This window comes from Acomys russatus, chromosome 19 (genome assembly GCF_903995435.1).
Source record: "Acomys russatus chromosome 19, mAcoRus1.1, whole genome shotgun sequence".
Lineage (NCBI taxonomy): Eukaryota > Metazoa > Chordata > Mammalia > Rodentia > Muridae > Acomys > Acomys russatus.
The window spans coordinates 29235348-29307436 of record NC_067155.1 but is presented as its reverse complement, the minus strand read 5'-3'; the positions used below and the strand labels follow the sequence as shown (position 1 = coordinate 29307436).

General features: G+C 42.7%; 1 protein-coding gene and 1 long non-coding RNA gene across 2 annotated transcripts; one reads left to right on the top strand and one right to left on the bottom strand.

The window, feature by feature from the left end:
• Nucleotides 1-34447: 34447 nt before the first annotated feature.
• LOC127203149 (uncharacterized) lies at nucleotides 34448-37059 on the bottom strand. The gene is made up of 4 exons (XR_007832369.1): nucleotides 36968-37059; nucleotides 36583-36654; nucleotides 35812-35963; nucleotides 34448-34626 (listed from the first exon to the last, which is right to left on the bottom strand). It is a non-coding gene; the product is annotated as an uncharacterized LOC127203149 (long non-coding RNA).
• A 16865-nt stretch (nucleotides 37060-53924) lies between these two features.
• Nucleotides 53925-67879, top strand: LOC127203316 (zinc finger protein 120-like). Its single transcript, XM_051162099.1, has 4 exons — nucleotides 53925-53969; nucleotides 64403-64529; nucleotides 64723-64783; nucleotides 67171-67879. Exons 1-4 carry the CDS (start codon nucleotides 53925-53927, stop codon nucleotides 67877-67879), a joined length of 942 nt encoding a protein of 313 aa, XP_051018056.1.
• The last annotated feature ends 4210 nt before the right edge of the window (nucleotides 67880-72089 follow it).

The window sequence follows — 72089 nt, the reverse complement described above, 5'->3', positions numbered from 1 at the left end:
AGATATAAGTGAGTATATACCATTTAAGTCTTTCTGCTTCTGGGTTAACTCACTCATTATAATAATTTCTAGCTCAATCCATTTATCCACAAATTTCGGGAATTCTTTGTTTTTAGTAGCTGAGTAGTATTCCATAGTGTATATGTACCACAGTTTCTTTATCCATTCTTCTACTGAGGGACACTTAGGCTGTTTCCATGTTCTGGCTATTATGAATAAGGCTGCTATGAACATGGTTGAGCAAATTTTCTTATGAGTACCATTTTCACCAGAGTTAATACACCTGTTATTTTGAGGTCTGGAACTTTTAACTTTACAATTTCTTTGTAAGTGTCCAAATTTACCACAATTCAAGCGTGGGGTGTTTAGATATATGAGGTCTCTAGCTATAGCTTGTCCTGTGATGTTGGTTTGATGCTCCTGTTAGCCAATATTAGCTGTCTCTCTTACCCATTCATCTACTGGGGCTCCTCGTGCTTTTAATGGTCTAATTGCTTTTTTTTATATACAGTGTTTGCGTTCTTAAATGCTATGATCAATTTCAATGCCTGTCTGGCCTTAGGATATGCTATGGCTTTATCTAGAGCTGAATCCTATCTCTGTAAGAATTCTGTGAAAGCTTCTCTGGGGCCTTGAAATACCTTAGTAAATTATGTGGTTGCTTTACCAGGTTCCTCAACCATGTCCCAAGCTCTTAAAGATGCAGCATGACATTATTCAATTACTAGATCTTCAGATTGGGTTTGTTCTCTTGAGCCAGAATAAAGCCCTTCACAAAACAATTGATCTTTAACATTTATTCCCCCTTGCTATATTTTGTTGTTCTGTTCCTGTAGCTTCATTTCTCCACCATGATAACCACTGTAACTATGGAGCCACTTCTAACACAGCTGGCACCAATTCTTTTCAATCTTGGGGAATAAGTCTATGCTGCATAGCCCAATTACTTAACATCTGTTTAATGAAAGATGAATTCTTTCCGTACCATAAAATAGACTCTTTAAAATACCTTACATCTAGACTATCCACTGGACGCTGCCATGCCATCTTGTCACAAGCCTCACCACCATCATTAGCAGGGACATGTTGCACAAAGATTGGAAAACCTGACAGTGTCTGTGTAGCTCTAGAGAATTTCTCTATTAAAGCACTTGTCTCCAAAGCCCTTTTTCCCTGTCTGCTTTTCCATTCTGCTAGAATCCTTTCCATTCTCTCTGTCTTCCCATTTTTCTCCACCCTCTTCCACAAGCTGGCGCTCTGAATACTTGGCAGGTGGAGCAGGGTGGGGTGGCAAGAGGGGAGAACTCCAATCTTTAGTTATTACCAAACCTGCACACTTTTTTTCCTCCATTTATCAGCGGAGCTATTTGCTTCCTAAGTGCTTCCATCTCTGCCCAGTAACTGTCTTGTTGCATCACCAACTCTGAAATCTTTTCTAGAATTGTAGAATTTAATGACACTTCTGGTTTTCATATCCCATCAGCCTTTCTTCCAATCTTTAAAAAAAATGTAATACAGTAAAAAGACAAAGCAAAAACAGAAAATTCCCTCTGGGTATAAAGCAGGAAAGAGCCTTGCAACAGAAGCTCCCATTTTGCTGAGGCCTGAGGCCAAGGGCATTAGGCCAGGTTCCCAGCTTCTCTGGGCAGGCTTCCTGTTTGAGCTGCTATGCCAAGCACAGCAGCTGAAGCAGGCAGATGTCCATAGCCTGCTGGCAGGCAGGCCCAGTGAGACACAGGCCTGGTAATGCTTCACCGGGGTCAGCACCAAGATATCGGCAGTGGTCAAGCAGGCTCCATCAGCTGAAAAGGCAATTCTTCCATTGCTGTCTGACCAAGGGCCTCCAGTGGTAGTTACAGATCGCCCCCCTGACAAATGGAGTCTCAGTCATGGTGGACGAATGGTGAGCAAGAGGACATGATTACCACCCCCGGCAAGCCAGCCAGCCTTTATTTATAAACCTTGGGCATTGGGGTGGAGTTTTGAGGATGAATGTGCCTGATTTGCTAGGGCTAAGGGTCCTAGGATACTTAATCTACATACAGTGGTACAGTAGCTCATTTACACACAGGGACATAGAGGAGAATTGTCCCATCACAGGAAAGAGAAAATCATAATTATCCTATGTGTAAGGGGATACTTCTAGGTACAATTTAAGGTCATTTGCTGGAGGCTAGGATCTGCTCAGCATAGGGTGGGGTACTTTCAGGAATTCTCTTTGCTTGCTGGTCAAATTCCTTATCAGGAAAGGGTCAGAATTGTAATAATCCCTAAGGCTATGTGTTTTTTTTAACTGGGGTTACTGGGTCATGTGGAGTGAGAACCCCACTAAGAAACAGAAGTCTATCTTTATAGAGTGAGTGTGGAATGGCTAACTGACAGAGTTAGACTTCAGCCTTATCCAGAAGAGTCCTACAACAAATGGACAAAAGTAGAAAAGACCATCCTGAGTGAGGACACCAGATCTAGAAAGACACACATAGTTATGTCCTCACTTACAAATGGATTTTAGCCGCATAGTACAGGAAAAACATTCTACGATGCACAGAACCAAAAAAGGTAAGTAACGAGGAGGATCCAATGGAGGGTGATATAATCTCATTCAGAATGGGAAATAGAATAAATAGAGGTAATGGTTGAAGAGATGGAACAAGGTAGGAGAGGAAAACCAGAGATTTATGGGTAAAGAATGGACTGGGGCAGAGCAACAGTGTGAGGACAAAAGGCCATAGAGAAAAGAGGAACTGTGGGTGGGGGAATTTCTGTGAAGAGTTGGAGATCTATGTAAGTGTAGGCTCCTGGGGAGATATGAGAGGGGCTCTAAAAGAGACCCATACATGTGGGGCCATAGAGAATGAAGAGGTCACCCACTAACTAGACAAGTCCCCTGGTAGAGGAAGGGGAATACTAGCCCACTCACAAAAACTTTGAGTCAAAATTCACCCTGCCTACAAGATGTGCAGGGATGAAGGTAGAGCAGATAGAGCAGAGACTGAGGGAATGGCCAACCAATACCTGGCCCTACCCAAGACAAACCCCATGGGAGAAAACCAACCTTAACACTATTATCAAAGTTGTCCTCTGAGAGGCTCCAAGCAGTGGTGCCTAGAAAGAGATGCTGAGACTCATAGCCAAATAGTGGGCAAAGCTTAGGGAGTCTGATGGAAAAGTGTGGGGAAGGAGGAAAAAACCTGGAGATGACAGGAGCTTCACAAAAGAACCAGAACAGCCAACTGATCAAGGCTCAGAGGAGCCTGCTGAGACTGAGGTACCAACCAAAGACCTTGCATGGGCTGAGTCTAGGCCTCTCTACAAAGATGTAGCTGGTGTGTAGCTCAGACTTGATGTCTGTTTCCTGTTAAGGGGAATGGGGCTCTGTCTGGCATGGACTCTCTTGCCAGCTTTTTCACTAGTTCCCCCTGGCAAGACTGCCTTGCCGGGGAACAGGGGAAGAGGATGTGCTCAGTCCTGATGTGACTTGATGAGCTGAGGTGGTTGAGTAGGGGTGCTCCCTTTTTTCTGAGGAATACGGGAGGGAGGTTGGGAGAAAAGGGGGAGTATGTTACTGGGAGGTGACAAGGGATGAGGCTACCACCATGATGTAAAGTGAATTTAAAAGTGTGTAGTTTCATTACCTGCAATCCCGTAAATGCCTATCCTTATGGCAGTTTGTAGTCTTGAAGTTAAGTACATTATGTTTTCTTTACGTGCTTTTGAAATCTTTTTGTCTGTCTTAAGTGTTTTTAAATCTTCTTGTAAGTTTATGATTAGCTCATTGATATATTTTATTATTAATTTTTTTTGAATTTTTTATTAATTTATTCATATTACATCTCAATGGTTATCCCATCCCTTGTATCCTCCCACTCCTCCCTTCCTTCCATTTTCCCCTTACTCCCCTCCCCTATGACTATGACTGAGGGGGACTTCTTCCCCCTGTATATGCTCATAGATTTTTATTATTTATTCTTTCAGTATATCCCAAGCACAGTTTCCCTTCCCTCCACCGTCCCAACTCCCCTTACCTCCTCTCTTCCAAAGATCCACTCCTTTTCCCTTTCCCGTCATAAAAGAGCAGTACTTCCAGGAATATCCCCCGAGCATGCCATAATAAGATACAATAAGAAGAGGCACAAACTCTCATATCAAGCCTGAGTGATGGACACAGAGATGGCCCAGCCATTAAAGGCTAGTCTCACAACCAAAAATACTTTTTACAAAATTAAATTTAACTTGAGTAGGGATTTCATTGCATGTGTAGATTCATTAGGGAATAGTTGCCATCTGAAAGACTATTTAGAGTTCCATTTTATAGACATGGTCTATCTCCACACTTATGTGGTTTTTCTTAAAAAAAATTTCCAACAATATTTTGTAGTTTCATTTGATAGGCCTTGTGATACTCTCATTGGGTGTGTTTCTAATCTATACATGACATAGCAGGTGTACATGTCACTGCAGGGAAGCTGTGCTTGCCTACAAACAATCAAGCTCGTCAAACTTGCAGTATGGGTGGAGGAGGGGCTGTCTGAGCCCCTTCTTGAAATGAGAAGCTTTTGTGGGTTGATGATCTCTGAGGAAAGGAAAGTAATTTGGGAAGGGAGGTTGCAGCTGCTGACAGATTTCTCTTGCTTCAGTGGATGATTCTGTATACATTTACTTAATTGGACTCAGGGGACTAGTAGTGATGATGATGACAACAACAACAGCAATGACAATGATGATGGTAAAGGACATTAAACTGGGAAGAAGATAAGTTAGTGGTTTCCAGTAGAAATTTGAGGGAGGTAACAAGGGTGAGTATAGTCAAAGTAAAGTGTATACAGGTATGACATTTTGAAAATATAAATTAAAATGTTATTAACTTTTAAAAAGTGCTTTTGTTTTTTGATGCTATTATGAATGGAATTGCTTTTCAATGCAGATCATTTAATTATTTGTTACTAATATGAAAATTATTACATATAATTACAATAATAACTAATTACATACAATTATTTGTATGTACTAATTTTGTGTTCTGTGACTTTGCTATATACACTTGCTGAGTCTAGTTTTTGCATATAGATACTTAAGAATTTTTATTTTTACAAAGATGATGTCATTTGACCATAGAGATCATTTGAATTTGTTTTTTATGTTATTTCATGACTAAATTTCTATGTACAGGGTTGAATAAAAATAGTAAAAGCAAAAATTAGAAAGGGAATGACAAGATGTACCTTCTTTTTTTGTTTCTAATATCCATTTCCTCCAAGTCCCACCTCATAACAACTCATCAGCAATAAATTAGTCAATGCACTAATAGATTTATCAAATTAAAGTTCTTAATATTTAATCACCACTTAAAGAAGAGCATATGAGGATTGTTGCTGCATTTAGTACCAGCCTTCAATATATGCTTCTTTGGAGGATGTTTTATTTATTTGTTTATTTATTTATTTATTTATTTATTTATTTAAATTAATTTATTCTTGTTACATCTCAATGTTTATCCCATCCCCTGTATCCTCCCATTCTTCCCTCGCTCCCATTTTCCCATTATTCCCCTCCCCTATGACTGTTCCTGAGGGGGATTACCTCCCCCTGTGTATGCTCATAGGGTATCAAGTCTCTTCTTGGCAACCTGCTGTCCTTCCTCTGAGTGCCACCAGGTCTCCCCCTCCAGGGGAAATGGTCAAATGTGAGGCACCCTAGTACATGAGAAAGTCATATCCCACTCTCCATTCCACTGTGGAGAATGTTCTGACCATTGGCTAGATCTGGGTAGAGGTTTAAAGTTTACTGCCTGTATTGTCCTTGGTTGGTGCCTTAGTTTGAGCGGGACCCCTGGGCCCAAATCTGCCTATCATAATGTTCTACTTGTAGGTTTCTAGGACCCTCTGGATCCTTCTACTTTGCTATTCTTCCATGCTTCTCTCATCTAGAGCCCCAATAGGATGTCCTCCCCGCTGTCCCAGTTTCCTGGTAAGTGAAGGCTTTCGTGGGACATGCCCCTTGGGCTAGTATGCAGATATAAGTGAGTATATACCATTTGATTCTTTCTGCCCTGGGTTAACTCACTCATTATGATCATTTCTAGCTCAATCCATTTATCCACAAATTTCGGGAATTCCTTGTTTTCTTTATTTTTTAAATTTATTTATTAATTTTACATTCTAATCTTAGCACCCTTCCTCCACTCCACTTTGCCCCATCCTCCCTCCATCTCTCCCTACACCCCACCCCTACTCCTCAGATAAGGAGAACCCTGACTACCACCAACCCATACCAGCACATCAAGTCACTTCATGACTTAGCACATTTTCTTCCCCTGTGGCCAGGCAAGGTATCCCTGCCAGAAGGAAGTGATCTAAAAGCAGGCAACAGAGTCCATGTTAGAGACAACGCCCACTTACCTTTCTAGAGGACCCACATGAAGACTAAGTTTCCCATTGGCTACATATTTGTATGGGGCCTAAGTTGAGTCTATGTGTAGTCCTTGGTTGTTGCACCAGTATTTATCAGCCCTCCTGAGCCCATGCTAGTTGTCTCATTGGACTTTTTGTGGAGCTCCTGTCCCCTCTGGGCCATTTTGTCCTTCACCCCACTTTTACACAAGACTCCCTACACCTCTCCCAATGTTTGTCTGTGAGCCTCAGCATTTTTTCAATCTATTGCTGGGTGGACCCTCCCAGAGGACAGCTGTGTATTGGCATAATGTTCTTGTTGCCGGTGTTCACTTTATCCTTGTTCATTCAAATATTAATCTCCCCACTCCACTCTCAGGATCAGTCAGGACATGGCGTTGTGATGTTTATTCTAAGTATCTCATGTTTCAAGTTTGTGTAAACATGTCACCATTTGTTCTCTATGTTGACAATAACGTTCAACTAGCAAATGTTGTACAATAACACAGAATATGGTTAGACATTCTGATAGAGTGAGGGGAGGAAGAAGAGGAGGAAGAGGAATGCATGTAGAGAGGAACAGGGAGCACTAGGAGGAATAAGCTGGGCCTAGGATATGAGTAATAAGCAGGTATAAAGAGGGAAATCAGAATGGGAGGAAGCTATACTAGCATGGAGGTTTAGTATGCAGTGATTATTGCACAGCATTGTGCTATGAGCTAATTAAACAGATCCTAGTCTCTTTGTGTGGTTATTTGTGTATATACCTGGTTAAGAAGTAACTGCTTATATTACTTAGAATAATAATTCAATATTAAATATTAATAATCATTCAAGAGCTATGCTAGTCTGAAAGTAGAGCAGAATCATAAATAATGTCAGGGTTTGGCTTTCTCTTATGGAGTGGGTCTCAATTTTGTCCAGGCACTGAGTGGACATTCTCTTAATATTTGCTCTATCTTTATATCTTGTAGGCAGGGTAATTTTGGGGTTGAAGTTTTTGTTGGTGGGTTTGTGTTCCCTTCTCTCTACTAGGCGTTCTGTTTAGTTAAACAGAACCTAAAGCTTGGCTGGCACCCAACAATCTCCAGTAAAACACACACACACACACATACACACACACACACACACACACACACACACACACACACACACCTGTTTTATACACGTGGCCTCACCCTGCCTTCATCACAGAAACTCAGGCACTCATCCTGTGTGAGACACACCCCTATACTGCTGAGGCATCTCCCCAACTCCTATTACTCCACTTTAAATGATCAAAATTAGCAGGTCTGTGGTCTGTTCTCGGATGTGATCTGAAGATCGTACAGGTTCTGGTCTCTGAAAGAATAGAGAACCATGGTTAACCAAGCAGTCTTGTGACCAGGGTTTATCTATTTCCTTTTCCTGTAATACTCCACACTGGCAGTTAGAATGTCTGTCACTCAAATGGCAAATTTCTATAACGTTTTTAATCTTGGTGAAAGGAAGAGACAAAGAATTTTTTTCAAGGGTAAGTTTTAAAAATAGATTCTACAGTAGGGTAGTGATGCCTGATGGTATTGCTGTTATACAGGCAACAAATACAAGTTAGTTGTCCAACTATGATGTGTTAGTTTTTGTTTTCTCTTGTTATATTTTAATTTGTCATATTTTATTATTATTCCTTAGAATCCTTTTTGTTTTCTAATGAGAGACAGAAATGCAGTGTATCTATATGGTAGGGGAGATAGGAAGGAACAGGGAAGGAACTCCTGCAATCAGGATATATTGTGTGAAAAAAAATTCATTTTCAATAAAAGAAAAAGAGATTGGTATATTGTGGGATGCAATTTTATTCTCAGCACTTGGGAAGGTGAGGCAGGGCAATTTTTCCCTTGGAGAGGCCAGTCTAGATTACATAGAAAGTTTCAGGAAATCCAAGGCTCATAATGAGACATTGTCTCAAATATAATAAAGAAAAGAGGGCAGAAAATTGGAAGGTAGTGAGGTAGGAGAAGAAGCTGGAATCAGTTAGGAGAGTGGCAGATGGATAGAATCAAAATACATTGCATGAAAGTCTCAAAGAATTAATTAAGATATTTTTATTTGTCTGTGTGATGCATACACATGAGTGTGCAGACTTGTGCACACTATGCACATATGCAGATGTCAGAGAAAGACTGCATTTCTCATTTGCTGTTGCATTATCTTGTATTACCTTGACAAAGGGTCTCTCACTGAACTGGAAGCTCACCCTCCTGGGTAAACTGAGAGTCCAACCAACTGCCTTTCAGGAGTGTCCTATCTCCACTTCACCCCCACAATATGGTAATTGAGACAAATGCAGTAGCTCCTTGCTTTGTTTTTGGGTAATAGGTTTCTAACTCAGGTCCCCATGCTTGGCCATGAAGCACTCTTTCATATTGAGCCATTTCCCCAGCTCAAAAGAAAATGTTTATATTGGATAAATGAACGATTTTGTTTCCAAAAATGTATACCTAGTTTTCCTTCTATGGGAGTGGTCTGTATGTAGTCATCCCAAATTTATAATTATCTTTCCTTACACTTGTGATTCTCTGGTAAAATTCTTAGTGACTGTAAAATGGCTACAGTCTTTTGGTGGGGGCGATCTTAAGTATTTTCTTTACCATTTTCATAAACCATCACAATCCTACTCATCACCCAGGATTTTTATGTCAACCCTCCACCCTTGCAACCTCCGCCCCCAAGAAGAAAATAAAATAAGATAGAACTAGAAAAAAAGAAAACATATTGTCACAGAAGCTGTGTCACAGTGTGTCACACTGTACACCCTTTTGCCCACACACCTTTATGTTCCAATGTGCATTGCAATGCATTATTGCTCTGCTTCAAGGTCTCTGGATTCAGCTACACTATCAATACTAGATTTTCACAGGGACTCCTGTTGCATATCCTGTTGTTGCCCGTGATGTGGAGATCCAGTAGCTTTGGATCTACATGACATGCTCTACATCATAGATTGGGTAGATGTTGGTGTTGGCTAACTCAAAGTCTGGCATCTGGGCCTGGGTGGTACCTTTGTTGGTCGGCCTGCTAGCTTTCCTGTGCCCATAACCCAGAGAGCTCTCCAGGGTGGTCCTGACTAGCTCACCCAATGCCAAACAAGCAAGGAACAGGTTTAACTGTCCTGCTTTCATGCCCTCAGGGCCAGCTCTACTGTGCTGCCCAGCCAATGTGCTGGGCCAGATCTCTTGCCCTTATGACATTGGAAACTGCTCTCCTGGTGAAGGACAAAGGAGTGAGGTAAGGCATCTCTCCTTCACTGAAGGAAACCCATGGTAGATTAGGGGAAGAGTCAGCTCTCCCATGCTCATGTGCTTTGTTACAGCTCATAGGCTCCCCTGCATCAGAGTTAGCTGTACTTAGCTTCACAGTTGGAGAACAGCCATTTCAGCACAGTGCCTCAAGTGCAGTCCATACCAGGAACATCTTCATTGGCTTTGGTGGTAACTCAAGCCTGGGACATCAACACAGCTGCCATAGGAACACAAACTCAGAGATGGCCCAGGCAGCAACATGTCCCCATGACCATCAGGTGGTGGCACAGACAACTCATATCAGCATGTCTTCCCCAGCAACCTGCAGCAGCATGTCCCTCAGATGTCTACATGGTCTCTGGTGGAAACTGCTACTTTTAATTGTCAACTTAACATAATATACAATCACCTGAGAAGAGGTCTTAAGGATGAATTCTCTATATATCATGTGGGTGCATGAGCATATAAAATATCCATGGGGGGTTGTCTTGATTCCAAGCTTTAACCAGCTCAGTGTTAGTAGCACCATTCCTGTGTGGCTGAGGAATCACACATGTGTTCGTTCTCTTTCTGTTCTTGACTGTGAATTTGTCTAGTTACTTCAAGTTTCCGTTTCTTTGTCTCCCCCATAATGATGGACTCTAAGCTGGAACTGTAAGCTGAATAACCTTTTTTTTTCTGTGAACTTTCTTTTATTGGGGTATTTTGTCATAGCAACAGAAATAAAACTAGGAAAAGTTTGCAGCAGAGAAATAAGTTTGGGCTAATCATTGAGGAGGAACAAAAAAGTATGGCTGGTTTTCAATTAGTTATTTCCAGCCCTGTCTCTCTAAAGGGCATTAACATCAAGGAAGACCAGAGCACTAGAAGTAGTCAGCAGGCCACAAATTCATCAGGACCTGTTACTGTCTCTACACCACTGTTGTGCCAGTCTAGGAAGGAGTCTGGTTAAGGTCATCAGAGTTCATTATCAATAAACAAAAGCAAATAAGAATCTTAAAAGGCATACTTGTAACTTAACAGACAAGAACTTTTTTTTTCAGACAAGAACTTTTAAAAAGAAACTCAAGAATTGTGAAAAGCAATGAAATTCCAAAAGCTCCCAAAATTCTCCAGTCACTTTTAAAACAGCTCGAGGGTGAGCCTTCCTCCCCACCCCTCACCCCCGCCAGCACATTTCTATTTTTCTATTTTTATTCATTCCATCATTCCTTCATTTATTCATTGTGTGTGTGGCTGTTTGTGTGTGTGTGTGCGCGCGCGCGCGCGCGCACGCGCTCACACAAACATACCATGGTGAGTGTGTGACAGTCAAGAAACAACTTGTGAGAGTTGGTTTTCTCCTTCCACCATGTGAGTTGTAGGAATCAAATTCAGGTCAGGGATGATATCAAGTTCTACCCCCAGAGCCATCTTGTCCTGATCACCATTTTACTTTTACAAAAGGCCAAGGCGACTCCATATTGCCTTGTCCTGAAGTTCTTCTCTCCATCAAAGCCAAGGATCGGGCATCACATTAGTTGAACCCCCAAAAGATGAAGAGAACCCTTTGGGTTGCCGTGGGTGACAATGGGTGCCTGTATATGTTTCTGAATTTTAGGTTATTGTCATTGAAAGCAGTAAATAAATGTAAACATTGACTATTCAGTCCCAAGAGTCAATCACTAGAAATTGCCGTGAATGAGAACACTGGCAACACAAGGCAGCGAATCCTTGGGCAGTTAATATTTGGTTTCTAGAGGAACTGAGGAAACCGCCTGATGATTTTTACTATAGATTCAGGAGACACAACAATGATGCCCTAGCTTTAAAGTTAATTTTCTTATTTTCCTGTATTTTAGCAAGGACAGTGTGGTTATGTGTGTATGCCATTTGCATATATCTGGGCAGAGGTATTTGTGGGTGCATGAACATATAGAGGTCTGAGGTTGATAATGGGAGTCATCATTGAGTGCTCTTCCATTTATTCATTGAGCAGGGTCTCTCCATCAAACCCAGAACTCACTCTTGCTTTCTAGCCAACTTTTATAGGAACACTTTCCAAGACTGAAATTACACGGTGACGTCTACACTCACGCAAAATTCATTAAAATAAATATGAAATTAAATGGGAGTAATTACATGTATAAGAATGTGCAAAACCATTACCATCACCCACCCATTAGTCAATAGGCACTGCAGTTGCTTCACTTTCTAGGTAACTGTCATTACAATAGCAATGAACATGGAGGAATAGCTACCTCTCCAGCCAAATATAAAGGTCTTTGTGTAAATCTAAGGAATACTATAGCTGAATTGAGATATTTTCTGGTAAGGGCATCAAAGAGGTTGGTAATGCTAAGTATTAACTAATACTCTCTACTCTGGGCTTCTAAACTTCCTCATCTCTCCCTGAAGCCCCAGAACTCATACATTTAATCTATGGTTAATCTCCAATTTCTTTCCTGTGGCTCATATGGTGACAGACACCCACTTCTCCTTTTCTCTTCATGGTTGAGTGTAGGTCTGAGAAGTAAGGAGAAGGGTGTGGCAAAGAAAAACTGTGGTTCCCAGAATTCTACACACTGATGGACAACAGTGATGATGAAAATCTCCAATAGAGAGAAGGAGAAACATCTCTGCTCATTGGGTGAGGTTGAACTAAGGCCCAGGGAGCTTGGGGTGATGGAAAACTAAGGTTTCAGCCTGGCCAACCTCTGAGCGATGCTATGACCATTCTCTGAAGGAGCTTGTGAGAAGGAACACTATTTCTAAGAAGCTTCAGAATACAATCTACTCATGAGTCGAAGACTTTCTGAAGTAGACAAAGGTTTAGAAGGTATGGAGGAGAGGAGGGGAAAGGAAAGGAGGGGAGAGGAGATGTAGTGGGGACAGGGAGTCAGGGGATTGTGAATCCCTGGAACCTGTGGGGGGGAAAGCTGATGATATCCAGACTCTTGTTTCCCAAAGAAGTGAAGGTCAGGGCTGTATTTCTTGGTCCTAAAATTGGGGAGGTTGAATACTTGATTCTAGAGTCTTAGAGAGGTGAAGAGTGAGTCTGCTCTCCTGCATCTTTGGGAAGTAGGAGCTAAGAAGTGGGACATTGGTTAGGTGAGGTGGATACTGGGAAACAGGAATCCTCAATCCTGTGGGATAAGGGTGGGATAAGGATAAGAATTCCTGAGGTTTGAAGAAGTAGGGCTGGAGTCTGAAGTCTAGATTCTAAGGACGTATCATCTGGGAACTGAACTCCCAGTTCACAGACTAGCAGGGACTGAACGTATTTGTTATCGGTTGCCAGAGAGTTGGAAGCCAGAAGACTGAAATGCAGAGTTCTGGAATCGTTGAGGTTGGAGACAGACTTCTGATACTCATGTGGTGGATTGTGGACAGGAAAACCTAGTCAGTGGGAGAATGATAACTGAGAGTCTATAATCCACGTTCATGAAGGAAAATAGGATGCTAGGCTCTCCCTGGTTTAAGGTGTCATATGAACAATGCCCTCTGTACCATTAAACTTTCCTTCCTCAGGGTGTCAGGACTGCAGAGGTTTCATCACTGTGCTGCAGCTCATCTCCCTTGTGCTCTTGGCCGCTCTCCTCACGGTTATCCTTGTCAAAGGTCAGGAACCTTCAAGGCTAGAGCTTTCCACTCTCCCTTTCAGCATGGGGGTGGAGGTCAAATTAAAGCTGGGACTGTGGTCTCACATGCCTTCTAGGAACTAGTCAAGTGTCCTCTTCAGACTTCTGAGGGTCAGGAAGGAAGTAGTTTCAGAGGCATGGTCTGCCTCCATTTATCCCTGTGGTTTATACTGCACTGGGCATCAGGATTCCTCATCTTCTAGTGAGATAGATTCAAATAAGATTCTGGGACTTGGACATGATGTCCCTGGGAACCCAACACATGCTCTTCCCTGCCTTTAAAGTTTTTTTTTTAATTTGAGAATTTCACACATAAGTATATTATTTTGATCAAATTTCCTACCTTCTCCCTGCCCTCCATTTCATCCCATCTTCCACTGACACTTTTACCTCCCAGCTTCATGTGCTCCTTCACTTTTATAATCCACTGAATGCACTTGTTGCTTTCTTATGTATATGAGTGTGAGACCATCTACTAGAGCATGGGTAGCTCTTGGGGCATAAGAGAACTGTCTCCCTCTCCATTCCGCAGCAGCCATTAATGGCGCACAGCTACTCCAATATGTTTCCTGTGCCCCTTCTCCGTCTTGTTGGGTTTGTAGAACTTCGTCTTGTGCAGGTTTGAGCTGGAGTCACAACACTGTGAGTCCATATGAACAACAGGGCTGTGGGATCCAGAAAACACTGTTTTTCAGCAGTCCTCCACTGCCTCTGTCTCTTACCATCTTTCTGCCCCCACTTCCATGATGACCTCTGAACTTCTGGGGGAGGGTTTGTGTTAGAGATGTCCCATCTGTGCCTGAGCTCTCCACAGGATCTTATTATCTACACATTGAATAGTTAGGAGTCTCTATACCAATCACAAGTTACTGCAAAAAGATGCTCTTTTGATAAGGCTAGCCTGAAGAAATCAGACCTCCCATAGAACAGCGTTCTATCCCTGGGTCAGAGAGTTAAGAAGCATCTGTTTGTGGCTCGACAACCTCCAGTGTATGCTACCTGGCCTTTGCCACCCATGCTATGTTGAACAAGTTATGTGGTGTGAAACTTTGCTGTGACTCCCTCGAAGTATAGCCAGGCATGGTGGTGCATGCCTTTAATGCCTGCACTTGGGAGGCAGAGGCAGGCAGATCACTGTGAGTTCCTGGCCAGCCTGGGCTGCAAATCAAGTCCACGACAGCCAGGGCTACACAGAGAGACCCTGTCTTGAAAAACCAAAAGAAAAAAAAAACAGAAAAAAAGTAAAACGTTTCTCTTGTTTGAGGAATTTCTCTGAATGCTCCCATGGCCTTCTGATACTATGCTGTCCTGACAACAATGTTTCAGACTCTCATTTGAAGCTCTTTTTAAGGTGTTAAAAAGGGAAGCCTCACTAGTCCAAGGGATACGTACCATGAAAATCTGTACTTACCAAGAAAGTGGGTCAGAGGAGAGGACATCCGATTGAGACTTTAGGCAAGAGTAGCATGGAAGAAAGGGGAAATAGTAGGACCCACAGGGTCCTGGAAACCTACAAGAAGAACTTTATGGCAGGCAGATCTGGATCCTGGGGTCCTCTTCAAACTAAGGCACCAGCCAAGGAGAATATAGGCAGTAAGCTTCGAACCCCTACCAAGGCCTAGCCGACGAACAGGATATTCTCCACCGTTGAGTGGAGAGTGAGATCTGACTCTCACACGAACTCTGGTGCCCCTTTTCTGACCATGTCCCCAGGATGGGGAGACTTGGTGGCACTCAGAGGAAGGATAGCAAGTTACCAAGAAGAGACTTGATATTCTAAGAGCATATATAGGGGGAGGAGGTCTCCCTCAATCACAGACATAGGGGAGGGGAGAAAGAGAGAAATGGGAGGGAGGGAAGAATGGGAGGAAACAGGGGAAGGGATAACAATCGAGATGTAATGTGAATAAATTAATAAAATTATAAAAAAGGGAAGCCTCTCTTTTACTTTAAGGACCTGCTACATTATGTTGCACATAATAGTGTTTTCTTTTTAATGCTTTTCAATCTAGAGGTTTTGTCCTAGTCTTGAAGTTTGTCTAATAAGGATGGTTACCTGTCAGCTCCTTTCCTGAAGCAATAGCTAACTGCTTCCATCTCCATTTTCTTGACATAGGCACTGAGAATCCTCCTTCCCAGGACTATGATCAGGAAAAGGAACACATCCACCAGGAAATCAAACAACTGAAGGGTGGATTAGGTAAGTGAATGGAAAATGGACCCCCATGACCATGGAAGTGTTTTGTCGTGGGATGAGGTGAATACAGCTACCTGGTCTCCAGTCCCTCAGTTTCTGCATAGGAGATGGCACTTACTAAACACAAGGACCACAGTAGCTCCAGGCCCTGAGCTTTTACATCTGTTGATTGGGAACACAGATTATCAAGTAAAATAGCACTTCTTAGACACACAGGGTCATGCGTACAGAATACATACAATTAAAGCATTCCCCTAATGTCTTCTTTAACATTTAAAGTCTCTGATATTCTATGTATTTAGAGATGTGGCCAAGGACCCTTGGGTTATCTTGGAGGGGACAAGACTTAGGATGTTAAGAGGTTAATAGCTGTGTCTGGGGAGACAGATCAGTGAATAAAGTGTACAAATAAAGCATGAAGACCTGAGTTTGCACCCATCCACCACATAGAAGATGAGCATAGCCACAGTGTTTTAATGTGGCAGTGAGGTAGGGGTCGGGGGTACAAGCATATTCCAGGGGTCACTCACTAGTCTAGCCAAAACATGGAGCTCTAAGTTCAATGAGAGAACCAATCTCAAAAGAAAGTCTCTCTCTCACACACACACACACACACACACACACACACACACACACACAGAGAGAGAGAGAGAGAGAGAGAGAGAGACAGACAGACAGACAGACAGACAGACAGACAGACAGACAGACACAGAGAAACAGAGAGAGATACAGAGAAACAGAGAAAGAGAGACAGAGAGATTGAGAGACAGAGACAGAGAGAGAGGGAGGGGGCAAGGCACTAGTGGCAGTAATTAACTGGACTTTGTACCTAAAACAACAATGCATGAAGTTGGCAGGAATGTGTAATAGGGTGATTCTGTTAGGAATATGAAGAGGGGGAGGTTGTTGGATTTGATCAAAAGATATTGACTGAATACAGATATACATGCAATAATAGTCAGATTAAAAAGCTTTGTGAATTTTAAGGAGAGTAGAAAGGAATACATGCAAGGGTTTGGAAGGAAGAAAGGGAAGAAATAAAGGTTATAATTATATTATAATTTCAAAAGTAACAAGCCAAAAAGATATTGTCTGCATGAATCAATTGCTCAAATAAATTAATGATATATATTTTAATTAAAATTTTTATTATAATGCAAGTATCTAATTTTCCACCCTCCCTATGTCAGCCATCCCATGCCACCCTCAAGTCTCTCAAAATTTAATTTTTATTGTTTCACATGTGCAATTCTTTTTTTTTTTTAATAAAGAGACTAATGGAAAATTTCCAACATCCACTTCTGGCTTCCATTTGCACACACAGAGCAGTGCACAAACAATCGCAGGTGCATACACATGAAGACAACCCACACAATAGATGGAAGAGCACAATTCCCCACATGCAGTTTCGAGGAAGGGAGGGTGCCAGTTCTCAAGTGCTTGAAAGGCTCAACTGAAACATGGAACACGGATACCTTTGTTCACCTGATCCGATCCACCAACAGACCGCCTGTGCCGCCCCTGCCCCTGGGACTGGATGCTCTTCCAAGGAAACTGTTACTTCCTCTCCACATTCCAACAGACCTGGAAGGAGTCTCTTAACACCTGCAGGGAGGTGGGGGCCCAACTAGTGGTCATCAAAAGTGATGAGGAGCAGGTACGTTGAGTCTGCGTTTCTGTTCTCCTAGGGGCGCACGTGTGTGTGTGTGTGTGTGTGTGTGTGTGTGTGTGTGTGTGTGTGTAAATGATCTGATATAAGCTCAAGTGTGCATTTGTTGTTGCAGTAGAAAGCTAAGGTCTGACTGAAAGCAGATCTCTACGCCAAGATACTGAGAAGACACAACTAGAAAGTGATAGCAGAACTTCATCTTGACTTCTCTTTTTCTGATCCAGAGATTCCTTCATTGGATCTCTATGAAGAAAGGGAAAACATGGATGGGGCTGTCAGACACCATGAAGGAAGGCCAATGGCTGTGGGTGGATGGTTCACTACTGCAATGGAGGTAATACAGTGTGTTGGGGGGCATTGAAACTATGACCCAAGAAATAGTTGTGGTTTCTACCTACTCCTTGGACTCCTAGGCATGAAATTATGTTAATCAGGATGTGTGTGTGTGTGTGTGTGTGTGGTGTGTGTGTGTGAATTCTGATATGACTTTCCAATCCCACCACCTGAGCTGAAGGAGGAGTTTTCAACGTGGTAGATACTGCAGTAATTCCTTCCCCACTGAGTTGTGAATAGTTCCTATTGGTTGGGAGAGCAACTGGAATTGCAGGTGAGGATCCAATGACTCTTTCCACCCCCTCCTATAAAGGAATGTGAACTATCCACAAGTCCAGTTGAGACGGGTTTTGCAAGCAGACACAGCTGATCTAATAAAAATGGCAACTGTTTTGCTTTGAGCATTTTGTTTTGGATCAGTGTGTGATCCAAGTGTGAGCATTCGTAGAGAACCTGAAAGATAGGAGTATTCTTGCCTCCAAAATACAGCTTGTCACACTTAAAGATTCACTATACTGTGGAAGCTACAAAGGAATTGTTCCATACCATGGAAAGAAACAGGTGGAAGAATGGAGGCCAAAATTTTCTTTTGATGTACATGGAAATAAACATGTAAGATGGTATACTAGGCTAGCTTGGAATCTCAGTGCATTGTGAAATATAATGTCCCATATTCAGTATGAGACATGCTTAGTGATCATCAATCAGAGAATCACAGATAATCAGAATTCAGTGGGTCCCTGATTTTTCCCAGCTTTGTGCCTGTTTGTTTAGATGTCCTCTGTTTTTGTAAGGGTTAGAAAGTTACAGAGAACCTGCTAATTGGCTGAGTTTATATATCAGGGTGAAGAGAAAAATCCCAAGTCTCAAGGTATTTGTTAAAAAAGCTTTGTGTACCGGATCAATAATGTGGGACCTTCTGCTAAGGTCTAAGTCTGGCATTTACAGATTGCCTCTGAGCTCTGTACAAGATGACAGACACCCTCTATCAGCTAGGTTCCATCTCTGCCAGATCTGGGCAACCCCAGATCCTTGAAGGGAAAGTCACATAGCCCTCAGGGAAAGAACGGGCCAGCCCTTTTCTGATACAAACCCCATTCTTTATACACCTAGGGATTCCTGGAAACAAGAACCGCATGCTAATGAGATGACTTGGGGTCTTGGCTTTCAACCAATGACCTTTACCTGTGTCTGGAGTTCTTCTCCTACCAATAGAATAATTAAGTACTGATATCACCCTCTTTTGATAGGACTGATTGCTGTTGCATGCAAATAAAGTATCCCTGGCTCTCCTAGGCCCAGTGATTCAAACACATTCACCCTCAAAATCCCTTCCCATGGCGCAAAGTTTATAAGTTCCTGTTTCACATGAAATAAATGGGCATCATATGTTTCATCAAAGATTGTCTGATACTCTTCACTTATTCTGGAGAAGGAAGGGCTCCCCTTCTCCCCAAAGAACTCATCTTTGGACCCCCAGGGCTTGGCTCCTGGTCAGTCAGCCATGGACTTCTCGCCACCATGTGTTTCTGCCATTTTGGATTGTCATCATGTATTGCTACGGCCATCTTTCTAGTGCCGCTCAACCTAACACAGTGCCCATCTGCAGGAGCAAGTGGCTGACTGTTCTAGAAGCAGCCATTTTGTTTTCTCAGACAAAACTGGGATCCTGCCTCTGCCTCTGCCTCTCTCAGTTTCAGAGATCCTAGAGAGCCTCCATTACCAGTTTCAGCCACCAACTTGCTCAAGCCTGGGCTTCCCTGCCTCTCAGAGCCTTGATCTCCTTTGACCCTGCAATTTACCCTTTTCCACTCCAGGGTATGTGCTTTCAGTTTCTTGCTCAACAGTGCCCAAGCTTCTCTGGAGAGTGCCCTACAAAGCCCAGGCTTCCACTGAATTCAGAAAGACAAATAGGATGAGAAATTTAGTAAGGAGGCTACACTAGACACTGGTAATATTCTCCCTTACTGAAGAACTTAGCCAATGAAGAATAAAGCATGACAGAAATGTGCGATAAAGATTTTTAAAACCACTGATTTGCATCAAATCTGTATAGCAGTCTTTTTCTTTTTTTCTTTTTTTTTTTTTTTTTTTTTTTTTTTTTTTTTTTTTTTTTTTGCCTCTGTTCAGGATGCCACCTGATTCTGCAAAACCTAAGATAAAACTGCCTTGGTTTCACAATTGAAGTTTTGTGAAATCTGAATTATGGAACATGAGTTTTTTTATACAAATAACTTAAGCATGCTGTCAGGTTCTGAGTGTGGTATGGCCACCATCTGCACATGGAATAGATGTGAAAGCATCTTTGTGCCAGACGTTTGAGTGGTCAGCACAAAGGTTGATGTTCTTTGGGGGTTTTCAATTTCAGGAACTATTGGTCTAATGGGGAGCCCAACAACATGGACAATGAAGATTGTGCAGAATTTTCATATTCTGGATGGAATGATAGCTCATGTCTCTTAGAGAAATTCTGGATCTGCAAGAAGCCTGCATATTCATGCTCTTGGTGAAATCTGTCCATGCCCATGGCATCTGTATATCCAACCTATTTCCCGTTTAGCTCAACTTTAAGTACATTCATTTAATTTCCTTCTGTCTTTCTGTGGGCATGGGATCTCAAGAATAGAATTGAACTCTACTTTTCCTTATCTTATTTTCCAAGGCTTGGGCCACTGTAGTGCCTCATCCTGTGCCTACAGTGGTTTTGTGGTTTCTCCCCATATTTTCATCTTTCCTCCCAAATTAAGTTCTGCATTACTCACCACTTTTTAGGGTTGGCTGAGATTCTCCCATAGCTTTGTATAGTTATACAGAACCTTTAGCACAGTGGAGCTCAATCTGTGGATTGAAAACTCTTTGGGAGTGACATGCCAGATAGCCTGTATGTCTAATGTTTACATTGCTATAAATAACAGTAACAAATTATAGGTATGATGTAACAACGAAACAATTTTATGATTGGGGCTGACCACAACATGACTAACTATATTAAAGGGTCATACGATTAAGAAGGTTGAGAGCCATCTCTTTATCAGGTGGAGCCTTGATAGGGAAATGACATCACCGGGGTGGGCTTTGAAATTTATGCTTTAACCTCACTTGCTGTTCTCACTCTGCCTACTGTGTGCGGATGGAAATAAGATCAACCAGCTTCCTGCTTGTGCTGCCATGCTTTCTCTTTCATCAACCAGCTTCCTGCTTATGCTGCCATGCTTTCTCTTTCCCTACTATCCCTCCCCCAACGTAGTGAACTCATCTATTTGGAATAAACCAAAATAAATCTTTTCATCCATATGCTGCTTTCTGTCTGGGTATTTTATAATAGTAACAGAAAAGTACGTCAATCAAATCCAATAAGAGATTGAGAGTTGGTACAAAGAAATGAGGTGTACTGAACGATTGGCTTCCTGGAGCAGGCACAGTTATCAACATCTACGGTTCATGTTGGGGAACTCATGTGTGCAAATCTCTTTATTAAGAGAGGAAGAAAGTTACAAGCATATCATGAGAAGTAAGTGGATCTCCTGAGTGGACCACTTTTTATCTATAGCATATGACTCCTTTATCCTCATAACTAGAACATTGAAATTTATCCTGACCACTGTACCGAGTTTCTATAGTTTTATTTAAACAGACATGTTGCTTTTCATAAAGTTAGACCTATGAGCCACTTAAAAGATTCTGATAAATGATGTCTAGTAATAGACTAGGGATGGCATTAAGAAATATAAATGGATAGGATCCAAGATGGTGGCACCGATCACACATTCTGTCTGATTAGCAGGAAAACCAGGACTGCGCAGCAACACAAAGACCAAACTGAGAGTAACAACACTAGTGCTGCTGATTCCCAGGTGAGAGGGATCCACATTCTGTGGGGGCACAGGTGGGTCTAACCGCTGGCCACCCAGCTAACCCACAAAATATCCTGGGGGACAGCCCATGTCAGCCGCCATCTTGGGAAGGACTGTGGGTTATCTGTGCAGCTTTAGGATCTCACCACCTGCCTACAGCTTGCCCTATCTGGGACAAAAGGACTGTGCAATATCCGTGCAGCTTAGGGCTCTCACTGCTCATCTACTGCTTGGTGGATCCTGCATGGGGAGCAGCTGACAAGCAGATCTGAGTCACAGCACCAGACATAATCCACATTAGCTGACTCCTGAGAAAGAGGGCAGGGCACCCAAGCACATTTGAGCTCTGATCTGTCTCAGACCCCTAACTACTTGCTGGCCTAGCTTAGGTGAATCACAGAGCAGAAAGGCATAACCATGCCATCTCAAGAAGACCTGTGGAGGGAAGAGCTGAATCCAAGTGCTAGCCACAATCTGCATTAGCCAGCTACAATCAACTTCAGGCCTTGATCTATCTCCATCCACCTGCCTGAAGCATACAGCTCAGACACAGCTAAGACACAAAGCAAGCAAGCTGAGCAGAGACCTGCTCAGGCCACGATGCACATTAGCTGCTATCTTGCTAGCAGCTTCAGGCTCTGATCTCACCCCACCCACCTATAGCCTCTTGGCCTGATTCACTTAGGTCACAGAGTAGAGACCTGTGTGGGCCACACTCCACATTAGCTGCTGATCTGTGAGTGTCTTTGAGCTCTGATCTCTCTCTCTCTCTCTCTCTCTCTCTCTCTCTCTCTCTCTCTCTCTCTCTCTCTCTCTCTCTCTCTCTCTCTCTCTCTCTCTCTCTCTCTCTCTCTCTCTCTCTCTCTCCCAGCCAGCAGCTTACTGGCCCAGCCGAATCAGAGCACAGAGAAGATAAACAGAGCCCTGCCATATCAAGAAGGCCTGTAGAACACACTAGCAGCATTGGGCTCTGGTTCTTCTCAGCCCCCCAGCTGCTTACCAGCCTGCCCTATCTGTGATACAGATCAGATAGACAGAACTGAGTCTGGTACAGACCAAGGCTCACAGTTGCTGTCATTTCAAAAAGGTCTTCAGGGCACCTGTGCAGCTTAGAGCTTGGATCTCTCACAGCCCCCAGCTGCTTACTGACCTAGCCCATCTGGAACATAGCAGATAGACAGAGTCCTGCCATCTCAAAAAGGACTGTAGGGCACTTAAGCAGGTTTGGCCTCAGAAATCAGGCCACTCCTCTCCTGCCAGACCCAACTGGGATACAGACAAGGAACCCAGCTGAGCTGATCTGGGTGCAGGCTCTAACACCCACTGTCCACCATCCTGAGAAGGCCTCTGGGGAGCCCTAGCAAACAACTTTAGGCTTGGATCTCTCTTTATTTGCTCCCCATTTGCCCGGCCCATGTGGGACACAGACAGCAACCCCATTGAAGAAACCTGTAGGCCTGTAACACCAGAGACAATGACAAGATGCCTAGAGGACAGCACAAGAAAACTAGCAACAAAACTCAGAGCCAAATAACACCACCGGAAACCAGTGATCCTACCACAGCAAGCCCTGGAGATACGAACACTCATGAAACACAAGGAGAAGACTTTAAATCTGAGGTGATGAAAATGATAGAAGCCTTGAAAGATGAAAATAAATCACTCAAAGAAACACAGGAAAATACATTCAAACAAACAAAGTAATTGAAAAAAATCCTATAAAGATTACAACAAAATTCAACGAATGGGAGAAAAAAAAAATGAATAAGACTATTCAAGACCTAAAGAGGGAACTAGAAGCAACAAAGAAAACACATGCTGATGCAGTCTTAGAGTTAGAAAACACAGGGAAGAGAACAGGAACCATGGAGATAAGTCATACAAACCGAATACAAGAAATGGAAGAGAGAATCTCAAGTGTGGGAGATACAATCAAGTTTATTAATACATCGATCAAAGAAAACATTAAATCTAAAAAGTTCCTGACACAAAATGCCCAAGAAATCTGGGACACTAAAAATAACAAATATAGGAATAGAAGGAGAAGACTCCAAGCTCCAAGACCTAGAAAACATTTTCAACAAAATCATAGAAGAAAACTTCCCCAACCTAAAGAAAGAAATGCCCATAAACACACAAGAAGCCTACAGAACTCAAAATAGATTCGACTAGAAAAGAAAATCCTCCCACCAAGTAATAACGAAAACTTTAAATGTACAGAACAACAACAACAAAAAGAATATTAAAAGCTGCCAGAGAAAAAAGTCAAGTCACATATAAAGGCAAACCTATCAGAATTACACCTGACTTCTCAACAAAGTATGACAACTAGGAGGGCCTGGACAGATGTCATGCAAACATTAAGAGAACACAAATGCCAACCCAGACTATTATACCCAGCAAAACTTTCAACCACCATAGATGGAGAAAACAAGATATTCCATGATGAAAACAAATTTAGTCAGTACCTAACCATAAATCCAGCCCTACGGAAGGTACTAGAAGGAAAACTCCAACTCAAGAAGGCTAACAACACCCAGTAAAACACAGGAAATAAATGACTCCACATCCACAAAGCCAAAACACAGAAACATACACACACACACACACACTCTACCAACAACAACATCAAAATAAAAGGAACTAACAACCACTGGTCATTAATCTCTCTTAACATTAATGACCTCAATGCCCCAATAAAGAGACATGGGCTGACAGGACGGATGCAAAAACGGGATCCATCATTCTGCTGCATGCAAGAAACACACCTCAACAAAAAAGATACACATTACCTCAGAGTAAAGGGTTGGAAAACTGTATTCCAAGCAAACGACCCAAGAAGCAACCTGACCTAATAAATAGACTTTAAACCAAAGCTAATCAAAAGAGATGGTGAAAGTTACTTCATCCTCATCAAAGGAAAAACACACCCAGATTATGTCTCAATTCTGAACATCTACGCCCCAAATGAGAGAGCGCCCACATTCATAAAAGTTGATGCTCCAGCATTATAGAGTTTTGGGTGACTGCTCAAGTTGCAATCTGTCTCTGTCATCTTCTCATTTGGGAAGCTAATAACCAGCACTCCCTGTATACTCAGGTAATCAGTTTTATTCCTTCTCAAGTCTCTGATTGGGGTTGAAGACTAGATAGTTTAGTCGTTTAGAGGTTAAGATGTTTTTAGGACTAGATAGATGTTGGAAGTTGATAATGACAAGATGTGATAGACATTGACTTACATTCAGAAATTTAGGTGCACCGAGATATGTGTAATGATCTAAGTGTATATGTAACAAATAAAAAACATTTAATAAAAAACTAAAATACTAAGGCATGGCATCAAATAGAATCTATCTTGCATTCAGTTTGTTGAAAATTCCAGAATGAGTACAGATGAAGGCTTACTTTTTAATAACAAAGAAAAAACCAAAATCACTTTAATCCTGTAACTGGTGATTGCAGTATCACCACTGGAACAGTCTACACTTCTGGCAGAAGGGCACAGGGAAATGGAAGTATATACATTTAAGTTTTTATAAAGTGCTGCAGATGACCTTTTAAAATTTTTTTCAGGGGCTGGAGAGATGGCTCAGTGGTTAAAAGCACTGTCTGCTCTTCTAGAGGTCCTGAGTTCAGTTCCCAGCAACCACATGGTGGCTCACAACCATCTATAATGTGATCTGATGCCCTCTTCTGGACTGCAGGTGTATGTGCAGGCAGAGCACTGTACACATAATAATAAATAAATAAATAAATATTTTTTAAAAGAATTGCAATGTCTTCGTGGTAGATTTTTTTTCCGTTGATAAGCATGTACATTTTCCCCATCTCTTTTGAGTAATTTTGGTTTGAAGTTCATTTTGTTAGATGTTAAAATGGCTACACCAGCTTGTTTCTTAGGTTCACTGTTTTGGAATATCTTCTTCCAAACCTTTACCCTGAGGTAATGTCTATCCTTGATGTTGATGTGTATTTTCCGGATGAAGCAAAAGAATGTGTCCTGGTTTTCTTCTATGTTGTTAGTCTGTATCTTTTTTGTTTCCCATAGAATATTTTCTTGGATTATTTAGAAATTTTACATCATGCATGTGATCACACTCACGTCCCAGTCCTCACAGGTTTGCCTCCTCACCCGTGCTCTTCCCACCAAAAAAAAGAAGAGGAAGAAAAAGAAGGAGGAGGAGGAGGAGGAGAAAGAGGAGTAGAAGAAGACAGTGACTAGTCCAATCTTTCTTGCCTATATATTCACAGGAGCATGGTCAAACTCCCTTTAGACACTCCCTTAAGGAAACCAGTCCATTCCCACTGGCACTGCTGCCAGAATCTATCAGTTGTGGAAAACTATATTTGAGCATCCTTATTATAAATTGTAAGGGTTCTTCTCTTCAATGGTTTCCTGTCTATGCTGTTACTTTCATGGGGGCGGGGCAGTAGGGGTTGTCATAGAGGCCTTCTTTATCCCTATTTCTCAGCTGTGAGTCTGCAATCATTTTTATTTATTAAATTTTATTATTCATATTACATCCCAATTGTTATCCCCTCACTTGTATCTTCCCGTTCCCCTCCCTCCATCTTTCACCATATTCCCCTCCCCTAGACCTGTGACAGAACAGGACCTCCTCCCCTACTATACGATCACAGCCTATCAGTTCTCATCTGGATAGCCTGCTTCCCCTTCCGCTGAGTGCCACCAGACTTCCCCACCAAGGGGAAATGGTCAAATGGAGGGCACCAGAGTTCATGTCAGATCAGTCCCTGCTCTCCACACAACATTGGCTAGATCTGAATAGGGGGTCTAGGTTTACTGCATGTATTGTCCTTGTTCAGTACAACAGTTTGTGCAGTCCCCCGCCTCTGGGTCCAGATCCACCCACCTTGATGGTCTTCTTGTAGATTTCCTGGACCCTCTGAGTCCTTATATCTCCCCATTCTTCCATACCACTCTCACCTGGAATCCCAGTAGCAAGTCCCAGCATCTGTCCTAATTCCATGCTGAGTGAAAACTCTTAGAGGACATCCATGTTGGGCTAGTATCCAATTATAAGTGAGTATATACCATGTGTGCTTCAGTTGTGTTTCAGTTCACAGGGTAGATTTCTTTGGGATAACTGGGTTCTGGAGATGCCATATTATTTTGACTTTTGTTGTTTGTGTTTTTACACTGGCCTTTAGTCATCTTACTGTTTATGACATTGGGAGTTAATTTCTGGTGTCCTTCACTGGCCGTTGAGAGCAGTTTGTTGGTGAGTGTCTATAGGTTGAGATGCATCACCTGTTGGGATCAGGGAACCCTTCCCTGGATCAGGCAGGTGATCTGGTTTCAGCTCCAAGGGACTTTGCTCCACACCCTGGGCTCTCCATTGGTGCTGGTACTTGCAGCCCAAAGTTCAGTCCATGAGAGTGTAGGTACAGCCTGTTATCATGCCTTTGGCTCAGCTTTGGAGACCCTGCCCTCAGCCAGTGGAGCCATGGGTCCTTGGGTACACCAGAGAGTATGGTGCTGTGCTGGCTTGTGGTGGTTGTCTGGGCTTCTGCTCACCTATTCCAGGTCAGGCCATGGGGTCTCAGTCAGATCTATCCCACATCCACACACTGGGCTTCCCCCCAGGCCGGCAGAAATGATGCTGGTGCTCTGTAGCCCACACGTCATTCAGAGAAAGAATGCAGGTACAGCCTAATAGGTTGCATTTGGCTGGGATTTGGAGACCCTGCCCACTGTCAGAGGACCCTGGGAATTTCTGTGGACTGGTGGTGTGGTCTGAGGTCAGATACATCGTTTCTCTTGGCTTCTCCCCCCTGCCAGCTGTTCCAAATGCTGGCACTTCATCACCCACAGTTCAGTCCCAGCTACAGAGTCTGAGATGTGGAGTGCAGATGCAGCTTGCCGGTGGGTATGTGGCCAGTCTCTGGGGACTGAGTATCCATTCTCCATTGATCAGTTGGATGGCCTGAGGCCAGACCACCAGTACTGTATACCATGTGGACCCCTCTCACCTAGTACTCTCCAGGTCTTGTGGTCTGTAGCTCCCAGTCTGGTCCCTAGGCTCCATCCTGCCAATCAGACACCATGTGTGGTCTTTGAGTCTGCAGTCATTGATGTTACTGAAAAAGTAAATTCCTTGCATTTTATAGTCAATGGGAATATACATCGTGGGCTTCCACATGGTTTCTGGCAATAACACTGACCACAGACATCCACATGCTCTGGAATCAGCTCATGCCATAGACCTCAGCATGGTCTCCAGTGGCATTAGAGACCCCAAACTTCCCCATGGTCTTCTGTAGTAACATAACTATAGACATGGCCCTTGGCTGCAGTAAGCCCACAGATCCAAACATGGCCCTCAGTGGCAGCAAGGACCACTGACATCAACATGGCTTCAGATAACTGTGTGCACACTCAGCCATCACATCACACTGGTATGGCCTCTGGTGACAGTGTAGTCCACAGACATCAACATGGCTTCAGGCATCAGTAGTCTATGTCTTTTTATCAAGAAATTAAGACCATTGATGGTGAGAGATAACAATAAACAATGCTTGTCGATTCCTGTTATTTTGTAATGTGTGTGTGTGTGTGTGTGTGCACGCGCACACACATGTATGTATATCTGTTTGTCTTCCCTTCTTTTAATTTACCATCTGGGATTATTTATTCCTTGATTTTTCTTTGATGTTTAACCTCTTTAGTTTGGACTTTTCTTTTTAATGCCTTCTACTGGGATTTGTAGACACATATTACTAAAAATTGGCTTTACCGTGGAATGTCATATTTTCTCCGCCTATTATGATTTAAACTCTTTCTGGGTATACTAGTCTGAGCTGATGTTTGTGGTCTCTTAAAGTCTATCTGGATTTTCTGAGAATACATGCTATTTTGACTTTCATATTATTTGTGTTTTCATGATGATACCTGGGCAAATGGACTTGTTTCTGTTGGGCTTGTGTTTAATATAGATAAAGCAAGCTGAATTGTACAGGATATGTCTTCTCATCCAATCTTGAAGGTGGGGAACACATGGGCATGGCTTCTCACACTTAGAGGGAGCACAGAGTATAGAACCACAGCTCCATCTGAGCATTGGGGTGAGTGCAGATGGCTTGTGGATAAGAGGGTAGATTTGATAGCCCAGAAAAGATCACAGGATGCACTCTCCCGGTTGGACCAGGAGGGCTGTGTTGTAGAATAACAGAGTAAGGCCTGACAGACAGAGGGGTTTGAATAACACACAGAATGTACATCTTGGTCTAAACTTGGAAGGTAATAAGACATGAACAGGCCTCTTAGGATAGGGCAGAAGCTGTGGCATTAGGATCTGCACTTGTCTCAGAATTGGAATGAGTTCAAGAGACCCAGGGATAATATGGGAATCATCAGGCTGGGCCAGCACAGAGTGAGTCAGTCTGGCTAGGCCTGAGGGCAGATTCCATTCCATCTTTACAAAAAGATTTTATTTTATTAATGTGTATATGTGTTTGTGTGTGCACATGTGTTTGAGTATGTCTGAGTGTATGCGCACGCGTGTGTGTGTGTGTGTGTGTGTGTGTGTGTGTGTGTGTGTGTGTGTGTGAATGATACCCAGGCCATACAATGTCATCAAATTACTTGTTTATACATTTCTGGTTATAGATACTGGAATCTGAACTCTGGTCCCCATTGTTGAGCATCAAGCACTTTTAACCACTGAGTCATGGTTTCCTATCAACTCAACTTCCTCTGGTGACAGACTTTCTCCTGAAATTGTGAGATAAAATAAAACTTATCTCTCAGAAGTTGCCTATTCTCCATGCAGTCTAGCCTAATTGGTGAGGTGCAGGCAAGTGACAGGTTCTGTTTCAAAACAAAAGTTTGGTGGCTCCTGGGGAATGGCACCAAGTTTTTCCTCTAGCATCCATAAGCATAAGAACATATGCATATGTGTACATGCATACACAGAGATTTTAAAATATGAGGTTTGTTTATGTCTCTATAAGAAAAGAATATATGATCTGTAATAGGGGGAAGTGTGTGTAAACATATGGGTTCACATATTGTTGGCTGTATGCAATATGCACACATACACCCGCATATACATGAACATAGAGACACAGTTATGAGCATGTACACAAAATATTTAGAACTCAGAAAAGGAACTCTGTGTCTTTGGAAGTGTGTATCTAAAGCAGTTCTGAGAAGGAGTGAGATTCATTGTATTGGAGGGTTCTTGTGTTCATCTTGAATCAGCAAAATTCAACTTTATTTGCAAGGCAGGCACATTACTCTACAAGCCATATTCCAAGCCACAGCCTGGAACTCTTTAAAGTTTATTTATTGCTAATTTTTAATATTAAAATTAATTTTTAAAATTTTAATGTAATAAATGGCTAAGTATCCCAGCACTTAGGGAGCTGAGGCAGGTGGATCACACAATTTTGAGAACACCCTGGGTTACATAACCAAGACTGTGTTTTACAAAAACAAAACATTATAATATGCCAGATTTGCAAAGGTTTGAGGCAAAAAAAAAGTATTCTATTTCCATTGAGAGTTTAGGTTTAAGACTTTTGTGCTAAACATTTTTTTTAACATGGCAGACTCCAACCACACCCTAGAAATTAGTGAAACTAAAATTTCCAGACTTTCACTCACCTACAAATCTTCCTCACAACCACCCATGCCAATTTCCCTTCCTTTATCCCAAGTCACCTCACTATCATAAACTTAAGTATAGATAATGTAGTCCAATATGAATAGAAAAAAGACATAATTATCACTTAGGAATCCAGGCAATGGTGAGATTGGAACAGATATGGGCAGTGAGATAATTTCAAAGTCTTGTGCAGGGGGCTCCGAAGTGCTTACAGAGTCCACTATGAGTTTTTTGGTACAGAAATTTGAATTTGAGGCCTCGCACATGCTAGGTAGGCACAGTACCATTGAACTATATCCACAGATGTAGAGTTGCCCCTGTGTTGGTCCAACAAAGCCAGACCTTCCTTGTCCCACACTCTTGAGAAGTATACCCAAAAAGAAGCCTGACTTTGGAGAATACAGTATTCAAGGGCGGTTTCTAGGCAAGAAGAAGATGGACATTTTCAGGGCCCCCAACAGGATACTCAAAACTAGAGTAATGTCTTCTTTAAAAGAAAGACTCACCTCAGGTTCTCACCAAGGTTACACCAGAAGGTACTGGATATGAGGAACACATACACGGTTCAAGAAGAGTATTGATCAACTCTAAGAAATAATCCTTGGGTTCTTCAAGTCTACAAGATGAGCTATAGCAACAAGGAAATATTTCCAGGTGAGGGGATGCAGCTGAAAGTAGGCGTACGAGAGGAAATTGTGATGGTTTATCTTGGTGGTCAACTCTATGGGACAGAGAGTCATCAAGAAAAACAAGCTCGTAGGCATTTTTTCCCTGAGGGATTATCCAGATATGTTAATTGAGAGCCATGCTGGAGATATATAGCATCATTCTATAAACCTGGATCCTACACTGAATGAAATGGACAGTGAGCTGAGCAGAGACAACTCATTTATTTCTGCCTCTTAACTGAGGATGCAATGTAATAGGTGCCTCATATTCTAGTTCCTGTAATTCTCCCTGAAAAAGTGGATTGTGCCCTCACACTTTGAGCTAATGATCATCCCTTCATCCCTTTAATTTTTTGTCAAATGTTTTGCTGCAGCAATAAGACAAGTAGCTGATACTGAAAATACGTGGGCTTGGAATAGAGCTCTAAGGAAAAATTAGAAACACATAGCCTTAAAAACCGCATCCCACCCCAGAATAGATGATGACTCATGAAATCTGTGATGACATGTAGGCAGCTTCAATGGTCAGGATGTCTCCTCTCTGCAGCACTCCTTACTGCTATTTATATATTACTTTAAGGAGGAAGGTACCTTGTAAATCTGATAAGTTTCAGAGATTTCTTGAGAGTTGTGCATTGCTTTATTCCCAAGTCTTAATGAGACTCTTATAGAATTTTTGTCTTTGTTTATAAAAAAATACCTTATTTTTATTTTTAATCATGTGTATATGTGTGTCTGTGTGTAGATATGTGCACAGGAGTGCAGGTAACCATAGGACCCAGAAGAGTCATCCAACATGAGTGCAGGAAACCAAGCCCATGCCCTTTGTAAGAGCAACAATAACTCCTAACGAATGGCCCATCTCTCCATAAACCCACGTCTTCTGCAAAGAAACAAGTGCTTCTAACTGCTGAGCTGTCTATATATACCCTAGATTTTTCAAAATCTTAATGAGCTATCTTCTAGGATAGAATGCTTCAAGTTGCAGAAAATTTCTGCACAATATATAAAAACATTGAAGGAAGAATATAAATTGTCTAATTCCATAGGGCTGTGGTTCCCAACTTGTGGGTCATGACTCCTTTGGGGTTGCGTATCAGATACCCTGCATAACAAATGTTTATATTATGAATCATAACAGTAGCAAAATTATAGTTATGGAGTAGCAATGAAATAGTTTTTTATTTGAGGGTCACCAAAACACGAAGAACTGTAATATAGGGTTGCAGCATAAGGAAGGCTAAGAACTACTGCCATAGAGTGCTAAGTCTCTGGCATAGAAGAGTTCCAGGCCTGCCCAACAATATGGGTAAATTACTGGTGTCTACCAGGGATGTCCAACTTCACGTACTACAGAAAGATCAGACTCTACTTGATGTGCAGGAGACTTCAGACTTCTCACAGATCCAAAATTTCTTAAGTTCACATCTGTCACTGCTCCAGAGGCCACCTGTAACTTCTGCACAGACTGCTCCTTCCTCCTTTTTACTTGGCTTTTCCTTCTGGTACTTTTTAAAGCTGTAAAACCCATGAGAGAGGCTGGGGAGATAGCTCGATGGGTAACGTGCTAATTGTCCAAGTGTGAGGACCTGAGTTCAAATCTCTGCTATCTCTCTAGACCATGGTATGATAGTGTTCATCTGGAATCCCAGTGCTCTTACTGTAAGGTGGGAATCAGATTCAGGGGGAACATATGGAAGCTTGTGAGCCAGCTAGCTGCTAGTGCACAGGAGTGAACAGCAAAAGACCCTGCTTCAGACAATCTGGAAAGCATGGACAAATATCTGATGCTGTCCTCTGCCCAGGATGGTACAGGCATGCATGCACTCACACCCATGATCATGTGCATGTAAACATACATGGCCAGATCTCAGACATTCACACACACACACACACACACACACACACACAGTGACGAGGAAAAGATAGCTAATTTTGTCAAATGCCTGCTACACAAGCAGTGAAGACTCTCGTTTGATTCCCCAGCCCTCACATAAAAGCCAGGTGTGGTAGCACATACCTGTAATCTCAGTGACTGGAAGGGGGACACAGATGAATCCCCTGGAGCTCCTTGACCAGCCAGACCAGGCAATTAATGAGATCCAGGTTTAGTGAAGAGATTGGGTCTTAAAAATTAGTGAGCATTGATGGAGAAATGGTCCAAGAGATAAAGGCTCTTGCTGCCTTTATGATTTGCATTTGATCCCTGGGACCAACATGGTAGAAGAAGATGCCTGATTCTAGCATGCTGTCCTCTATTATCCATGTATACATCATGCATATCAAGTGTGAAAGGACATGCACAAACACACACATGGATGGTGGATACATACAACGAAATATGTCTGAACAGATGGTTTAGAGGTTAAGAGCACTTACTGCTCTTTCAAACAACTTAAGTTAGTTTTCCAGAACTCATGTAGGAACATTCACAACAGCTTGTAACTTAAGCTCTAGTAGACCCAATGTCCTCTTCTGACAAACTGTAGGCACCTAACCCTTTTACACACACACACACACACACACACACACACACACACACACACACTTTTTAAACATAATGATATTTATGTGGATGGTGATAGAAGAAGACATCAGATATCAATCTTTGGCCTCCTGCATGCACACATACATGCACATGCACTTTTACATATCACGCACACACATGACCATGTCCATGTGTCCACATACTTCATACACAAACCTACACTCATAATAATGTGAGCCTGTACCCAAGCTACATTATGTGAACCACACTGTAGACATCCCTTACACATAGCACACTAAATGACTTAAAAGAGATAATGTCTCTTATCTCTACTTCACTTATTTTTTCCTGAGGTGACAATAAGATCTTTCTACCTCCTCCCATCACTCCCCTCACTCCTCTCTCTGTGAGGGTGTATGCTGTGTGTGACATTTACATGGGTCCATGTTTGTTTATGGATAGGTTGGTGCAAGCCCATGTGTGTGAGTATGTCAATATCAGGTATCTTCATCAGTTGCTCTTCATTTTAGTGTGTGGGGGGGGTGTATGTATGTTTATTTTAATGTGTGAAAGCATGCATATGGAAGCCAAAGATTGACATAGAGTGATTATTGTCCACTTTTCTCTTCTCTTCTCTTCTCCTCTCTCTCTCTCTCTCTCTCTCTCTCTCTCTCTCTCTCTCTCTCTCTCTCTCTCTCTCTCTCTCAGCACTTTAATGATTGAACTACCTTTCTAACCTCCACCTTATATTTTTAAATAAAGGGTCTCTAACTAACCTAAAGTTCACCAATGAAGCTTAACTAGCTGGCCAGTGGTCTCTAGGACTTGCCGTGTCTTTGCCTTCTCAGCACTGGTATTATAGGTACATGTCACCATACCATTTTTTTTTAATGTGTGTGTGTGTGTGTTGGGGATCAGATATTAACACTTTCATGGTAGACACTTTTCCAACCAAGTCATCTTCTGGGCTCAAAAACAATCTCCTGATAATAAAAAATTTCCTTCACTTTTTGACTTAGGACCAGCCTTTAACTTTCTCTTATATAACTCTGCCGGTGTTATGAGATACCAGCTTTTAAAAAAAAAAAAACTAAAAAGTGAGTTCTAGGGGTCAAACTCAGATTCTCTTTCTTGCAATGCCAACACTTTTACTGGATGAAGCATCTTCGTCCCCCCAGCTATCTAACACACTATATTTAAACAATCCAAACAAACAGCAAATCACTCCCACCACCATTACACCTGACCATGTATAAGAAGACTGCTCCCCATTATTCAATGAATGCCATGAACAATTGAACCCAAGGGATCTAGGGAATGACAGCTAGAGTCAGAGTTTCACAGCCCTACCCCACACTTTGTGATGTTCCCTGGCCCTAAGATCTACCTGTCTGACATTGGTGAGCCATCTACCCACTGCCATGTGCCATTCTGTTTCAGGTCTGAGAGACCTATCCAGGCAGATCCATTATCCTCAGAAATCACATGCAGGAATGTCTGAAATGGAAGGAAAGAAATCAATATGGTTTCTACTTCATTCCCCATATCTTCCACCTACTCTTTCCCCCAGCATTCACTCTTATACCTTAAAGGAGACCTAACGCATGTTCCAGTGGTCTGAGTCCCTCCCACATCTGTATCTATGGCCAAATTAGAGACTGTCTGCAGGTGGAGTCTCCAGACATGTTCCAGGATGTGTTTCCAGTATCTGTGATGAGCATGCCCATACAAACTCACCCGTGAGGTTAATGTACCAGAAGCCAGCTAGGTCAGGATGGCTACCAGTGCTCAGCATCTTTTAGCTATGTGTTGAGTAATGTCCTGTTAGCAGCACAATTGCATAATTTACACAAAATAATCTGGCAAAAGCATTCACTTATATCATTTTACCCTAATGGAACAATATGCTACCACCTAGCCAGCATGCCAGCTGGGACTTTGTGATAGTTTTAATTATCACATTGGCAGAGCTAATAATCACCTAAGACAGGCCTCTTGGCATACCAGTCAGATAGTTTCTAGACTAATTGATGTGGAAAGACTGGCTTTAACTGTGAGCAGAACTGTTCACTAAGCAAGGGTTATGGGCTGTGGAAAATGGAGTAGGCGAGCTGAGCACCAGTGTTCAGCACTCTCTACTTCTTGACTGTGCATGCCGTATGGCTGGTTCCCTCAAGCTCATGTGGCTGTGACTTTCCTGTAACCCAGCAATGTGAGCCAAGAAAGCATTTTTTCTCTTAAATTGCCTTTAAAATGTTTTATTTTACCATTCATATTATGTGCATGTATATGTGCGTGGTTAGGTACACATGTGAGTGTAGGTTCCACAGAGGCCAGAAGAAGACATTAGATCCCTCAAAACTGAACTGAGGTCCTCACGGGGCATCAAATGCTCTTAAGCACTGGCCCCTCTCTCCAACACCCTTGAGTTGTTTTTGTGAGTGCATTAGCACAGTAATAATAAGAGAAACTAAGAGAGATGATTTATGTCTTAGGAGCTTTCTGAAGCATTCATGCATGATCACAACTTGGTATATCCACTCCGAGGATGCTGGGGACTCCCTGGTTGCCACATTCCCCCACCCCTAAGTCTCCAAGTAGAGTAACCAACCCCAACCAGAAACCCTTTCTGACCAATCATTGCGTGTACACTCACTCAGTGAGGAGCCCCATGAGGCATACCTGTTCTTCATCACTCTCAACGACGACTAGTTGAGCCTCTACTTCCTGGCAGGCAGCAAAGGAATCACTCCAGTTACGGTGGGACTTGGAGAAGTAGTAACATTTTCCACTGAAGAGTGTCCATTCCCAGGGGCAAGGTCAACAAAGGCTGTCTGTTAGGGGGAGGTGGATCAGGATGGATGCACACTTGGATGCCCATGATCCTGTATCTGCTCAAGCCCTCCAGACCCAGAGCCTTCCCTCAATTGACATTGCATCCTGGGACAAGCAGGGACCTTAAAGATTATGCTGGAGCTCAGGAGACTATCTTGACTACTGCGTGTATGACCACTGTGACACTGAGCGTCTACTATGGGCACAGCCCAGTGAACACCGAGTGCTGACTAGTGTGTGACCTCTGGGAATTATGAATGCCTAGTTTCTGTGTCACCCCCACGAGATGACAAAATGATACCCTGGATGTTGAACTGTGTTCTTATTAATTAAATTTATTTACTTATTGTGTGTGTGAAGACGCACAAGTGAACTAAGCCGGCCCGCCAGTGCATCTCAGGGATCCACCTGGATCCACCTGTATCCATTTCCTCAGTGCTGGGATTAGAAACATACATTCTCACACCTTTACAAAATACATAGGTTCTGTGGCCCAAACTCAGATTCTGTTTGGCAATCACTTCACCAACTGAGACATCAAGTCCCCACAGATGTGGAAATGAGTGTCCAGAAGGAGACCTTCTTAGGTCCCTAGCTGCCTGATTTCTACTCGCTTACCCATTTCATGCCTCAGTTTCATCAGTTGCTTGTAGATTTTCTCATTCCCAGAGGGGCTGGGACCCTTGAATCCTGTACCAAGAATCCAGAAACTATAACTATGAAATGCTTACTGTGTGTTATAACCCGCACCAGATGTCTGGAGCAGGACATCTTCTGTAATCACATTTAAAGAGAAGAAAATGATACATAGTGATGGTCAAACGACAAGAAATAGACCAGGGCCCTTACTCCTACCCTTACCCTTTCCCCTTCTGTTCCAGGGTGGGCAAGCCCCTAGAAGTTGTAGCATGACCCATTTTCAACCCCTCCCCCCAATCCCTTAAACAGATACTGCTGTCACAACCAACAGGCCAGGCCATACAGCGGCAAATCCCTGACTGACCTTGAACAAGAACAGCCACCAGAAGCCCGGCCAGGAGCACAATGGAGAACAGATGCAACATTATGAGGCCATGGCTATGGCTCAGACACGCTGTGGGAGAGATGGATATTTCACAACAAGGCTGTCAATCACCTCTAAACCAGGAAATTGTAAGTCCCAGTGTCCACCTTCCTAGTTCTATGTAGATTAAGATCTGGTCTCTAAACTGTGGTACATATACACTATGGAATACTACTCAGCTATTAAAAACAAGGAATTCCCGAAATTTGTGGATAGATGGATTGAGCTAGAAATGATCATAATGAGTGAGTTAATCCAGAAACAGAAAGAATCAAATGGTATATACTCACTTATATCTGCATACTAGCCCAAGGGGCATGTCCCACGAAAACCTTCACTTACCAGGAAACTGGGACAGAGGGGAGGACATCCTATTGGGACTCTAAATGAGAGAAGCATTGGAGAATATCAAAGTAGAAGGATCCAGAGGGTCCTAGAAACCTACAAGTAGAACATTATGATAGGCAGATTTGGGCCCAGGGGTCCCACTCAAACTATGGCACCAGCCAAGGACAATACAGGCGGTAAACTTTAAACCCCTACCCAGATCTAGCCAACAGTCAGAATATTCTCCACAGTTGAGTGGAGAGTGGGGTCTGACTTTCTCACGTACTCTGGTGCCTCACATTTGACCATGTCCCCTGGAGGGGGAGACTTGGTGGCACTCAGAGGAAGGACAGCAGGTTGCCAAGAAGATACTTGATACCCTATGAGAATATACAGGGGGAGGTAATCCCCCTCAGGAACAGTCATAGGGGAGGGGAATAAGGGGAAAATGGGAAGGAGGAAAGAATGGGAGGATACAAGGGATGGGATAACCATTGAGATGTAACAAGAATAAATTAATTTTAAAAATTTAAAAAAAAAAAGATCTGATCTCTAGGTCTGAGGCTTTAGGTTCCAGAAACACAGAGAAATCCCTAATTCTTGAGGATCCAAGACTCTTAGAAAATATTTCTACCTCTTCTTGGCTCCTGACCAAGAAAAATCTCCAAAGCTACTCAACACACACACACACACACACACACACACACACACACACACACACACACCATAACAGTGTGTGGAGGCTAGAGGTGAATGTGTGTGTGTGTGTGTGTTAAGTGCTGCATGTATAAGTTTGTGTTTATGTGTGCACATGTATGTCACTGTGTGGCGGCCAGAGGTGAAGACACAGCCCCAAGCTGCCTCCCACCAAACGAACAAGTCCCATTTCTGCCTCACCTAGCGGGCCTAGAAGTTGCTTCTTGTTTGCTTTCACGGAGTCACCCATCACTGCTGCTGCCCTTCAGTACCTAGGACTGCCGGCAACATCAGCTTTAGCTTTGCACACAGCTGTTCCCCACTGTCTGAATCAGAAAGAGAAAAAGGGGAAGTGGGTACCACCACCGGAAGATACTTGAGGAAGGTACTGAGCATCTGATACAGCATGGCATGTGTTTCTCATTTTCTTCTTCTGTAGTAATAGCAATACTAGATAATGAAGCAATATATGATACACTATTTACAGGGGCGTTTTCTCAGGGCTTGTTTGTGTGTGTGTGTGTGTGTGTGTGTGTGTGTGTGTGTGTGTGTGTGTGTGTGTGCGTGTGTGTGTGTAGGTGTGTGTGTGTGCAGTTGATCATTTAGAAGTATGTTGTTAGGGATTGGCAGGATGTTTTAGCAGGTGTTTCAGTTCACTTTTATGTTACTGAGATAAGCAGCATAACCAAAATCTGCTTGGGAAGAGGGGTTTATTTTCTTTTATGGGTTAGTCCATCATCAAGGGAAGCAAAAGTCAGGAACTCAAGGCAGGGGCCTGAATCACAGAGGAACACTACTTACTGGCTTGATTTATAGCTCGTGCTCTGCTTGATTTATTTTTTTAAAATTTTTATTGATTATAAGTTATTCACACTACACCCCAATTGGTATCCCCTTGCTCTTATCTTCCTGTTCCCACCCTCCCTCTCTCTTCTGCCCTATTCTCTCACTCTAGATCTCTCACAGGGGAGGCCCTCTTCCAGCATCATCTGGATACAATCTATCAAGTCTGATCAGGATAGCCTGCATCCCTTTTCTCTGCATGCCTACAAGAGATCACTGCCAAGATGCAGTGATCAAATTGTGAGCACCAGAGTGCATGTTATAGGGTCAGAGGCAGTCCTTCTCCCACATGGAGAATTGACTCTCCATTGGCCACCTCTGAACAGGGGACTAGGTCCACTCCTTTCATTGCCCTTGGTTAATGCATCAGTTTGTCCAGATCTGCCAGCCTCGATGCCCTCCCAAGGGGCTCCCAACCCCTCCAGGTCTTCCCATTTCCCCCACACTTCCATACAATTCTAAGTTCTTTGCCCAGGGTCCTACTTCGAGTCTCAGTATCTATCCTGGTCCCCTGCTAGTCTTTCAGAGGAATTCTATGTTGGGCTAATGCCCACTTATAAGTGAATATATTCCATGTGTGTCTTTCTGGGTCTGGGTTACCTCACTCAGGATGGTCTTTTCTGGTTCCATCCACTTGCCTGCAAATTTCAAGATTTTCTTGTTTTTAATAGCTGGATTCCATTGGGTAAACATATCAGTTTCTTTATCCAATCTTCAGTTGAGGGACACGGTTTCTGCTGGAAGCCTGTATAATGCCAGGGAAGAAGGAAGCTTTTGCTCTTTTTTCTGCTTATACTCACCTTGCTAGAACATTCACATTTCCACTGGCATTACAGCCCACTTCTTTGGGATTATAGCATATACTGAAGACCAGCTGAGACATTCAGTATTATAAACTGTTTTTCTCAAATTTCCAATTAGCTGGTGTGCAGCCTACAAATCATTCCAATAAATTCACACACACACACACACACACACACACACACACACACACACACACACGTTCTGATATTCTAGAGAACCTTAGCTAATATGCTTTTTAAAGCTGCTTTTGTTATGGTATTTTATTACACAAATATCACTGCAGAGCTTTTCTATGGCTCCTTTAAGATAACTAAAAACACTCCACTGTTCTTTCTTTCTTCCTAAATGGAGCAAGCAGTCACTCATACAGAAACCCTGCCCAACCGACCATCTCCTTTGCTAATGAACTCGGACCAGATGACCAAGACCAGACTGTGCCTGACCAGTTCTTCATCACTCTTGATAATAACTAGTTGGGTCTCCATTTCCTGACAGGCAATGATGGAGTTGCTCCAGTTTTGATGAATCATGAAGTAACAGGTTCCTTGGAAGGCAATGAATGGCTATGGTGACACAGGCAGTCTGTTTGGGGAGACCTGTCAGGTTGTACCCATATTTGACTGCCCATGTTTCTCTATTTGTCCATTTTTTTTTTCAAATACTTCAGAAACATAAGCCTCCATAATACAGTACCTCAAGTAACTTATCCCTCTCTCTGCTTCCCGAATCCCTCAGTGAACTCAATAGAACTCAGAAATCCTGACCTTCTGGCTCCAATATGGGAAAAGCTGGTGCTTAGAGTTAAACATAGGAGCCAAAAGGTGGCCTAATTGAGTACCTAATGTTGACAGAGAAGTCTATGTCCAAAAAGTGCCATCTTGGCTATTACACTATGTTCCCATTTCATAGACAAGGAAACTTAGGTTCAGAAATAGTCACAGAATCAAGCAAAGTGACTTCACATTATAGACCCTCTCAGGCCTCTGGAGATGCAATCTGAAGTCACTCGCAGACTTCATCTATAATTTGGACCAATTCATGGCTGATTAGCTCTTCCCTGAGGCCTGAGTATTTTGAAGCTTGTGCCAAGTAAATAGGAAAACCACAATTATTTGGTGCATAGTGTATGCAATGGATTGCATTGGGCCACCAGGAATAGTGTTTCTAAATCGGCTTCATGTTTAATTCCGCTGAAAGAATAGGGAACCCAGAACCCAGAAAAATGATACACTTAAAGTACAGATAGATTCAGTCCATTTTCCTCCTCCTGTTGCCTCCCCTCACATGTTCCAGAGGTGCAATGGGCACTTAGAAGGGAAAGGGAGACCAGATCTCAACTTCTTCCCTTGCCCAAGCTGTTCAATATGAGGGGCCAAGCAAGGAAGCCACAACCTTCAGTTCTGTTTGACATTGAGCAAATTCAACCACCAAGAGTACAGCAAAGGTAATGCTGGAAAACAGCAATCCAATCACATGACTACATGACCCTGTTTCAAACATGTTGAAGGAGAAAATATGAATCTTTAAGTACCAGTATCCCTGCCTCAACCCAGCTTGGGAGCAGATGGGTGGCCATCTTTATTCCTGAAACACAGATGTCTAAATACCACACCTAGGTCTAAGGCTCTGTAACCCAGGTGATACCTCTGCTGTTTATGTTGCTGGTCAGGGTCTCATAGTGTCTTGGTTGTCCAGAAAGTGGCTGAGGTTGAGTATAACTCAGTACTCCCTTTCCTTATGAATTTGTTTGCTGAGTGCTTGGTATACGGTACTGTGTGCCACCATCCCAGCTTATGTGCCATTGGAGGTAGGCACTCTGCTTCTGAGATACAACGTCAGACCTATGAGAGACCTAGGTTAGGACATGAGAGTAAAAAAACCTCAATTTCACCTCCCCAAAATATAAAACCCTAGACTCCCAATGAACCAGGAGCCCTCACTCTTGAACTGTCACTTTTCAAGATGATCAGGGGCTCCAACGCTAAATTCCCTTTACATTCCCAGGACCCATTCATTCAGAGGACCTTCCTCTGCTTTTCCTGGGACCCTGAGATCTAGAGTCCCAACAATCCCTTCACCAGGACTTAGGAGTCAAGGGCAGCCTGGTCTACAGTAAGTTCCAGACCAACAACTACAACTACAGATACACAGAGAAACCCTGCCTCAAAAAAATGAAAATAAAAGAGTTTCATTTTCCCACATCCCAGAACTCCAGTGTTCAGCCTCCACCTTGCCAGGATCAAGAAGTTTAGGGACCCAACCTCTACTTCCTCATGACCCGGAGTCCAGATTTCCACTTCCCTTGGACTCAAGAATCCAGAGTCAAAAACTTCTCCTCCCCAGACTGTTCAATATGAGAAAACTTTCCTACTCCTTTCCAGGTCCTGATACTGCTGTTTTATCTCCAAAGTGATTGAACCCAGAAACCTAGGCCTTGACATCTATTTGTATTTTGAAATATTGTTATGTTGGTCATTTTCTGCTTTTCTGAATGGACAAAGCAGTAGTTATAGTAGTCAAGGCCTGAGAAGGTTAGAAGCAGATCTGTCCTCAGAACACCATTTCCTCATAACTCCTCAGTCAGTTTCCAGAGCCCCTTTCACAGTCATGGAATACCTCTTCTAGTTCCCAGAATTCCTTCTCAAGTCACAGAACCCCAGCCAAACTAGACACCAAGGGAGCATGGCTCCTGTGCTAGCAATTATTTATAGTCTTTCATGTCTCTGCTGTCCCATAATGCCTAGAACTGATGTGTGTGCAGTGTTTACCCACTTCACCCCATCCTTTACCACCTGAATATACTCCCACTAAGGAGGAACACAGGAACTGGGAATCAATACCAGAGATGATTGGATGGAGGAGGCTGAGCCTTCCACGGCATTCATAGCATGCTCCTGGAGGAGGACAGTAGGCAACACTCCTTCATAGTATTTGTACCTTTGCTTTGGTTCCCGCCTTGTGTTCCCCTCATGATACACTGCATGAGGGGATTCTAAACAGCTTGAGAATGCTAAACACAGCTTTGGTACTCCTTGCTCTTCTCCTCAGTTCCCTCAGCCTTGCTAAAACATATTCCTAAAGCTAGCCACCAGGGTCTGTTCTCTTATTTGGCCACTTCCTCCATGTGAAGCTGGCTACCAAGATCCAGCTATGAAAGTATTGAAATCTAGTAGTCAAAAATCCCATTTGGTTCGCCTAATTAACATGCCCAATTAAACTTAAACACTTCATCCTAACATGAATTTCCCATTTTACCTTTATGAACTGCCAGTTTCCTACATGCTACAATCTGTCTCCTCTCTATCCAGAGGCAGTCATTTGTCCAACTCCTTTCTGGGACAAACACCACTCCTCCCTTTCCTCTATTCCCTTCCTCTTCTCCTGCATCCTCGATCTCCTGTCTTTGTCTCTCATTCCTGCCCAGTGTTCCTCTGAGGAACATGCATCCCCTTTGTACTGAGAGTTTGGTCTTGCAGGTCCTGAGCCAGCACTTTTCCTTTCAATACGACTATCAGCTGAAATACGCAGTTTCCTCTTCAAGTTGTTTTCAGTCATCCTGTTTATCTTAGCAATTGAAACCAAACTGGAACATCCAGTAGAAGCTATCACACCTTATCCAGTTAAAGGCGGGAATGCAGCTGTTTGTCCAGCATGTACAAAGCCCAGGGTTGACCCTTTCCCATACTCCTGTCAATATCCTTAGTGAAATTCATTAAGCCACCAAAACAAAGGTTCCTAAAGGCATGAAAGCAGAAGTGAGACATTCTGGAAAAAGAAAGAGAATCAGTGGAAGAAGGTGATGGAAGATAAATATGGTCAAAGCCTGTTATAAGTATATGCATGTAATGTATAAAATGTAATGAAGCCCATTTATGCTGGTGAAACAACACTTTTTAAACAAGGTTTCATCCCCAGCATGGCATATATTGGGCATGATGGTACGCATCTGTAATCCTAGCATTTGGGAGCTGGAGGCGAGAGGATAAGATGCAAGGAGCTTGGTAATTTATTATAGATGCCCTATTCTTGCCTTTCAAACCCAGAAAAATCTTTCCTAACCTTCCCATTTTTTTTTTTTTTTTTTTTTTTTTTTTGGAATCCGGGAAGATGTGTACTCCAGACACATTTGGCCCACACCTGTTTTGAGCACTGTTTAATCCCAAAAAGCAAATCTGATATCCAGTAAGTCTGAACCATGAAGGCAAGTGCAGTCAGGTCTCCCTCGTCTCCTGCTTATTCTGTTCCTTCCTGACTGGGGGGAAAGATTATTGTGTAAGCCACCTCCTCCCAACTGAATTATGTTATCCTAGAGAAAAGCTCCTTAAGACATAGGAAGTCCATGTAACATGTCCGGTACATGAGGCCCCTCCATTTCCATGGTTTGTAAGCAGTAAGCCGGCAGATGAGAAAATATTCTCCCACCTGCTGAGCCCCTGCAATCCTGTAGTGAGCTCTAGCTTTCATGAGTCACCTTCAGTGCCTGGGTGGGCTTTGATGCAGATGCCTTGGAGTAATTCCCATCCCTGTAAGTAACTCCTTACTCATGTTCCTGAAAGCAACCCCAAGAAATTCATTGCTTCACCAAGAATCGTTACTTTGATCTGTTGTGGGCTTCCTATTTGGAGATACTCAAATTTGTTCAGAGATAGTGTCACACAGCAGAGATTGTAAAAGTAGATACTCTTAGCTTCTGTTTTATCACCATCATCCCATTGTGAAAAGCTAGAGCAGCGTCACCTTTATCTTCAAGCAGCCTGTCTTTTTTTTTTTTTTTTTTTTTTTCACAAACTTCATCAAAAGAACACAAACTTCAAGACCAGGAAGATTTTTTCCCATGGCCCTGAAGAGAAAGAGTTGGATGGTGCAGCTTGCCAATGTCCCTACTTCACTATGACCTGGAAAGCTTGGCCATCAGCCTTCCCTATGCCAAGCACAAGATGCCAGTTTTACTTCCATATTCCTGGCACTCAGCTTTAGACATTTCCATCATCCAGGAATCCAATACCCCAGGGTCCATCTTCTGAAGACACAGGATTTCCATCTTCCATCACCTGATCTCATAACAGTGTGTACCTACAGCTTCAAACTCTCCAGGGCTGTGGAGTCCACAACACCAGTTTCCCCAACATGAGGACTGAGGAACACATCCCATCCTCCACCTTGTAAGGGAACAGTGGAGTTGTGAGTGAATATGTACTATTAAACATGAGCACGGCCATGTTAAGGACCCCAGTGCTTCAACTTTGTGGGAAAATAGCAATGCCTTTCCAGAGCTTCTCTCAAGTAAACAGGAAAGCCTTCCCTCCTGTTCCAAGTGTAAATGTTGGTAGTTTGTGGAGATAATGCCCATCCTGTCTTCCTCTAGCTCCCTCAGGTGTCTATAAACTGAAAGCTACTCCTCTACAGAGACTACTTCTACCAATATTAACTAAACTTTCATTATTAAGCTATATGCAATAACCCCACCTCCCTGTTCAACTGCATATAGTAAACTCACTGAGCTTCCATCAGAGAGTCCAGTCCACTCAATCCCAGCATTCTATGGGTCAGTGTGTTCATCTTTTCTTCATTACCTTGCCTCCTTGGTCAATTCTTGAAGCAAGGTGGGCATGGCACATTTCTTCTGTCTTTCCTCATCACCCCAAAACCCTCATATTCCTGAACCACTTTTATGGCTATAGCAGGTTAGAGTCCAAGGCTTCTTAGCAATAATTAATGCTGGTGGTCATCAGCTCTTCTAGAAAATGGGGAAAGCAGCAGTAAGAGGCTTGGAAGGATGAGACTGGAGCCTGAACATCCTGATCTTCCCTGTACTTCCAGAGTCCCCACTCACCTTCACCCAAGGTGCCTCAGCGGCTGCCTCTTTGCTTCCTTGTAGCTGTTATAGTCGTTGCTGTTTCTTACTGCCTTTGACTTCTGGAGACTACAGCTTCTATTTGCCAACCCTTTATTCTTAATTCCCTAATTCTATTCTTGCTTGGGAAGACAAAACATTAACTAAGTGCTGATGGGAAGAACCAAAAGAAGACTGAAAGTTGACCAGAGCATGGGTGTCTCAGTCAGTGTTCTATTGCAGTGAAGAGACACTACGACCAATGGAACTCTTATAAAAAGTGATATAATTGGGGCTTCCTTACATTTTTGGAGGTATGGCATGCTAATGGCATGCGGCCAAACATGGTTCTGGATAATGAGGTGAGGATTCCTACATCTGGATCCTTGGACAGCAAGAAGAGCAAAAGCCAGTGGGCCTGTCTGGGCCCTTGGAAGTTCAAAGCCCATCCCTAGTGACATACTTCCTCCAACAAGGCCACACATCAGAAGAGTCCCACTCCCTCGTGACCAAGCATTCTAATGTATGAGTCTATAAGGCTCATGCTTATTCGATTACCACAATGTCTCAAACATTCTGGGGTTTTTACAGGGAGACTTTGGGGAGGCTTGAGATTTACTCTAGTTGGCTTTTTGTTGTTGTTGTTGTTACTGTATAAAATACTACTCTTACCAGCAAGCAAATTAAGAGAAGAAAGGGTTTATTTCATCTTACAAGTGATGCGTCATAATTGAAGGAAACCAAGATAGGAACTCAGGGAAGGTGCCTGGAGACAGGAGCCATGAAGGAACACTGCTTATTGGCTTGGTCACTGTTAGGTTGGCCTAAGTACCTTGACAAAAGGGAGCTAGTCCCTTTGAGATTGTAAAAACTGCAGAATCTGACCCAAGACTATATCCTTTCATCTTAACTCCCACATCAGCCTGTTATCTTTCCTCCTGCAGCAGCATCCTGTTATGATGACATTCTGTTACCTCCTACAGCATTCTGTTGTCTTAATGACCAGAGTTTGTCCCCTCATAAAAATTTTCTATTTAGGACATTTGTTGTTGTTTGTGTCAGCTCCATGCCCCCTCCCTTAACGCTCTCCCTCCCAGTCTCCCACCCAACTTTAACCATCTTATAAAACCCAAACAAGATTTTGGTGAATTGGTCCCTCTTGTCTCAGAGACAACCCATCAGTTTGTACCTCAATAAAACTTCATTATTTGGTCTTAGTGAGGCTCCGGTTGTCTCCCTCTCCCACAAACCATAACTGACCCATGCTTAACTAGTGTTCTTCTATGGTCCATGCTCACTTGCATCGCAATGGTGGACCAGGCCCTTCATAAGACAAGCCTTTCACCGACATGGGCCATAGGCCAATCTGATTGAAACAATTCTTCAGTTCTCTTTTCCAGGGTGCCTCTGGGTTTTGCTATGTTGACAATAAAAACTAACCAGAACAGGTTCAATAGCAGAAACAACTGATCCACTCTGTGGCCAGACTTTGGGATACCGAAAACAAAAGCCAGTGACCCATAGGATGAAGCTATCTTGATATGTCTCCTCTGCCTACAGTGACAATGAACATTCAGCTCCCCGACCTTCCCAGAAGCACCACGTCTGAGTTCACAGGACTTGTTGCTTCTGTTTATTGATGTCCTCACTGGTGATAGTTTTTGATGACTCTAGTGCTGAGGATAAGCCATTATATATATATATTTTTTTTAAATGACTAGAATAATCAGGCTGCCTGCTATACTCATTGTTAGATTTCTGTCCAGTCCCATTGTCATTCTAGGAGTAGAAAGCCATGGCGGTGACTTCTACATATGCTCCTACCCCATACCTGACTTGTCCATGATATTTGTCATGTAGGCTATCTCAGCCTAAATCTCCTGGTACAAAACTTCCTGGATCCTTGTAAAAGGAAATATATGATCAGAATTTGCCCTTTATTTGGGGGATTTTCTCTAGAAGTCACTTCTGTGATGAGCCTGCCTCCTTTATTGCCTGTAATGGCTTGTTCTCTTGCTCCCTCCTCCTCCCTTTCTCTGAAACATCCTTCTGGGTTTAAAGTGATAATCTTTTTTTTTTTAATTAAGGCCCCATTTGGTGGTTCTGATCAACTGTGTTCTTCCTTTCTTATGCTTTCCCATATAGCAGTCCAGTCACAGCTTCTGTCATCAAAAGACCCCCATTCATGATAAACATTATTCCTGAAGGGTTATTATCAGCGTCTTTCATGAACCAACTGCCACTCTTCTTGTCTATCTAACACTCAGTGCTTAATCTCTCCATAGTGTGATATATTATCTGCTGACTGATTACAGTTATGAGAAACTAATATACGGCAAGGTTAGCTTACTGACCAATAGAGTCACATTGCTGCCAATTCACAGACTCAGAGAATGATCTTCCACTGTCCATAGCACAAGTCAAGTTGTTTAAAGAAATAAAAAGACAAAGAAACAAAAGTATTCTAGATGCTTTATTCATAGTAAAATTTGGAAAAAACAAAACAGCCACCATCAGGTGAGTGGGAAGAGAGTATTAAATTCACAGAATGGAATACCATACAATGATGAAAAGGCAGTCTACTGTTCTGTGTAACATATGCAAATCTCAAACATAAAGCTTGTATATATAATATGCTCAGTATGTGTAGTTCTCAAAAATAAGGACCATGTGTGGAATGATCTCACATATGCAAATCTCAAACATAATGACTGTGAGTGAACAAATCGTGGGCACCAGTGTGCATTTCAGAGGTTCAGCAGTAGTTACTGCCCCTTGGCAAGATGGCCTAACAGGTACACAGAGGAAGAGGATGCAGGCTATCCTGATGAGACTGTCACCAGACAGTTGGGTAGGAGGGACCCCTATGACAGGTCTGGGGGGGGGGGAATTGGCAGAAGAGGGAGGGGTGTGGAAATGGGAAGTTAAGAGAAAGGGGATAACAATCAGTATTTAATGTGAATAAATTATAAGAATAAAATATAGATTTAAAAACTGAGTGGAACAATCTTAACTAAGTGAATTTCAAGAACAAGAGGAACTAATCTTTGGTAAGAAGTTAAAATAAGGATTATTTCAAAGAGATAAATAAAGAATGGTGAGGAAAGGACATACAGAAGTCTCTGTGAGGGGGCTGAGGAGAAAGCTTAGTCAGTAGAGTGCATGCATAGTTTGCAGGCATGAGGGTGATCTGAGTTCAACCACCAGAATCCATGTAAAGAGTCAGGCTTGGTAGCACAAAGGAGCTGGGCGTGGTGGCGGATGCCTTTAATCCCAGCCCTTGGGAGGCAGAGGCAGGCAGATCACTGTGAGTTCAAGGCCAGCCTGGTCTACAAACTGAGTCTAAGACAGCCAAGGCTGCACACAGAAACCCTGTCTCGAAAAACAAAAACAAAACCAAGTAAGGATAGAGGGATTCTGGGAGAGCCTGGCAGTCAGGTCTGATTTCATTTGTTAATTAGGGAGCTCAGCCATTTGTCCCGGGGGCGGGGGGGGGGGGTACAACTTAACAGTAGGAAGGAATGAGAAGGTTATTATCTCTTAAGTTATATTTTTTTTAATTGAAACAGGCTTTAAAGTCCAATATTCTCCAGGGATTACACATAGGTACTGGAACACATCAAATATTACTCCCTCCTTTTCTCTCCGGCTGTGCAGAATCACACAGGAAAAATAATAATCCTGTTAGGCACAGCCACACCAATTTCTCAAGATCTTCTGTGTTGGCTGAATTAACATAGCCACAGTAATTTGGTTTCCAGAAACAAGTTCACTTCCTTATGCAGATTCTTGATTGCACTGGTCTCTGAACCCCCAAAAATGGCCAGTTTAGACTTTTACTGCTCATCTCAAATTGATTACCTGACTACTCATGGCTCATGGCAACTACTATCAAAGCAGGAGAGCTCTCACTTTCCTTCCTCCCCCGTGTGTGTGTGTGTGTGTGTGTGTGTGTGTGTGTGTGTGTGTGATGTGTGTGTGTGTGTGTGTGTTGACTACACCAGCTTTAAAGTTAGTCAGTGAACTCAATTCTTACACATGTCCCTCTTTATTTTTAACTTATCCCCAAAAGCCATGGACATCAGAGGACACTCATTCCCTGGTCTTCCCCTCCTCACATACCAGTCAGGGCTCAGCCTGGAAGCAGCTGCAGGACTCGCTTCCAGCCACTGGGTAGCAGAGGCAGCATCAGCTGTTCAGAGCAATTCTCAATTACATAGGATAAGGCAAGCCTGAGCTGCAGAAGAGATTGCTCTAAACAGAAACAAATAACCAGAGCACTTGAGAAAAAGAAACGAAACTCTTACTAAGCTGGAAACATCGAGGAATAACAAGAGATTAGAGCAGTGCTGCATTAAAGAGAAGAAATTTTATAAAGCAACACCAACAGGTGACTTTTCAAAAAGATAACTATAATCTATACTTAATTATATAATTGAAAAAAATACAAGCTATACTAACTTTGAAAAGGATCAGGCCATTCTCTGGTGGAGGAAATATCATTAATAAGATAGTTTTTTTTTTTTTTTTTTTGAGTCAGGGTCTCTCTGTGTGGCCTTGGCTGTCCTAGACTCATTCTGTAGACCAGGCTGGCCTCCAACTCACAGCAATCCACCTGCCTCTGCCTCAGGAATGCTGGGATTAAAGGTGTGCACCACCATGCCCAGCATAAGATACTTTTTGACCTTGCACCTGTGTGCAATGTTAACTGCTGAGACCAGTGACCTGACACACAGAGCTCAGCTGACTGAACCATGTCATGAGCATTGCGCATGTCCCCATAGGACACGCCCCTAACTGGAAATTCAGCATTCATTGGCTCCAGCTAACCTGCCCAAACTGTGCACCCACCAGTCTGGTCTGTTTCCATTCACATGCATGAATGACTACAAGCTGGGAAATTACAAATCACTCTCCCTGCCTCAGTCGCGTCTTTCTTCATAATGGGGACCCCGGCAGCTGACCCCCTTAAACTGTAGTCTGTGATCCAGCTATGGCCTGCCCTGTTTCACCCTGCAGTGAACACAGTAAACTGCTCCTCCTGGTCTGCTCTGAAGGCGGAAGCCATGCTCCACATGCAAAGCCGTTTCCTGTTACTGCAATGGAGAGTTCATTGTGGGACTCAAATGAGTAATTTAAAAACTGTTGGAATGCAGCCTTTTCACTAAGAATTTAGTTAGTAGCTGGGCGTGGTGGTGCACGCCTTTAATCCCAGCACTCAGGAGGCAGAGGCAGGTGGATCTCTGAGTTCGCGGCCAGCCTGGTATGCAAAGCCAGTCTAGGACAGCCAAAGCTACACAGAGAAACCATGTCTTCATTTGCATAACATGAACTAATACATGCTGCAAATTACAAAGTTGCCCTTGCTATAATCAGGTGTTGTTTCTCTTCTCTCTCTCTCTCTCTCTCTCTCTCTCTCTCTCTCTCTCTCTCTCGGTTTTTTCGAGACATGGTCTCTCTGTGTTAGCCTTGGCCATCCTGCATCCTGGACTTGCTTTGTAGACCAAGCTGGCCTTGAACTCACAGTGATCCGCTTGCCTCTGCCTGGAGAGTGCTGGGATTAAAGGCGTGTGCCACTAGGCCCGGCTGTTGTTTTTCTCATAATGGTGACTCTAGCAGCTGATTGCCTAACCTAACCTGCTTTCCGCTGCCATGTATAGGATAAGCTGTCCCTTCTCTTCTGGCCTAAAGGCAGGAACCATGTTCCTCATGCCAATCCCTTTCTCTTTACTGCAATGAACAGTTGATTACATTACTCGAATGGGTAACTTTGAAGCTCAATGGCGGTATAGACCATGAATTAGATCACTCATTATTATCTAAAAGATAAATTTAAAAGATGCATCGATGCCACAGTTCACACACACAAAGGACAGAGAACACAAATGCAGAAACCATCAGGGAAAATTCAAGTGACAACACTGTTGTTACTGTTCTTCTATGAACAGCTCTGCTGAGCTGTCATAACCTCAGAAGATGACTATTTTTGTGTCTGAGCAAGCAGGTTCAGAGGAAGGCCACAGGGGCTTCCATGAAGGACCAGAAAGGAGTTTTAACTAGCCCTGACTGCTGTCTGTCTCATGGCTGTGACGTTACTGCAAATAATTACATTTTTATTTTTAACCTTTATTTTTATTTTATGATCGTGGGTATTTTGCCTGCGTGTGTCCGTGTACAGTACCTGCAGAGGCCAGAAGAGGTCATTCGAACCTTTGGGACAGCAGCTCGTGAACTAGCATATGATTTCTGGGCACGGAACCTGTGTCCTCTGTAACAACATCCAGTGCTCGTAACTGCGAAGCCATCTCTCTAGCTCCTGTTCTTTCTATTTGAGTTTTACGTTTTATTTTGTACATTTTAATTAAAACATATTACATCACTTCCCCCTCCTTGTCCTTCCTCCGTCCCAGATTCTTCCCAGCCAATTTCTTCCTTATTATTTATGTGTGAATACATATGCTCAAATGCATGAATAAAACTGGAGGAATCCATTTCTATTTGCTGTGTGTATACCATTTCAGCACTGACTGCACTGCATCAGAGAGCCAAGTAGCAGACTCATCTGTCCCTGAGGCTAATTCTGTCCCTTGCAGGAGAGTTCCACTCTTTACTAAGCCATTGGATTTGGGGAGCACAACTCATCCACAGATCACTAAGGAAACAAGAGATGTTAAACACACAACCACTACCTCAGTGAAAGAGGCAAAATACCTGCATTCAACCCAAAAGGCTTGGAGTGGATCTTGTTATTGCTCTGGTGACCCCTTTGCTATCTATGAAGGCAGGCCTCACCTACCTCTTGCTATAGAGGCAGACCTCACACGAATCCCCCACAATGATGATCCCAGACTCTTTCTTCTCTGAACTGTTACCTATCCTTAGAGGAAATGTCACATGTACTTTATGGCCTGCTGACACAGCGAATAGAAATGGACCCAGCAAGTCTTGTTCATATGGTTGAGCATATATATTCACAAATACATAAGAAAGATATTGGCTGGGAATAATTTGGGATGGACAGAATAGGGAAGTGATCTAATACAGTTCAGTTAAAATGTACTCATCAAAGACCACATTAGACTCTAGGCCTTTTAGCTATAGAAGTAACCCCTGTGCCTCCCCCAGTGCTGGGATTAAAGGCATGTGCAGGCAGAACACTGTATACAGAATAAATGTTTTTTTAACATGGGGAAATCCCTCTAATAAACCAAATGGACCTCATGACAATGTTAGTCTATCAATTCCTGAACACTAAAATAGAATGGTGGTGTGGAGTATACTCATCTTACACCCTGTATGTACCTTGAACTCGCAGTGATCATCCTCCTTCTGTCTCCCAAGAGCTGGGATTAAAGGCATATGCCACCACACCTGGCACTGCACAGGCTTTCGAAAGTCAGGCTCATGGTCAGAAAAGAAGGGGCAGGGGCCTCTTGTCCCCGGCCGTATTTCTTTTGTCCTAAAACCTCCACTCTAACAGGCCTTTTAACTACTGCAGCCTTGCCTGAAATCATAATCCCCCCACCTCAGATTTTTCAAGTGGTAGAATTTCAAGGGTGTGTCGCCACACCTAGCTGTTCTAAGCACTTAGACTTGTGGCGGTTGTTTGCTGTTGTAGCGGTGGTAGAAGCTTGTTTTTGCCAGATTGACTCAGGCTGGAGGCATCTGGAATTGCCTCTATCAGACTGGAATCACCCCAGTGAGGAAGACGTACTGGCTAACAAAAGTGCTCCATACAGTTTGTCATCTGTTTTCTGCTTTTTCTCAGGATTGCCTCAAGTCTTATATATACCAGGTGAAAAGCAGCTGCGGTTTGCCGGACCGCAGCATGAAGTCACAGAAGAAAAAAGAAATCTTATTTTGTTTCCTAAACTTTCTCTTTAATTGTTTATATCCTTGGAACCCTTCCACCTGTGGTTCAGATTGTTCATTCTGCTGTAAATTAAACACTGAAAATACTGGATTGTGCGATCTGTCACCTTGATTCCAGGAGGAGGAAGAGGAAGCACCTACTGAGTGCCGGAAGACAGAAGAAGGGTAGTCCATTGGAGGACAGGCACAAGTGCTACTGACATGCAAATCTCTGCAGAACTGGAAAAGTTCTGGTCTTCGAATGGAAGCCCGTACCCGGAAACACTATGCTCAATCCCTTCAGCACTCTAACGCTAACCCTAGCCCTAACCCTAATGCAGGTGCTCATGTCACTCAAGACTCGCTGGCCAATCAGTGCCTCCAGGTGGACCCTTCAGTCGGAAGAGGAGGAGGGTTCTTCCGGAAGTCATGCTGCATTTCTGCCCCACGGCTGAGCGGACTTGGATCCTTTGGCTTGATGTGCTGTGAGCGCCGCTGGTGGGTGCTGTTTAGGGGAGCTCAGGCAAGCTCGTAAGTCTCAACATGGCGAGCACGTGGCCGCAGCCCACAACGATGAGGAGCAGCTGGGTGAGCAGCCAGAGCTGGGGACCTTCCCGGGGATGGGTGGGAACCTGTGGCCTCCTGTGAAGTCCGTGGTGCTAAATCAAAGTAGTAACTGTGTGGACCTGGCGGTGGCATTGGCATCGGAATAACTTTACTGTGGTGGCTGCGTCTGCACAGAACATTTGGAACAGAAGCTTGTGTGTAGAGGCATCCTTGGGAGGATGCCAAACTCAGAGAGCCCTGGCTTCTCTAGGGTCTTCTGCCATTGGCGTTTAACATTTAGTTCGGAAGATCCATTCGGAATTCATCTCGTGTTGGGTAGCGCTTTAATTTTAAGCTGTGATGTAAAACAGGAGAACTGATGATGTACAGGGTTTACCAATGCTTAGGAAATAGTAAGTCACCGCCAAGTAGAATTTAGCTGAGGTAGGCCGGCCTCTAAGACACCCCACAGATAAGTAGTGTGCTAACTAGGTCTGTTAGAGACTAGGAAGCTAGAATACACGTGTTTGTTAACAAGAGTTTTCCAGAAATATGGCTCCACGTCAAAACAAAGGAGACAGTTCTGATTTACAATCAGCCACTAGGCCCCGTCCCAATATCAAAAAGCAGCCATTTAACAAGCTGCCCAATGGGGCGTTACAGGGCCACAACCGACACTAAAGCCTGGTTTGCGGTAATGGCTCAGTTTTCTTCTTGAGAAAAGCATAGTTCTTCCACCCATGTGGCAAGACTTGGGGTGACACCATGTGAAAAGGAACAGCACAGTTGTGTTGAGGGCTGGCCTGCTCGAGCAAGGCTGTCCTCAGTCATGGAGGATGACAGAGCACCTTCTCAATCCCAGGAACATGCTTGGCAGAGCCAGTAAGAGCCTGGGGCCTAGGTTTTTGGGGGCTTTCCCTACGGCCATGGGGTATAGAGAGAAGAAGAAGAAAAGCAGAGGTCATACTCTAAAGCCAGAAATATGCTTGGGAGAGTTGGTAGTGGTCTGAAGCCAGGGCCTTTGAGAGGGGCTTACTTCAGATTCTGAGAGGCCCCGCTCTTCCTACCACATGGACCTGTAGTTATCAGTGCCAAGGCCACTGGGCAAGGTCAGTAATGTTCTTGAGATACCCTGTGTGCCCCTTTTTGCGGCATGGTTTTATTAGACTCCTTCTGAGCTTATATCATTGTGTGATTGACTTCTTTTTTTTTAATTTATTTATTTTTTATTAATTTATTCTTGTTACATCTCAATGGTTATCCCATCCCTTGTATCCTCCCATTCTACCCTCCCTCCCATTTTCCCCTTATTCCCCTCCCCTACGACTGTTCCTGAGGGGGATTTCCTCCCTAGGGTATCAAGTCTCTTCTTGGTAGCCTGCTGTCCTTCCTCTGAGTGCCACCAGGTCTCCCCCTTCAGGGGACATGGTCAAATATGGGGCACCAGAGTTCATGTGAAAGTCATACCCCACTCTCCACTCAACTGTGGAGAATGTCTATCTTCCATTTCCTTCCATTTTCCCCCTGGAAATAAATAGAAGATACTATTCTTTTTTAGAAGTTTACTTAGCATAAGACATACATTTCGCAAGATCTCCCCACCCCGGCTTTTACACTTTCTACCTTCTACTTTTTCTATCTTTTGTGGCTTCTGAGACCTTCCCCTTAGCACTCTGTCACTAAGGAGTGACCTGCTGTTTTAGGCACCAGCGTACGTAGGAAATAACTGCTGAGCGTGTCTTTGCTGTGTAAAGTCTCCCATCTGCCTAAGTGGCTGGACTTGCGTCTCTGCAGTCCCTACTTAAGCTGTTCAACTTGTAACCCGGGGCCTGAACCTGAAAGCGGCTGAAAGATGACAGCACGTGTAGAATACACGATCTGTTGTTCTAGGCCGGCTGCTCTTTTACATTAACCAGAGCTGGGTGCACGCTATTTTTACAGAGATTTTTCTTATATGTACTTTTAAATGTGTATGGAGTGATTTCTCCCTTAAAAGGCATATTACTTCTAGAATAGCTACACCTCCAGCATTTTAGAAAAATGTGTCTGAGACAAGCTATATTGACTAAGGGGCCCAGTCTGTTGCTCTCCAGGGCAGTGACCTTGCTTTCTTTTTGATTAAACTAACAAAATTTTTTGGGGGGGTTGGTTTTTGCGGGGTTTTATTTTGTGGGGTTTTTTTTTGTTGTTGTTGTTTTGTTTTGCTTTGTTTTTTCGTTTTTCCAAACAGGATTTCTCTGTGTAGCTTTGGCTGTCCTAGACTGGCTTTGCAGACCAGGCTGGCCTTGAACTCATAGAGATCTGCCTGCCTCTGCCTCCTGAGTGCTGGGATTAAAGGCGTGCACCACCATACCCAGCTACTAACTAAATTCTTAGTGAAAAGGTTGCACTCCAACAGTTTTCAAATTACTCATTTGAGTCCCACAATGAACTCTCCATTGCAGTAACAGGAAACGGCTTTGCATGTGGAGCATGGCTTTCGCCTTCAGAGCAGACCAGGAGGAGCAGTTTACTGTGTTCACTGCAGGGTGAAACAGGGCAGGCCATAGCTGGATCACAGACTACAGTTTAAGGGGGTCAGCTGCCAGGGTCTGTGGCGCCCGCACCACCGTGGTACCGAGTCGAGGGCGAGGGACTGCGGATTTTAACTCATGCACACACACGCACACACACACAATAACACAGTGGGTCCTTCGTGCTAAGAGAGCAGCAGCCACGGCAGCGGTTTATTATTCTCCCAGAGTTCCAAAGAGCCTTCTTATGGGCAGCAAAACAGGATTCCTCCTCCCAGGTGAAATCCCTCAAGAGGTAATCGCACACAGGAGAAAAAGTCTCCAGGAAGGGAGGGGCGCGTTCTCAGAGCAGTAAACACGACTAGCTGACCAAGATAAACACAGACGTGGAAGCTGCTAGAAACAGGACATGAAACAGCAAGACAGGCAGGCAGCCCAGTCTGGCCTGGTTCCTATAGGGGTCCCCATTATGAAGAAGGACCCCACTGAGGCAGAGTGAGTGATTTGTAATTTTCCAGCTTGTGGTCATTCGTACATGTGAATGGAAACAGACCAGCCTGGTGGGTGCACAGTTTGGGCAGGTTAGCTTTGGCCAATGGATGCTGAATTTCCAGTTAGGGGCGTGTCCTATGGGGACATGCGCAATGCTCATGACATGGTTCAGTCAGCTGAGCTCTGTTTGTCAGGTCACTGGTCTCAGCAGTTAACATTGCACACAGGTGCAAGGTCAAAAAGTTTCTTATGCTGGGCGTGGTGGCGCACGCCTTTAATCCCAGCACTCGGGAGACAGAGGCAGGCGGATCACTGTGAGTTGGAGGCCAGCCTGGTCTACAGAATGAGTCTAGGACAGCCAAGGCCACACAGAGAGACCCTGACTCAAAAAAAAAAAAAAAAAAAACTATCTTATTAATGATATTTCCTCCACCAGAGAATGGCCTGATCCTTTTCAAAGTTAGTATAGCTTGTAGTTTTTTCAATTATATAATTAAGTATAGATTATAGTTATCTTTTTCAAAAGTCACCTGTTGGTGTTGCTTTATAAATTTTCTTCTCTTTAATGCAGCACTGCTCTAATCTCTTGTTATTCCTCGATGTTTCCAGCTTAGTAAGAGTTTCGTTTCTTTTTCTCAAGTGCTCTGGTTATTTGTTTCTGTTTAGAGCAATCTCTTCTGCAGCTCAGGCTTGCCTTATCCTATGTAATTGAGAATTGCTCTGAACAGCTGATGCTGCCTCTGCTACCCAGTGGCTGGAAGCGAGTCCTGCAGCTGCTTCCAGGCTGAGCCCTGACTGGTATGTGAGGAGGGGAAGACCAGGGAATGAGTGTCCTCTGATGTCCATGGCTTTTGGGGATAAGTTAAAAATAAAGAGGGACATGTGTAAGAATTGAGTTCACTGACTAACTTTAAAGCTGGTGTAGTCAACACACACACACACACACACACACACACACACGGGGGAGGAAGGAAAGTGAGAGCTCTCCTGCTTTGATAGTAGTTGCCAGGAGCCATGAGTAGTCAGGTAATCAATTTGAGATGAGCAGTAAAAGTCTAAACTGGCCATTTTTGGGGGTTCAGAGACCAGCGCAATCAAGAATCTGCATAAGGAAGTGAACTTGTTTCTGGAAACCAAATTACTGTGGCTATGTTAATTCAGCCAACACAGAAGATCTTGAGAAATTGGTGTGGCTGTGCCTAACAGGATTATTATTTTTCCTGTGTGATTCTGCACAGCCGGAGAGAAAAGGAGGGAGTAATATTTGATGTGTTCCAGTACCTATGTGTAATCCCTGGAGAATATTGGACTTTAAAGCCTGTTTCAATTAAAAAAAAAAAAAACTAAAGAGATGATAACCTTCACATTCCTTCCTACTGTTAAGTTGTAAACCCCGGGACAAATGGCTGAGGTTCCTAGTTAACAAATGAAATCAGACCTGCCTGCCAGGTTCTCCCAGAATCCCTCCATCCCCACTTGTTTTTGTTTTTCGAGACAGTTTCTCTGTAGCCTTGGCTGTCCTGGACTAGCTTTGTAGTCCAGACTGGTCTCGAACTCACAGAGATCCACCTGCCTCTGCCTCCCGAGTGCTGGGATTAAAGGCGTGTGCCACCACCGCGCCCGGCGTTCCCTCCATTGTTATCCAACACTCATCTCTAGCAATGCTCCCTTCTTAATTTCCTTGTTTCTGCAGTTACTCAAGGATGTGCTATTCTGACATTTGTAAGATGGAATCTCAAAGTAGTTTTGATTTGCATTTTCCTGGTGCTTAAAGATGTGGAACATTTTCTCTTAAATTGTCTATCAGCCACTTGAAGTTCCTTTGCTGAGAAATTTGTTTGGGTCTGGTCCGCATTTTTAATTGAACTTTAAAAAAGATCTATTTAGAGTCCCAATAGGATGCCTTCCCCTCTGTCCCAGTTTCCTGGTAAGTGAAGGCTTTCGTGGGACATGCCCCTTGAGCTAGTATGCAGATATAAGTGAGTATATACCATTTGATTCTTTCTGCTTCTGGGTTAACTCACTCATTATGATCATTTCTAGCTCAATCCATTTATCCACAAATTTCGGGAATTCCTTGTTTTTAATAGCTGAGTAGTATTCCATAGTGTATATGTACCACAGTTTCAAAATAAAAGGATACAGAGGGTCCTAGAAATCTACAAGCAGAACAATATGATAGGCAGATTTGGGCCCAGGGGTCCTGCTCAAACTAAGGCACCAGCCAAGGACAATACAGGGGGTAAATTTTAAACCCCTTCCCAGATCTAGCCAATGGTCAGAGTATTCTCCACAGTTGAGTGGAGAGTGTGATATGACTTTCTCACGTACTCTGGTGCCTCACATTTGACCATGTCCCCTGGAGGGGGAGACCTGGTGGCACTCAGAGGAAGGACAGCAGGTTGCCAAGAAGAGACTTGATACCCTATGAGAATATACAGGGGGAGGTAATCCCCCTCAGGAACAGTCATAGGGGAGGGGAATAATGGGAAAATGGGGGGGAGGGAGGAATGGGAGGATACAAGGGATGGGATAAACATTGAGATATAACAAGAATAAATTAATAAAAAAAAGATCTATTTAGTTATTATCTACGCAGTATTGTGACAGATCTCATTATTGATGGTTGTGAGCAACCATGTGGTTGGAGGCAATTGAACTCAGGTCCTCTGGAAGAGAAGCCAGTGCTCTCAACTGCTGAGCCATCTCCTCAGGACCTGGATTTTTTATATTTTTAACATCATGTTTCTAGACTTGTTAAATATATCTTATACATTAGGCCTCTATCAGTTATGGAGTTTGTAAAAGTCTTTTCCCATTCCTTAGGCTGTGTCTTTGTCTGATTGACAGTTTTCTTTTGCCTTACAGAATCTTTTCAGTTTAATGATGACCCATTAATTAATTAATTGTTGGTCTTAATGTCTGCATTATTGGTGTTTTGTTCAGAAGGTTGTCTCCTGTTCTAATGCTTTCAGGACTGTTGCTCACTTTCTGTTCTGTCACCTTCAGTGTGTCTGGTTTTATTTTGAAGTCTTTATCCACTTGGGCTTGAGTTTTGTGTAGGCTGATGAATATGAACGTCTTTGCATGCTTCTCTGTTCAGAGATACAGTTTAACAAGCACCATTTGTTCAAGGTGCTGTCTTTTCTTAAAATGAGTATGGAGATATTTATTTGGGGAGAAGGGGAGGGGAGTTAGGGGATGGATGAGGCATGAGGGTAGAGAGACAGACAGTGAGAGAAAGAGCAAAGGAAAGGTAAAGGGCGTGCTCCATAGAGAAAGTTCAAGAGAGATAAGAGCAAGAGAGAAGGTGGGTTTGCCCTTTCATATCCTGGGCCAGGCCACATACCTGGTGATGGGGGCGGCCTGTGATTATGTCCGAGGTTGCTAGGCAGCCTAGAGACAGGCTACTAATATGCCAACATTCCTCCCTTTTCCTATATCTAAAAAATAAATGAGAATGTTGGACTGCTTTTCATGCAAGATTATTTAAAGTATATAAATGTAGGCTCATTGGAAGCAGGTCTTGGCTGCCGTGCAAGGGAGGAAGAGAGGTAAAGAGAAAAAAAAATCAAAAGCAACAAAATGTCAAGATTATGTGGTGAAGCAAAAGGAAAAGCCCTTGGCCCAGAAAGTTCAAGGTAGAGGGTGGGGGGCGCCAGCCATGCCCTACAGCAGATAAGGAGCAAGGGGTGCTGGGAGAACCTGGAGCTGTTTATCCCAAGTCTGAAGCACACCAATGCAGCCTTTGGTTGACAATAAATACATAAGGGGTGAAGAAATCAATCTTCTTTAGCTGCTTCCTGCTGATACTGAGGAGGCAAGAGGGGGTCAAAAGTCTGAAATGTTGGCCAAGTCTGGGAAGAGCAGGCTGTTGTATTTGTTGTCCAGGGTCTGAGAGCATCTGCGCCTAGGAGGGACAGTGCAGGTCCAGCTGGCATCATCTCTGAGGCTGGACTGCAGGAAGGTGCTGTGATTTTCTATTATGTACTTCTGGATCCCTTATCAAAAATCACATGTCCATAAGTGGTTGGAGGTGTGTCTGTGTTTTCAATTCAATTCCATTGATCAATGTCTGTTTTTATACCAATACCGGGCAGTTCTCTTTGTTCTGTTTTTAGCTCTTCTGTGTTTTGTTTGTTTGTTTTCTACACAAAGCAGGAACTTGTCCTTACAAGGTCTGTAAACTTTTCTTTTGCAATTGTGATGGGGATTGTGTCATATCTGTAGATTGCATTTGGTAGGATGGCCAATTTCACTGCTAATCCTATTGATCCATGAGCGTGAGAGATCTTTCCATCTTCTGCTATCTTCTTCAGCTTCACTCTTTAGTGCCTTGAAATTATTATCATGAAAATCTTCCACTTGTTTTTTAGAGTTACTTCAACATATTTTATATAATTTGAGGCTATTCTGAACAGTGCTGTTGCCCTGATTTCTTTCTCAGTCCATTTGTTATTTTCCTAGAGGAGGGCTACTGATTTTGTTCGAGTTTGTCTTGTATTCCGCCTCTTTCCTCAGCTGTAGGAGTTTGGTAGTGGAAATTTGGGGTTCGCATTATATATATTCATATCTGCCAATTAGGATACATTGACTTCTTTCTTTCTGGATTATATTCCCTTGATCTCCTGTAGTTCTCTTCTTGCTCCAGCTAGGACTTCAAGTACTATGTTGTGTAGAAATGGAGAGAGTAGACAGCCTTGTCTCCTTCCTGATTTTAATAGAACTGCTTTGAGTTTCTCTGCATTTAATTTGGTGTTGGCTATACAATTGCTGTAAATTTCTATTATTTTGTTTAGGGATGTTTCTTGAATCCCTAATCACACCAAGACTTTTACCATGAAGTGCTGTTGGATTTTGGTGAAGGCTCCTTTGGTATCTAAAGAGGTGATGAAAATACATCAGTAGATTTGTTCAGGGTGATAAATAAGGGTCTCTCTGGCTTTGGCCCAGACTTCCCTGACTATGTACTCATTCTTCTCAATTGGAATGGAAAGGGCTATTCTGTGCCATTGTATGCTGCAAAGATAGAACTTGACTTTCGATTTTACAAGTCCCGCCTGAAATGTAAAAAACAAACAAACAAACTAATCAAAATAAAAAAAAAAAACCAACAACAACAACAGGAAAACCCTCTGGACATTTGAATACTGTAGGGCTCTTGCAGACTTTGAGGATCACTGAAGTTAAGACCAACTGCATTTTCATCATGGGATGACCATGAGCCTATAGTGACCAGGCTCAGAATGTAGTTGGTTAAATAAAAAGGTTCCCAGATAGGATGATGTCTTGGAACACCTGTCTCTCCTGGTGGCTTTCTTTCCGGGAGCTTGTGAAAGCTTTTTCAGGAGAAGCATTTTTAGATGAAATTCCTTACTGGGGATGGGATTTGAGGGTTTATAGACTGAACCCATTTCCTGTGCTTTGTGTCTACTGTGTCGTGGTTGAAACTGGTCAGTCAGCTTCCTTCCCATGCTGTCATGCCTGCATCAGTACATACTCCATCCACACATCATAGAAGATAGAGTGGAAGCGATTGCTGTTCAATGCTAAGCTATATTGATAGCCTAATGTTTTTTATATTTTTAATTTTGTTGTTTTTGTTTTGGAAGACAAAGTTTCTCTGTGTGTCCCTGACTGTCCTCACAGTAGGTATGGAGACAATGCAGGCCTCAAAGCTAGAGATTCACCTGGCTCTGGCTGTCCAGTGCTGGAACTAAATGTGATTCAACATGCTCCATTTTTTTTTATATTATTGGCTGATGGGTCTGGAATGTTAGGCTTTTGTACATGTCAAGCATAAGCTGTTGTGATGAGCTTCAACCAGATCGTGAATTTTCAAATTTGGCAGAGTATTGCTTTATTTGCCAGGAAAGCATATACATTAATACGGCCTGAGTCTTCTGAGTCATTAGATTGCCAGGTGCGTGACATTCTTTCTACCTGTTGGCTTTGTTTTGAATTTATGTTGGAATGTATATGAGCATATTGCCTGCATGCCTGGTCCTCACAGTAGTCAGAAGATGGCCTCAGAACTCTGAACATTGAGTAATGGCTACTGTGATCCATCATGTATGTACTGGCAATAAGCACACTCATTTTGAGGAAAATCAAGAGGAGCCCTTCACTGTTGAGCGCTTCTTCTGCCCTCTGCTGTTTATTTATGATCAACATTGGCATGGCTAAAATTTTTTAATTAATTAGTTACTCTACTTATTTATTCCATATACATGTACGCGTGCGCACCAGAAGAGGGCCACATTTATTCCATATACATGTACGCGTGCGCACCAGAAGAGGGCCACATTTATTCCATATACATGTACGCGTGCGCACCAGAAGAGGGCCACATTTATTCCATATACATGTACGCGTGCGCACCAGAAGAGGGCCACATTTATTCCATATACATGTACGCGTGCGCACCAGAAGAGGGCCACATTTATTCCATATACATGTACGCGTGCGCACCAGAAGAGGGCCACATTTATTCCATATACATGTATGCGTGCACACCAGAAGAGGGCCACAGACCTCATTATAGATCGCTATGAGCCACCATGTGGTTGCTGGGAATTGAACTCTGGACCTCTGGAAGATGAGGTGGCGCTCTTAACCACTGAGCCATCTCTCCAGCCCATGGCTAATATTTTTATCTGGTCACTTGTAACTGTTTAAACATGCAATCCCTTTTACTAAGATCTTATTAATGTTACAGTTTAAACTGGGGCACTGTCTTCTTAGTTTAGGGATTAAAGGTATGACCCAACACACCCAGCTTGCTCGTTGCTTTTTTGGGTTTTGTTTGTTTGTTTGTTTGTTTTTCTTTTGTACTTAGTAATTGTTCATACAATCTCTTTTACTAAGATCTTATTAATGTTACAGTTTAAACTGGGCACCTCAGATTTCTGAAAGATGAGTAGCAAACTTGAGTGAATGTATAATTCTTTTTAGGAACTTCTATCTTTTGTGATTTTGGGGGTTGAATTTTGAAAGGAAGGTAGGATATTAATATGTAACAATGGCTGTCCTAGAGCTCATTGCATGGACCAGGCTGACATCCAACTCAAGGAGATACATCTATCTATCTCTGTCTTCTGAGTTTAGGGATTAAAAGCCTGAGCCAACACACCCAGCTTGCTCATTGCTCTTTGGTTTTTCTGTTTTGTTTTTGTTTTGTACTTAGTAATTGTTCATACAATTTCTCTGATGTGTACTCAGAAGTGTTAATCTGCTTGTTTGTCTCTTTCTTTTTATGTCTGTTAGTTGGTGTTTCACTTGCAAGGCTATATTCTTTTCAGAGAGTCCAGTAATTTCCTTGTAAAATGGCTTCGTGATTACAGTAGCAGTTATGTGTCAGGAAATAAGTAAGGGAAGCTCCAGCATAATGAATATATTGTTAATGAAACGTACATATCCAATGTTGTCAGCATCATGCTTTCTGTTGTACACATGTATGGGATATTTTAGGATGCAGTGACCTACGATGATGTGCATGTGAGCTTCACTCGGGAAGAGTGGGCTTTGCTGGATCCTTCCCAGAAGAGTCTCTACAGAGATGTGATGCTGGAGACCTGCAGGAACCTCACTGCTGTAGGTAAGACTATACATTTTCTTTCCCCCTTTAAAATAAGAAGATAACTATTTCTTTGTTATTGATGCTCTTACAGAATTTTAATTAAGGATGAGAGGGATAAATCAGGCATGGTTCTAAAGTTCACTGAATATAGTGATTTAAATTTTCCACAGTTTCTAAAGTATATCATACATTTTCTGGTATTATATTTCAGGCTATAATTGGGAAGACCAGAATATTGGAGAAAAATCCCAAAGTTCTAGAAGACAAGGAAGGTAATTGTCATGTGTAAGCTGACACAAATATGCCTCTGAAGAAATTGTAGTGTGTCCTGGAAAATTTGAAGTGTAAAAAAAAGCACCGGTTTAAGTGTATTAATGATCATTAAATTCTCACAAATCCATGTACCTCAATGTCAGGAATCTGATTTGTGTTTGCAAGGCATTCATTGAAGAAAGAAGGCATGGAAACAATGCCGTAATAGTTATCACCATTTGAATCATAGCCTCATTAGAGGTATGCTGTTCAAGTACCAATCTGTTTAATCATGTACTACTCAGCTACTGCAAAAGGTATGAATATTGAATAAGTGATAAATCCATCTCCCAAATCATCTAATATGCAAATAGTCCACATTAAAGCTCACGTTACTCATGTAGTTGTAGGAATGTTGCTAATCTTCCTGAGAGGGGCAGTTTCTGAGAGGCAGGAAGGTGTTCTAGTGGCAACGTTAGAGTTCTGGTTTCCTTAAGAAGCACAGAAATATACTAATATGTTTTTATTTTAATCTCAGGTGTGGGGTATGGACGGGTTCAGATTGTCCACAGCGTCTGCTGTGATTTGCCTTATGCTCAACAAGGGATGTGATTTTGACAGCGGGAGATAATAGTTTCTGCAGTGGTGTGATGTTTGGGATTCTGGGGAGTTTAAATGCTGAGGGCCCAAGACTCAGGGTGGGTCCCGGTTGATGGTTTTTTGCTGTTGGTTGTGGTTTGTTAAGTAATTGTGCATAAAGAAGAAACAGCAGAAAGTAGAAATGAGAATCCTGATTGTGGTCAGATGTGCCTGAAGGAACTGGATGCCCCTAATCAGCAGAAAAATGGCCCAACAGTGACGTCATCCCCTTTCTTTTTTACCCCTTTTTCTCTCCCCTCCAGTGTTAGGAAGTTGTAAGGGTGGAGAAGGATGGAAGAAAGAACCCACAAAATAGCCAACACCGGCTCCATAGTTGTTGTGGAGAATCCTTAATCCCTACACCACAGGTTTATCAGGAACAAAAATCAAATTGTGTGAACAAAATGGGGAAAACGTTCACTCATTATTCCTCCTTTCATGTGCGTGCTGTGTGTCACAATGGATACAAGCCACGTGTGCAGAAGGGATATTGAAAGAAGCAAAGTACTCCTCTCTCTGGCAGAACACGTGGAAGTTATGTAGTAGTCCCCAGTTAGAGTTAACTCGTTGGGTGTGATACAAGTTTACAATAAATAGGTTTTCCAACTTCACTGGGACTACATCTACAACTCACACGTCAGACAGTTCCTATGAGTACTAGGAAGGTGGAAATTCTTCTTTTGGTCCTGGTTCACTTTGCAAATGTGATGTGGCTCACACTACAACGACATTTATGAATGTTATCAGTGTAGCAAAGGTCTGAGTTCTTCCAGTTGTCCTCAAAAATGTCAAAAACCTCATGTAGGAAAAGCATGCTATAAGTGTGAGCCCTGTAATAAGTGCTCACAGGTTTTTGGTTTTGTGGGGTTTTTGGTTTTGGTTTTGGTTTGTGGTTTTTTTTTGTTTTGTTTTGTTTTTCAATTGTGGGGCTTTGTGTGTGTGTGTGTGTGTGTGTTTGTGTGTGTGTGTGTGTGTGTGTGTGTGTGTGTGTGTGTGTGTTGGTTTGGTTTGGTTTGGTTTGGTTTTTCAAGACAGGATTTCTCTCTATAGCTTTTGCTGTCCTGGACTTGCTTTGTAGACCAGGCTGGCCTCAAACTCACAGTGATCCACCTGCCTCTGCCTCCCGAGTACTGGTATCAAAGGTGTGTGCCACCACCGCCCAGCTGCTCATAGGTATTTTCAAAGATGAAAAAATAAGCTATAATTTAGGGGTACACCATGAATGTAAACAAAGGGATAAAAGGCCTGATTCCTCTTTACTCTTAGACCAAGTTGTGAAATTAATGTGTACTGATAAAAAGATTTTTCAGTGGAATGATTGTGGTAAAGCTTTAATATATGCCATCTGTCTTCACAGGCATGAAAGAAGTCATTCTCAAGAGAAGCCCTCTGAGTATACCCAATGGATTAAAGCATTTGCACATCCCAGTCAGCTTCAGAGGCATGAAAGTATGCAAACTGTAGAGAAACCTTACAAATGTCATCAATGCGATAAAGCCTTTTCACAACAATGTAGTCTCCGAAGACATAAAAGAGCACACACTAGAGAGAAACTTTATGAATATAATCAGTGTGGGAAATCCTTTGCACAGCACAGTCGTCTTCAAACACATGAAGAAATTGATACTGGAGAGAAACCCTATGAAAGCAATGAATGTAGTAATAAAGCCGCTACACATCGCAGTGGTCTCCAAACACATACAAAAACTCATACTGGAGAGAAACCTTATGAATGTGATCATTGTGGTAAAGGCTTTGTACGTCTCAGTCATCTCCAAAGGCATGAAAGAACACACACTGGAGAGAAACCTTACGAATGTGATCAATGTGGTAAAGCCTTTGCATGTCACGATACTCTCACCTTGCATAGAAAGCTGCACACTGGAGAGCAACCCTATGAATGTAAGCAATGTGGGAGAGCCTTTGTACGTCCCAGCCGTCTTCAAATGCATGAAAGAACACATACTGGAGAGAAACCCTATGAATGTAAGCAGTGTGGAAAAGCCTTTGCATCTAAAGGTTATTTCCAAATACATAAAAGCACACACACCGGAGAAAAACCCTATGAATGTAAGCAATGTGGAAAAGCCTTTGCATGTCGAGGTTATCTCCAAAAACATAAAATAACCCATACTGGAGAGAAACCCTATGAATGTAAGCAGTGCGGAAAGGCCTTTGCATGGAAGAGAGCTCTCCACTTTCATAAAAGAACACATACTGGAGAGAAACCCTATGAATGTAAGCAATGTGGGAAAGCCTTTGCATGTCACAGTAGTGTTACATTGCATAAAAAAATGCATGCTGGAGAAAAACCGCATGAATGTAAGCAATGTGGCAAAGCCTTTGCATGTAACAGTAAACTGCAAAAGCATAAAAGAACACACACTGGAGAGAAACCCTATGAATGCCATCAATGTGGTAAAGCCTTTACATCTCACAGTTATCTCCAAATACATAAAAGAAAACATAGAGAATAAATGTGAGCAGTAGGGTAAAGCCTGTGCACGGAGCAGTAGTCATCAAAAATCATGAGAAGAAGCCATACCGCAGAGAAAGCTTACAAATGTAGTCAGTGTGGCAAATTTTGACACTTCATGCTATCTTTATAGAAGAGTAAAACCTTTAGTGTATAATCAGTCTGTTAAAATCTTTGCGTATCAGAGTAGTCTTTGAGGACCTGAAAGGACTCCTACTGAAGGTATACCATGGCTATAAATGACTTGGTAAGATATTTAGCCAACACACATTGAGTTATACAAGGTAATTTCTTCTGGAAAAAAACAAAACAGACAAATGTCACCCGTCTGTTCAAACACAATGGCATCCCTCTTTGCTTTGTTTGTACCTGCAAACTCATGTGGACAAAACCCCTGTGAATTTAAATGAAAGGCAATCGTTTTAGATTTCATAATTGTCGCCAATTACATGACGTAACCCATCCAGGTGTAAACTTTATGCATGTGCATTAGTGCCGTTCCTGTGTGGGGAAACTTAGGAAGGTGTTTAATTTGGCTGATGGTTCCAGAGGGCTGTGGCATCACCATGAAAGAGTCAGACGTGGCAATAAAAGGAGGAAGCTCGGAGTTCACATCCTCAACCCGCAACAGTGATGAGAGTGGAAACTGGACGTGCTGTGCAAATGGGAACTCTCATGCTCACCCCCCAGCGACATATTGCCTCCAGCTGGGCAGGTTTTCCGGAATCTTCCCAAGTGTCAATCACCACCAGCTGACAAAGATTGATTTCTCTGACTTCAAACCTTAGACGGTTGCTTTCTCAAGGTTCAACACCTGGGCTACAGGGGTGAATGATTACCTGAGAAAAAATCCATGAGTAAAAATTCCTTTCTTTAACAGTTTCTTTTCATTTTAATCATGTCAAATCAGTGTGTCGTCTTTGTGTGGGTATATGCATGTGAATGCTGCTTTCCAAGATTAGACCCTTGGATCTGCTTGTAGCAGAAATTACAGGAAGTTGTCAAAAACCTGACGTTGATCCTAGGAATGTACTTGTCTTAAATCCTTGGCCTCTTGCTCTGAAAATATTTTGAAGTCTTTATATGATCTGCATGTTAGGAAATAGGAAAGGACTCACACAAGGGAAAAACCCTATCCTTGTTAATGATTTGGTAAAGACTGTAGACATAACAGTTGTCTTCAATTTCAGGAGAAATTTTGTTTTATCGCTTCATCATAGTCTTGAAGGAAGTAAATAATTCACCATGTTCGCTCAAGTGTAATGGTGGAGGTCACCAGTTGTGGTTGTGATGTGTATTTTGAAACATTTGGAGTAGGTATCGAAATTTGGTATATGTGTGTCAAATATATTTGCAAAACTTTATTAGGCTGTTCTTTTATTCCTCTTGTGATTTCTCTTCATCTTTGAGCTTTGACTTGGTTAGAGATAGTTTTCTGCTGCGTTGTATAGAATAGGATACCCATCATCTAAGTGGTCCCTTGTTTAATTGAGTATCAGGCTGGGTATGATCATACTTTTCAAATAAGAATGACTGAATAATAACAATGTTCATATTAAAATGCTTAATAGATGGGAATATAAAAAACATTAAATATCTCGTGTGTGTATCCAAAGCAGCATTTTCATCTATTTGGAAGAGATACAATAAAGTAGGATAATCAGCAACCGACAGTACATCTCACAACATAGCTTGATGTACTATAGATGTGTATGTGTTATTTGATGTTCCGTGCGTCTTCGTATCCCCATTAGTTGCCCATTTGTCACTCCTAGAACTACTGCCTTTTAAGGGAATTATCTAGCTATTCTAGATCATGTAACAGATGGCAATGAGATTTATTAATTTTTCTAGTGTGTGTGTGTGTGTGTGTGTGTGTGTGTGTGTGTGTGTGTGTGTGTGTGTGTGTGTAACGTGATTATGGGTTTTTAGGCACACAGACATGTGGAGACTGGAAGATGACTTTGTGGGATCTGCTTTTGGCCATTTTTATGTTGTGACCCAGCTCAGGATGCCAGGTTGGCATATCACAGACTTTTTGGACTGAGCCATGTCACGATGCTCAAAGAGGATGAGTGAAACATTACATCTGCAAAAGAATGTCTTCTTTTCAGATTGTAAGCGTATTTTCATCCAAAGACAGAGGAAACGTAGGACAATTTGAATAGTATATTCTATTTGCAAATAAACATACTGCTTTTTTTAATGTATTAGTTCATTCTTAGGAGAAAACACCTGTTCATAACGCTTTTCTCAGAACCACACGTGAGTGCCAGAGTTGTCTCATTGTAAGGTTGGTTGCTTCTAAGCCTGATGACCTGAGCTCAGTCTCTGGGAGACCCATATTATTTTCACATTTTCTTCCTCTTATTTCTACAGATGGGCTCTGGCATATGCAGACTCATATTTTAAATCTAAATAAGAGCCAGTGAGGTCACTTGCAGCCAAACATCTCCTTGAGTTTCATCTCTAGAAGTCATATAGTGAGAGTAGCTAATAGACACCTGTAGGTTGTTTTCTCACTGCCATGTTAACAAGGTAGCACAGGTTTAAACACACAAACATAATTCAAACATTTTTTAATGGATGAAATTAGCAAAACAAGAAATGACCCAACTAGTGAAAACGTATGAAATGATTTGCCAGTTTAAATTATTATAGAATTTCAAAAAGTATTGTTCACCAAAACCATACTTGTTTCTTTTAAAATCTTGGGGTTTTTTTTTCCTTTGATTCAGAGATAAGCCATTAAAAAGAAACATCTCACCTGGGCTGAGATCTGCATACCTGCAATCCCAGCACATTGTAGACAGTGGCCGGCCATTCTCTCTGAGTTTTAGGCCAGCTTGGTCCACATATAGAGGTCCAGGAAAGCCATGGCCTTTGTAGAGATACTCTGTTTTTAAAAATTCCAAACGGAAAGAGCATATCCCAAACTATGGGAGATGTCCTAATATAATCTGTATTAACACCGAAAATAAGTAATGTGGAGAGTCCATTCACAGAGTGATAGAAATCCACTGAATCCCTCAACACTTTCAAGTGATAGGAGACACTAGGGGTAATGGAGCATCTTCACTTCTGTGTTAAAAGTAGTGAGCAGGAGAGTTTGCTCAGTAGCATGGTTCTTCTTGGGTACCCAAGTTTTTTTCCTAAAACCCACTTCAAATGGCTTAGAACTATCTGTATTTCCAGGTACAGGACATCTGATGCATTCTTCTGTGCTCCTTTGGCATCGGATCTGTAAATGGCCTTGAGACATATACATATGTTATTCCGTATTATAAAAAGGGTTCATGTATATGATGTTTTTATTTATTTATTTTTGGTTTTTCGAGACAGGGTTTCTCTGTGTAGCCTTGGCCATCCTGGACTCACTTTGTAGACCAGGCTGGCCTCGAACTCACAGCGATCCGCCTGCCTCTGGCTGGCTCCCGAGTGCTGGGATTAAAGGCGTGCGCCACCACGCCCGGCCCTATATGATGTTTTTAATTCATATAATTTAGGTGCATAAGCTTTGCCACTGTGTATACCACACGGAGGCCAGGAGAGAGTGTCTGATTCCTCCTGATTGAAGTTACACAGTTGTGAACTGTCTCATGGGTGCTGACAGTCACAGCCAGGCCCTGTGGATGAGTGGCAAGAGCTCTTAGAGGCCAAGCTACATAGTCAGCCATGTGATCGATCATGTCATTCCTAGCAGTAAGGTGTGAATGGTTGAGCCTAAGTTCATCTTTACGTCGTCCCTCGTGACACAGAAGAAACATAAGACTGATGACATTTAAAAAATCAAAAAGCTAACTTGTGCTTGTGCTTAAAGAAGCTGCCAAGCCCAAATCTTCACAAAATTAGGGAGAATACAAAATAGAGAAACTGACAATATGACTCTTGACCACATGACCAAGGCTACAAGACTAAGTTTGTCTCAAATGTGTTTTTAAAAAGGCAGCAATTGGAGCTCATAAGGACACATGTCCTGTGTGCCCCGGCTGTAATTTATGTCTCTTATAAGGAGAGAAAAGGAGCTTTCAGGCATGAAAACTGACCTGTCTGAACGGGATCCTATTTTGCTTCCCTGATGGCTGCAAAGCATCCAGTTAGGAACCCTGATTCCTGGTGACGCTAGATGACATCAAGGTTGTTGTCAGTGGCGCCTGAGCCTCAACCAAGTCACTTTATAGCTGAGGAAATCAGGCATTTACAAAGGCCCA

What these genes read in the sequence shown, in the direction of transcription:
- LOC127203316 (XM_051162099.1), top strand. Translation starts at nt 53,925, where the DNA reads ATGGCGAGCACGTGGCCGCAGCCCACAACGATGAGGAGCAGCTGG. An exon ending in CAACGATGAGGAGCAGCTGG is followed by an intron (nt 53,970 to 64,402) that starts GTGAGCAGCCAG and finishes GGGATATTTTAG; the next exon opens with GATGCAGTGACCTACGATGA. An exon ending in AGTTCTAGAAGACAAGGAAG is followed by an intron (nt 64,784 to 67,170) that starts GTAATTGTCATG and finishes TGTACGTCTCAG; the next exon opens with TCATCTCCAAAGGCATGAAA.